This window comes from Canis lupus, chromosome 1, assembly GCF_011100685.1.
Source record: "Canis lupus familiaris isolate Mischka breed German Shepherd chromosome 1, alternate assembly UU_Cfam_GSD_1.0, whole genome shotgun sequence".
Classification (NCBI taxonomy): Eukaryota; Metazoa; Chordata; class Mammalia; order Carnivora; family Canidae; genus Canis; species Canis lupus.
In genome coordinates, this window is record NC_049222.1 from 7,997,127 (window position 1) to 8,069,215 (window position 72,089).

Below are 72,089 nucleotides of genomic sequence, written 5' to 3' on the forward strand. Positions count from 1 at the left end.
TGGAGAAAACACTGAGCTGAAAGTTCAATGTCTTAGTGAAAGCAGTTAGCATTTATGTGGCTTGGATGCTTATTCTCACAGTAAATGGAGTCTTTTATTAACCAACACACTTGTATGGTTAGAGCTTGCTAGAAGCACCCCCATTTGGTATGGAGGACTACTTTGCACTTGCCCCTTTTGGGGACCTTTCCTTAGATTAGTTAAAGCCCACAGATTTTAAATATAGACTTGGCCAACTGTCCTTCATTATAGCACAGTGGTTTGAAAATAAGGACAAATGCCATGTTTAAAATCAATGTTGTGACTGGGTTTTAGCAACTCACTTTAAAGGAATGGACGGATTACTTCTGCTTGGATCCCGCTCTTTGGGTTCCTCATGGCTGCATGCTCTTAAAAAAGTAAACACTCAGGGTTGCTCACCAAATGATGGAGTAGCTCAGGACTTGTTCCTAGCATGTGATGTAACACATGAACTAGAAGACTCACTGCTCAGAGAAACACCTCTCTGGACCAGGCGGGGAAGGACCCAGGTTTATCAGAGATCTGGGGCCACCGGAACACTTGCCCTCTGTGCCACCATCTTGCTTCAGTAGTAAGACGTGAGAGCTCTTTTTTCCTCCCTTTCTGGCTAAGAATCTTTCTTTCCTTTCCCATTTGGCTTTTTTAGTCAACCAATGATGAATTGACGGCCACGTACCAGACACTGCTTCAGACACATCAGTGAATAAAACAAAGGAAGACTTTTGCCCTCCCCATGTTAGTAGGGGAGAGACAGACAACAAACATAATAAATAAGTAAATTAAGTAGCATACTAGAAGGTGAGCGCTACAGAGGAAGGAAAGATGGAACAAGGCAAGAGGGATTGAGGGTGCAGGGAGGGAGCTGGTTGCGTGAGAAAGGGGTGGGACTTGACCACAGGTGTGACCTACTCAGGTCTTCCTGTGGTCCCATCAAGAAGTCATCAGTCTGGCCCACCCAAACTAGTTGCAGATGTTATATGTTAGCATGTTTTTTAAACTATAAAGCATTATAAAAATGAAAATATCCATTGTAGCAACTATCATGACCCAACTTAAATATACAAAGAATAACTGGAGATACCCCTCTCTCTCTCTCTCTCTCTCTCTCTCTCACATACACACACACACACACACACACACACACACACACACACCCCTCCAGTCCATTCCCATTACCAGGCTTTACCCACACGTCACTTCTGTCAAAGCAGTTCTCTGAGTGTTCTGTTTCCCGTATTCAACATGGCCTGGAACTCTCACCTTCTCCCCATTGCTTCTGAGGCCAACATCTCCGTGGCGAGAGGCCCATGATCTAGAATGCAAAATCAGATTATACCACACTGTATAATGGGGAAGCTTTACAGCCCCCCAAAGCCAAGTGATGCTCCCTTTTATAACCTGCTCTTTCATATAAGCTTCAGTAGGACTTCTTCTCAGTCTAGATGGGTAATTGGGACCTGGCAATATTTGGGATAGTTTGGTGGGGTGTTTTTTTTTTTTCATAACGGGAGGGAAAATGACCATTTTCTCCATCCCTAAACTAATGGTGATTTTCGTCTTAAGCATTGAGCTTCTCCTATGTGATTTAGCTGATTTCCTCAATAATGCTTCTTTTACCTGCTAGGTTGGCTGCGACATCATTTCCCAGAACACTTGATTGCTTGGCTTACATTTCAGACATGTCTCCCTTGAACTTGCTGATTGCTCAGATCCCTGATTCTCCAAGCTTCTTCCCTTTTCTGGTACCTTTTAAACTTCAGAGACTTTGAACTTTCCTCTCCTTCTGAAGTGGCCATAACCTGTTATATGTAACAGCATTAATGCTGACATGGATAAAGAATTAGCCCTGAGGCTGGCAAAAGTCCTGTAGTTCCGAAATCCCCACTAATAAGACTGCCCTGCAGTTAAACAGCTATAACAAACAGTAATAGCCTATCCACATCCATTATACAGCAGGATGCCCGCTGCTTTATTGACTGGCAGAAAACAATTCCCATTTCATGAAACAATAAAAATTAAATTGAGTGTAAACTCTCCCAAGGTCACTGCCTCTAACCTTATAACATCAGCAGTGAGGGCTGTAAACCCCACCGTGTACCATTTGATCCACAAGACGCTGGAAAGTCGATTCCTAAGCTGTGTGCACAGCATCCCATGGGCACCTGGCTGGGCACTGCCACCCACAGACCTTGTTGTCAGAAGTGGCAGGGATGCTCTTTCACACCTGGAGTCTGGCAGTTGCCTTCCTGATGGCAACTGCTGCCTGGCCAGCCCGCCACGTAATGTGGCACACGCATGTCATCTTGAGTTATCTTTGGCAGCCTTCACTCTTGGAGGCGCAAGGAGTGACTGCCCCAGCACTGACTGGCCTCTCGATGTGACCGCCAGCTCCAGGACTGCCCAGCTACTCATCCTCCCCCTGTGACCCCAGGACCCACCACGGAGAATTCAGTCAGATTCTGGCAACTGACCGATTCATAGGCCCCGATTTCACAACAGTAAAGCCCTCTGCATATACGTGTAGTGTACGGCAGACATTTAGTAAATTCCAAGATGAAAAGGAAAACGGAAAAGTAATCTAGCCCAACTCCCTTCTTTCCACCAGAAATGCCTCCAAAACTATTTTTGGCTAAAAGCATCAGAATTATAAAAGCATGGGAAGTGATCTGATAAAATAAAAGTAAATTTAGTGAAACCCCTATCTAAATCAAAGCATGCTTTTTCGTAGAAATTCACAAGCTGATCCTAAAATGTATGTTTTTATAATGCAAAGGACCTAATAAAACAGCCAAAGCAATTCTGAAAAAGAAGAACACAGCTGGAAGATTTATGCTACCTAATTTCACAATGATTTTATAAAGTCATTGTAAACAAAACAAGTGGTACCAGCATAAGGACAGGCCCATGGATCAGTGGAAGAGAACCAAGAATCCAAAAATAAAATTTTACGTTAGTGGTCAGCTGGTGCTGGGACAACTGAATATCCACATGCAAATGAACAAACAAAACAAAACAATCCCTGAAACCTTTATCATACATCATTCATAAAAATTCAAAATGGATACATATAATTGTGAGGGAGAAAACTATAAAACCTCTACAAGGAAACATAAGGAAAAATTGTAGTGATCCTGGGCTGAGCAAAAAGTTTTCAACTACAACACCAAAAGCATGATCATAAAGGAAAAAAATTAAGAAACTGTGCTTTATCAAAATTAAAAACTCTTGCACTTGAATCGATAGTGCTAAGAAAATGAAAGGCAAGCCACAAACTTGCAAATCATATGCCTGACAAAGGAACTGCATCTAAAACACGTAAAGAACTCATAATTCAATAGTAAGAAGACAATTCAACTTTTTTTTTATTTTCTTTTAAGATTTTATTTATTTATTCATGAGAGAGAGAGAGAGGCAGAGACACAGGCAGAGGGAAGAAGCAGGTTCCCCTGTGGGGAGCCCGATGTGGGACTCGATCCCAGGACCCCAGGATCATGACCTGAGCCAAAGACAGATGTTCAACCACTGAGCCACCCAGGCATCCCCAATTCAACTTTTCAAATGGGCAAAAGATTTAAACAGTTCACAATAGAAGTTGCATAAGATTAACATTGACTAAAAATAATTTAATTGTATATTTGCAAAGGGTGATTATGGTATACAAGTTATATATCAATGAAGTTGCTTAATGAAAAACAAAATCTAAAATCTCTCTATGTGGCACATCACAAATATTATATCGCATATGAATGTGTGTTTCAAAAACAACAAAAGACAGTATTTCCAAAGTATTAATGATGGTTACCTCCTTTCTGTGGAATTATGGGTGATTGTTGTTTTCTGTGTTATACTTATTTGTATTTTTCAAGTACTTGATAAAAAGCATATACTCCTTTTATAATCACAAAAATAGGGATATTCAGTTGGTTAAGCATCTTCCTTAGGCTCTGGTCATGATCCCAAGGTCCTGGGATGGAATCCTAGTCAGGCTCCCTGCTTAGCGGGGAGTCTGCTTCTCCCTCTCCCTCTGCTTCTCCCTGCTGCTTGTGCTCTCCCTCACTCTCTCAAATAAATAAATAAAATATTTTTTAAAAAGAGAGAGAAGGAAGAAAGAAAGAAAGAAAGAAAGAAAGAAAGAAAGAAAGAAAGAAAAGAAAAAAAGAAAGAAAAGAGAAAAAAGAAAAGAAAGAAAAGAAAGAAAAGAAAAGAAAAGAAAAGAAAAGAAAAGAAAAGAAAAGAAAAGAAAAGAAAAGAAAAAAAGAAAAGAAAGAAAAGAAAAGAAAAGACAGAAGTTTCTTTTTATGGAAAATATGACCACCACTAAAAAGTAGTATCAAGAAATGGGACCATAACAACTTCTTTTAAAATATGTTCTAATATGTCATAACACTGATTTTAGTCATTAATCCTACATGTTGGTGCGGTATCAGTTCCTAAAAATATATTACGAATCAACTTGCCAATAGTGCCTCTTACCCTCACTACGAAATACAGTCCACACACGCAGCACCTGCCACCCCCATGCAGCCTGCCCTCATAACTCTGCTCTTGCCACCACCGGATCCGGCCCCCTTCCCCTGCCCTGGGAGTTCGTCCCATGGGTCACTTCCACACAGATCCCTCTGGATTTGCTCAAAGAAGCAAAGAGGAACTTTACCGTTTTCCCTTGGCCACCCCTTCGGAGAGCGAAGAGCTGAACACAGACCTGGGCAGCTCGGCAGCCTGCGGCTAACAGCAGGTCACCCAGCCGTTGAGGGAAGGGGGTCTGGAGGCCACGGGCTGCGGGGGACGATAGGGCGAGACGATGAGGCAGAGCTGTCCCCACCGCTGCTGCCCCTGCCCAGTTCTCACCCCCTGCAGTCCCAGCCTCCTTCCCCTCCCGCCGCACGGCCCTGGGCCTGAGACTGGACTCTCCCCGCCGGCATGGAGGGAGGCCAACCCAGGCAAAGAGTGTGCTAATTTCTCACGTGAATGAAGGAGCTTAGGACGCGCCTCCTTACAACACCCCACTCTGGGACAGCGATTCCTTGGAGCTGCAGGCACCCGAGGAACAGGGATGGAGGGCAGCATAGATGTTCTGGGAACTCTTTCTCTGCCTAAAGACAGATTTCCCCAAAGGAACCCAGTTATCAAAACCCCCCTCCCCAGCAGGATGAGCCCATTCACCTTCCCTAAAAATCATTTTCTTTCCCCTAAGTTAACTACATCCCCCTCCCTTCCCTCATTAGAGGGCATATAAGCTCTCGAGTCTCAATGCTTATTTTGGGTATCCACTTTTTCTCCTGTGACTTCCCATGTATTTAATATTAAAAATTAATAAATCTTTATACCCTTTCTCGTGTTAATTTGCCTTCCTTAGTTTATTTCACAGACCCAGCTAGCAAACCTAGAAGGGGAGAGGGAAAGCGCTTCCTCCCCCACAGGAGCCATATCAGAGACTAAGAGACAAGCACAGCCTCCTGCCGCTCGGCACTTCGCCCTCTAGCACAGGCAAGTGCACTGGTCCATCTTTAATTTTTTTTTAATTTATTCATGATAGTCACACAGAGAGAGAGAGAGAGAGGCAGAGACACAGGCAGAGGGAGAAGCAGGCTCCATGCCCCGGGAGCCCGACGTGGGATTCGATCCCGGGTCTCCAGGATCACGCCCTGGGCCAAAGGCAGGCGCCAAACCGCTGTGCCACCCAGGGATCCCTGGTCCATCTTTTATGCTGACATTCTTCGGGGTCCCAGTCCTGGTCCTGTCACGGGGCCAAGTCACAGAAGTGCGTGCATGCTGCTAACACCTCTAACTTCATTAGCTAAAGAAATTATCACCAGAGCAGAACGTCAAAGACCCAGACTGTACATCAAGCCAAGTAACAATTTTAGTGCCTTGGGAGATCGTTGTTCCTTTGGCTGATCTTATTGGAGTTTATGGTGTGATTGGAAGGCAAATTACCCTTGCCTGGTGTGAGGCTTGGCCAGATCCAAAGGAGCCTCCACGCTTCTAGCAAAAGAACTGAAGGCCAGTCCCCAAATCCAGTGCTCAAATAACAGACCCGGGCTGTTTTCAAAGGGAAAGAATCATCTCCATGAAGACTGAATGCACACAAAAGTGCTCATTCCTGGGGAATGGGAGCACCAGAAAGCAACGTGCAGGAGCCACCTGGGTGGCTCAGTCAGTGAAGCGTCTGCCATCGCTTCTCCCTCTCCCTCTGCCCACTTGTGCTCCCTCTCTCTCTTAAATAAAATCTTAAAAAGAGAGAAAGAAAAAGAAAACAGTGCAACGTTCTCATTTTTTGCAGGAGCCTCATCGCTGAAATGAAACTTTACCAGCCTGTAACATTGTTTTTACCATTTCCCTTTCTTCATAGACTCAATACTGAGAAACCATCCAAGGTAAGATGAGCATCGCTACTAATCCGCAATGATTTACTACAGCCTGAGCAGAGACAGAGGGACAAGAGAACAGTGCACGGGATCTCCTGTTCATCATTTCACAGGGTCATGGTCATAACATAAGCAGCAACATACATCCCCAGCAGCGATGGGCATCCCAACACTATGAATATTTTATATAAATAAGTAAGTAAATAAATAAGTAAGTAGTTTATAATTAAAAGTGGAAAAGCATGACCCCTACTGTTACAGAGAGGACGCTCACCCAGGGTCTGTAAAAACCCGGATGCAAATCCTGAATTTTCACCTCCTGCCCATGTGCTATGGATCCAGCTACTTAAGCTGGTGTATCTGCATTTCCTCACCTGTAAAATGTTATAAACTCTCTTCCTCCCAAACATACAGTGTTGTCATAAGGATTACATGAAGTAACAGGATACAAATACTGGGTTACTGAAAAGCACCACACGGTGTGCAACATTTTACATTGAATATATTTTTCATAAGAGTTTTCCAGAAGGATGAAAAGAAGCAAACTCTTGGAACTCTGATTTGCTGCATTTCTTCAATACTTTCCCCAGTATGCATATACCTGGTGATTTATTAATGCTGATGAAGACTTAATGTGGAATTTTCATATCAAAACATTAAACTTTTACAAATGATGGCATTTTCAGAGAAGAACCTGGCAGTGTTTGTATGCTAATAATAGACATCCTGAGCTGTGTCTATTCATTTAAACAAAATTTCCCAAAACAACAAGCTGAGAATTCGTTATTCCTTTATACGTTCTCAGTACCATTTGGCAACTATCTGAAAATTCATCAGGATAAAGTTCACGTGTTAATGTGCTCAGGATCTCCCAATTTGTTAACTAGGAACAATATACTAAAAACAAGCTGCCCTAATCCTTCAATTTATTAAATGGATATCTCACACCATAGCAAGGAGCTGTCATTTTCAATTAAGAGCAGATTGAAAAAAAATGAAATTAATCTGCCTCATTCAATCACATTTTTAACTTTCCTGAGGACAACAACAACAAAATAATTATCTCTAGCTTTTTCCATCATGAGAAATTTGGACACTTTAAACATGACTTGTCACATAGATCAATAGTGCAAGACCTATGTATGGGCAAAACTATCAATTGTAGCATCGAGTTTCTGTATTCTCAATTTTTAAAACTGTCCTCCCCCTTTTGCCTATCTAGCCACAACTCACGGCTATGGCTGGCCTTTTCTTGCCAGCTTGGTCTCATAAGCTCATTCACCCAGTCGCCCTGGAAATGCTGTTGGGCCTCCCAGTTGCTGTGTTTTAAAAGAAGAGGCAATGTGAGAGCCCTAATTAGCATGAAGAATGATGACAAGAGCACCTCTGTCACGAGCAGAAGACTGCCCATGTGTTAGGGTTCTCCCGAGAAACAGAACCAATCGATCTACACAGATATATATAAAAAGTAGAGTTAGAGAGGGACGCCTGGTGGCTCAGTGGTTGAGCATCAGCTCAGGTCATGATCCCGAGGTCCCTGGATCGAGTCCCACATTGGGCTCCTTGCATGGAGTCTGCTTCTCCCTCTGCCTCTGCCTCTGTCTCTGCCTCTCTTTCTTTCTCTCTGTATCTCTCATGAATAAATAAATAAAATCTTAAAAAAAATAAAAATAGAGTTAGAGAAATTAGTCATGGGGGAAAGGAAGCTGAGAAGTCTTTCTGCAAGCTGCTTTCTGCAAGCTGAAGACCTAAGAAAGCAGTGGTGTGATTTAGCCTTAGTCCTAAGGCCTGAGAAGCAAGAAGGATGATGTCCAGGGGAAGATGGATGTCCCAGCTCAGGTCAAGAGCCTGAATCTCCCCCTTGATCCACCTTCTGTATGAGGATTGAACCCCTGAACCATGCCCACCTGCGTTACTCAGGCAACTAATTCAAATGCTAATCTCTCACAACATCACCCAGGAACAGTGCTTTACCTGCTATCTGAGCATCCCATAGCCCAGTCAGGTAGACACATAAAATAATGACTACAGTCAGCTGCAGGGAGAGGTCGATGTTCCGACGGCAAGGACGCCATGTAGCCACATGCCTGGGGTCACCCTAAATGGTCACTCACTAACCTGGTGACAGTAAGTAAAGCTCCCAGGTCTTAGTTTACCGGAGGATACTTATCTATGAAAACATCTAATTCCGGGGGGGCGGGCAGGAAGGACTACCGGATGCGATTTTGTGACTTCTGCTTCACAAAGAACTAAAAGTACGACCAAAGCAGAATTTCAGCCAATGTCTGTGAGTCCTTCACACTGAGCAAATCCACACTTGAGCTCTTAAATTCTGTCAAATACTTCCCCAATTCTTTGATCTTTAATTCATCTCGTATATTCCTCATTTTTTACTTTATTTCTAATTCAAATTGTCCTTGCATTTATGAAAAACAAATGAATTCAGGGAGAGAAACTAACTAAATCACTTGATATTCTTACAGACTTTCTTCCACCAGGGATAGATCTGTTCTGGACACTTCATCCTGAACTCCTTTACCCAGAACTCCTTGAAACAGGACCATGGCATTTGTATCTCAGCCATAAGCCACATCAGAAACAGAATGTTATGATGAAATCGGGAAAACACTGGGCAATGTAACTTTCATTCCAAAATGAAACCGCCCAAACCCTTTAAGAAAATGGGCACCTGCGTGGCTCAGTGGTTGAGCCTCTGCCTGTGGCCCAGGCGGTGATCCCCGGGTTCTAGGATCACGTCGCGCTCAGGCTCCCGATGGGGGGCCTGCTTCTCCCTCTGCCTGTGTCTCTCGTGAATAAATAATTAAAATATCTTTAATAAAGAAAGAAAATGATCAATCACAATAGGAAGCTGGCAAAGTTAAAAAAGAGAGAGAGAGAGAGGTTATAAATTTGATGTCTTGGTAAAAAGCTATATTCTTTGCGTGTTAGCTTTTTTGCAGGGGCGAACGTCCTCCAGAATAACAGCAGGTGTCCGGGACGGGGCTGCTTCTGTTGTCCTCAAAGGAGCAAAAAAGAAAGTTCATGACCTTCAACTTGGACCGGCCACCTGGGCCCAAGAAGGGGGATCCCCGGGCTGGGGCGGCCTTCGTGGCGGGAGGACTCGGCCAGAGAAGTCTCTAGAACTCACGGGGGGGGGGGGGGGGGGCGGGGGGGCCGCGCACGGACACCCACGCGGGGCCTGGTCTCGGCGGGGCGGCCCGAGCGCGAGACGCGGAGCTCGAGGTAGTGCAGGCGCGGCCGGCGGGGACTCGGCCAGGTCCCGACCCCAGCCCCGGGCGCCACGCCGAGGCCTCGCACCCTGCGGGACGGGAGGCAGGGCCGGGCCGGGCCACAGCGCCTGAGCCCCCGGCGTCCTGGTGGGTGCCGCGCGCAGCCGGGGATGAATCCGGGCCGGGGCCTCCTCGGGGCCTCCTCGGGGCCTCCGCGCGGGGCTGGGGTGCAGGGCTCTGGGTGCAGGACTGCAGGTGCAGGGCTCGGGTGCGGGGCTCTGGGTGCGGGGTTCTGGGTGCGGGTGCGGGGCTGCAGGTGCGGGGCTCTGGGCGTGGGGCTCTGGGTGCGGGGCTCTGGGTGCGGGTGTGGGGCTGCAGGTGCGGGGCTCTGGGTGCGGGGTTTCGGGTGTGGGGCTCTGGGTGCGGGTGTGGGGCTGCAGGTGCGGGGCTCTGGGTGCGGGTGTGGGGCTGCAGGTGCGGGGCTCCAGGTGCGGAGCTCGGGTGTGGGGCTCCGGGTGCGGGGCTGCGGGCACAGGGCTCCGGGTGCAGGTGCAGGGCTCGGGTTCGGGGCTCCAGGTGCGGGGCTCGGGTGCGGGACTCGGGTGCGGGGCTCGGGTGTGGGGCTGCGGGCGCAGGGCTGCATCTGCGGGTGCGGGGCTCCGGACGCGGGGCTGCGAGTGTAGCCCAGCCAGCCCAGCACCCCGGCCAGGTGGTCTGCGGGGCACCAGGAGCCTCAGGCCCCGAGCCCCGCCCGGCGCTGCCCCTGGTGGCTTCCCTGGCGCTCGGTGGCGGGCTGAGCAGGCCCCCACAGCCCTCCGGGGCCCCATGGGGTTGCACCCACCACTGCCGGTTGCTGTGCGGCCTCCACGGGCCGGGCCACCCCACCAGCTGGCCTGGCTGCGGGGTAACTGACTGGGACCCCTGTTAGTGGGGAATGCGCCCTGGATGGGTTGGGGCCTCCAGGGCCATGGGGGTGTGGAGCTCATGACCAGGGACAGGCAGTCTGTGCCCGGTGGCCGAGCAGGGTGCAGAGTTAGGCCTGCCACTGAGCAGACACCACTACCGCCACCGCCCCCCTGCATCCCCCAGTGAGGCCGTGTGGGTTTAAGGCCAGGATGGGGTCCTGGCAGGTGGACTGTTGCACTGACTGGAACACCATGACTGTGGGTGCAGGGGCTGTTTGCCTTGGTGGACAATTGAGTTCAGGAGACAAACCATGCTCGGGTTGGAAACATCAATGTCCACCATTTGGGGTTGATTTCTGAGACCTAGAAAAGTTTCGGGTTTGATTTTGTGCTGGTTTGGTTTTGTTCTGATGTGGCCAGGACCAGCCACAGTGATCCCAGCGGGTTCTGAGGGCCTGCAGCCCCCACAATGGCTAAAATACAGTGTTGGGGGAGCTACTCACTTTGGGTCAGGCAGGGTCACTGACTGAAAGGGCCTGGTGGTCCAACCTGGCTAACTCACTGTTAGGGGCTACAGAAGGCATGAGGCAGATACCTGGGTGAGGTATCTGAGGGGTATAGCTTTAGCCCAGGTCCCTGGTACCCCTACCCTGAGCTGTGAAGGTGTGCAGGTAGACAGGAGCTAACCCACCTGAAGTGAAACACAGCCCATGCTTCTTCTAGGATTTTCCTTCCTCTCTCATGTCATAAGGAGCCCTCCTGCCTGGGGGCTCATTCTTCAGAGGGTGCTGGGCCCACAGTGGCCACCGTCAAGTGTCCTGGCCAGACTGGCCTGCTTGCAGAGCCCTCACTTAGGGTAGAGGAGTCGCCTTTTCCATACCTCTGGATTTGTTGCTCTTTTGTACAGTCCATAAAGTTTGTACACTGGCGGAGGGGAAATATCAAACTTTTGGATTTTATTTCATTGCCATCCTTTGGTACATCCATAGACTAATAGTAAAAAAAATAATTTCTTGCAATAGTATAGCAAAAGAAATAACTGTGATACCAGCTCATATCTTTCCACACAGGCAAGGGCAGCCTGTAAACATAGGATCAAACATGAGAGCAAACATGGTTAAAGATCTGAAGACCAAGAGACTGAGGCCTGTGGCTTCCAACGTTAGGAGCCTGACTTTTCAAGACTACACAAGGTAATTGGATAACTCTTCTGTAATTTCTGAGTTGGTTCAACAAGATGAGCCTTTCCAGAATTGCAGCAGGAGGGACTGAGATCACACCCACAGAGTGTGTTCGGGGTGTGAATGTCACTGAGACACCAGAATGCTTACATGGATTGCCTTTGGGAGATCCCCTGTATGCAGAGCTGGAGGGGACTAGTCACAGAATTTGCTGATGGTTTCATTATAATCACTCAGAGAAATAAACAAATGGTTCTTCTTTTGTAGTGAAAAGCCAAAATACCAGCCTAGAGGATGAAAATCTGTTTTTCCCCCTTTACATAGGTTTCACTTACCAAGAGTATTTCTTACAGGACAGTTGCAGCCGGTTAAGGAGCTATCATACAACATGTTTATTATGTCATGTCTGCTCCTAATAGTGAAAATTGAAAAAAAAATTTTTTTTCATCAGGTCAAGTCACAAGTTAGGGGCCAGCTGGAACAGAATGTCATTCTACATTTGAGATTAGGGTTTGGGACAGACATGTTTGTCCCTCTGTCTGGTTTTATTTTCCCTCAGAGCACAGCAGAAACATCAGAGAGGCTTCTGTGGGTGACTGATTTGACAGGTAGCTTACAAGTGCAGCCCAAATTCAAAATCCTTCCAGCCTCCACAAAACCAGGCTCTTCTTTCTCATCTTTTCTTGACATTTTGCTCCTAAAATTAGCTTTTTGATGAGAAAATTGCAGTGAGTCATACCAAAGCTAGTTAAAGGTGAGGCAAATGCCTGAGATTGAAATTGAGTTGATTCTACTTTGCTTGCTGATGGTGCCTGGTAATTGGACATTGGAATTAGAACTGCTGTGACCTTTCACAATAATAAGAAAAAAAGCTCTATTCAATTTGCTGGAATTTTTTTTCAATATTTAAAGCATTTTTTTTGAATGAAGTAATTTACTCTTCTTTTTAAAGTAGCAATACCAAGCAGCCTGTTTTTCATGTTGTTCTGTGCATTTATTCAATAATTCTAGTTCTCAAATCAATAAAAACCAATCTGTTTCTCATTTTCTTATAACTTCTTGCTCCAATCCCAACTTCCTCCCCACCCCACTGTTCATGGAAGTTATCAGTGTGACTTACCTTTCCCTTGTTGCTCTTTCCGCCACCCTGGATCTCAGAGGTACTCCCCTACAAATGCACCCTACACTCTATTCCTCATCTGCCTACTGTCGTGTCTGCATTGGCCTATTAGCATATACTGTTCAGAGTTACTGTTTGAAAGTGGAGTGACAAACGAGACATGGAGTTTCTGGTCCCAATTATGTGCCAAAAGTTAGAACAAGAATCCATTTCTTTCTCCATCCCACTTTCCTAACGTTATAGCTCATCCTTTCAATTTATTTCCATCACTTAACAAATATTTATTGACTTATGTTATATGTTCATCCATATTCAGTTACTTTAATAAGATTCAATATTGCTCAAGGCAGGAAAAAAAATGTCTGCCCTCATGGAGCTTATATTCTACAAGACAGACACAGACAGTAGCAAAACCAAACAAAATACAAAAATAAGGGGAAATAAGTAAAATTCATAAAACATGAGAAGGTGCCAAGAGCTGTGAAGGAAAAAAAGGATCTGAACTTGGAATTCACGGAAAGCTTCTAGAAGGAAGATCAAGAGTTCATTTAGAACATGACAAGATTTAGACATGTGTTAGACAAGCAGAGGTCACCTACACAGAGTTGCAAGTGCACAGTTGGATAAGTAAGTCTAAAAATCAGGAGACAGAAACGGACAAGAAATACAAACTTGGAAGTCACTTCTATAAAGATATTTAAAGCCGTGAGACCGGCTGATAATAGCAAGAAGGAGTACAGAGAAGAAAGGGAAAAAGTCCAGAACTGATACAAAGGCACTGCAATAGTTACAGGGCAAACAGATGAGAGAAAATAGTAGGAACGCCAATTTAGGAAAAGATCCCCAGCATTTCCCTACATAGAGGATGATCAATTGCATCAAATGATACTAATAAAACCAAACTAAACGAACAGTGAGAGTCGGCCAATGGGTTTATCAACACAGAAGTCATTGATGGGCAATTGTCAAGGAGGAAGACATCACTGAATACCTGTTACACATCTGGAAATGGAACCACATCAAAGCCTCCATTGTGATCAGGGTAAACCAGTAGTCAGCCCTGGGTTCATATCCCAGCAGCCCCATCCTTTCTGAGTTGTAGGACTTTGGAGGAGTCCCTTAAATTCAGGGGATATTGGCTTCTGCTTTTACAAATGGAGATTCTGTTAAAACCTCATTGGGCCCTAATCACATGCCAGGTATAGCTCGAAGTGTCTTACTACCTTTTTGAATCCACACAACAGCCTTCTAAGTAAGAGTCATTATTTTAATCATTTGATGCAAGAGAATGCTGATCCGAAAGATGTTAGTGATGGAGAGAAGAGAGTACTTGCCCACTGACCCCATGAGCCTCTGAGACAGCTCCTAGTGACCCCAGCCTTCTGCTGTTCATGCCTCCTGCTGACAAGCTGGATCTAATAACACACTTCTAACAAATGAAATATGGAAAAGTGATAGGATGTCACTTCCAAGACTGGGTTACAAAAAGACTCTGGCTTCTACCCTACTAGCCCTCTCTTGTTCTTCCTATCTTTTTCACTCATACTGAGAAAGCCAACTACTGGCTGTGAGCTGCCCACTGGGAATCCCACATGGCTAGGGACTGATGTCTCTAGACAGTGGCTGTGAAGGACTTGAGGCCTGCCAACTGCAGAAGTGGATTCTCTCCAGCTGAGCCTCCAGATTAGACCACAACCCACGCTGACTCTTCATTGTAGAGGACCCATCTACACTGTGTTGGCATTCCTGACCCCCAGAAGTTGCGATAAAATAAATGAATATTTTTTAGCTGGCATTCCTGACCCCCAGAAGTTGCCATAAAATAAATGAATTTTTTTAGCTGCCAAGCCTAAGGGTTACTTATCACACGGCAATGTAACTCATACAGGTGGTAAACGGCAGAGATGGAGGTAAAATTCAGACATGTTGTTGTCAGAGTCTACTTAAAAAGGATATGGAGAAGGGGCTGTTAGGATCTGTACAGGATTATGGAGTGGCATCATCCTCAATTGGTCCCTCTACTGCCTTCACAAAGTCCCAAAATTAAGATAGAGCTCTGGAGGGAAGAGACTGCATGTTACACCTGCCATCCAGACTCTGACCTCCGGAGTGATCCTACTAATAAAGGAATATGCCTCCCACCCCTGCTTCACAAACGTGCATGGATAAACACACACACGTTCCCTGACACCATTCTCTCCTATGTAGTTAAAAATACTCGACTTTATCAGGCACCAAGATTTCATATTTTTTTTAACATTTCTTAGAAGGCCTTTTAAATATAGGATTTAAGCTTTAAAAAAATCAAAGCTGTCTAGCACAGATCACACTGTGGATCTTTCCCCCATATATGAAATTCGATTTTTAAAAACCAACAACGTTGGCCTGGAAGGAAAATAAGGAAAGTTCTTAAAAAACAGTTGATACATTAATCAGTGGGATGAGATTAATTTGCTTTGCATAGAGAATAATTGATGTAATAGACTGACTAGAATGTAAATTCACACACACACACACACACACAAAGAATGTAAATTCACTTTTTTTTTTTTTTTTTTAGCACCACTTGAATCCCTTCCTTCCTCCTAGTAGCTGTGCCCTACTCCTCCATCCCTGGTCCTCACAGTATCTGAGGTTCATAAAGAGCCAGGCCTTGATGGGGCAGAGGGATAGAGTTTCAGTTTTGCAAGATGAAAAGGTCCTTATCACCTGTTGGACAAAAATGTGAATATATTAACACCACTGAACTGTATACTTAAAAATGGCTTAGAAGGTAAGTTTTGTATTAGGTGAATGTTAACACAGTTTAAATAAGTAAATATATAAGCAAGCAAAGGAAACCTTCATTGGGAGACCTGAAAGTTTTCAGAAAGTCCTAGAAATCTCCTTAAAAGATTTTTCTTCTTAAGAGAGTCACCACAGACTACCAATTAGGGAGGCATAATCTTATAGTTCAAGTCAGCAGCTCACAGATAGTAGACTAGATATTCTATTGGAGCTAAAGGTGGCTGCAGGAGTTGTAGTTTATTGCACCAAAACAAATTTCATGGGCAAATCCAAGAGCAACTGGTTAGATAATCCAAGGTGAAGTGTCCCTTAGAAAACCAAGGACAGACATTTAAGGAAAGGAACCTAACACCAACTGCTTCTAGAAGGAATTATGTTTTTCCCCAAGTATATACATGCAAAACACATGTAAACCCAACATGATTTTTAAATATGCATAAATATGCTGATTCACACACACACACACACACACACACACACACACACACATGAATGAGGCCTGAGTCCCTAAACTAATTGCCCTAGATCTGGTTATTTCTACAACCAAGCATTTATTTAGTACCCTCAAACATAACATGTAATAGAGTCTGAGCAAAATTGCATGTTACATGATCTCCTAATGACTGCCTAAATTGTTCAAACAAAACAAAACTTGAAAGACAGATTGAAAAGTAGATACAGTGATAGAAAACTATGATAACCAAAGAAAGAAGTCATCAAGCATTTTTGACATCACTTGCATTTGCATGCCAAAATATCTTGATTTATAGCAAAACTCAAAACCAGATTTTCTGCTCACTGAAATGGATTAATTCTGAGTTTTAATTCTTTGATTTAAAACATGGAGGAGGTTGGAGGGTTTTTTGTTGTGATTTTTTGGGGTTTTTTTGTTGTTTTGTTTTTTAGAAATGTAAAGGGTAGCTCTGATTTGCCCTGAGTCTATACCTCTCACATATGAAATTTTCATACAATTTAATTCATACAATTTTCATACAATTTAATTTCCAAATAATTTCACACAAATTTGAGTATGAGCTCAGAAGCTGTTGCCCGAGATATACATTTTAGTAGTTAATGTAAAAGTCTCGAGAATGTATATCCTGAATTCAAATATTTTTAAAAAGGGAATACTATACTATGACACAGCAATCCCCATTTAAAAACACTTTAGTCTTGAGAAATATGTATTTTAGAATTAAGATATTCAAGTATTTAAAAGCAAGTCAGTTGCAAGGATTAAGTACACATTTTCAGCACGGATTTAAGTTTCACTGCCAGTAAAATGTCTTCAAACATTACCTTAGGCTGGTCCACTCCAAGCTTCATCCCTAAATTTAATAATGGTAGACTTCCTCTCTATGCCCTAAGAATGGCTTTTGAGCTGAACTAACAGATTCAGTAATAGAGACAACTAATTATATTAACAACTTGAAAAAAAATAAAGAATATGGGACACTTGGGTGGCTCAGCAGTTGGGCACCTGTCTTCGGCTCAGGTCGTGATCCCGGAGTCTGGGGATCAAGTCCCACATCGGGGTCCCCGTGGGGAGCCTGCTTCTCCCTCTCCTTGTGTCTCTGCCTCTCTCTCGGTGTGTGTGTCTCTCATGAATAAATAAATAAATAAAATCTTTAAAAAAAAGTATAAATCAAAGGTAGCCTGTCCTTGCCCTTGAAAAATTTAAACTATCGAGAATTATGAAATGCATAGAATTGCCACAAGGGGGTGCTGCGGATAAACCAACAAGAGTCCTTCCTTGGCCTCGCGGATAACTGTGAAATCATCTTCCAAGTTTTCACTCTCATGAAATTTCGAGATAAAGTCAGACGTGCACAAAAGCAGAGGAGACGTTATAAAATAGGAATATATCAAGAACATATACAGAGAAATAGAGCATCAACATGAAAATAGGTATCAAAAGACAAACAGAAGAGGCTAGCAGGCTTATTTTCTCTTTTCTTATTTTCTCATTTACAGATTTAGTCATTTTAGACAAGCAGTCTTTGCCTCTTTTCAACAGAGCACTAAACTTGAGATACATTTACTCATCATTTTCTTTAGGAAACAATCCACTTTAAAAAAAAAAAAGAAGAAACAAACAAAGAAAAGCATCTCAAAGGCTCAGGTTCCTGGAGGGGACCCCCCCACCACCACCAGCCAGCCTCCAATTTACACCACCCGTCAATTTAGCTCAAAGTGCTGTCTGTTACCATCACATCCTCTAGGGCTAAGTAACAAAACAAAAGCAAACAAACAAAAACCTTTACTCCTGAAGGTTTAAAATGCAAATCAAGGTCTGAAATTCTGAGTCCGGCTCTGTTGTGCTCAGAATTAATTCTGCTATTTTTAACTTCCTAAAAGTGAAGTCACTGAAGAAAGTATGATGGAAACCTGAGGACTAAAAGTTATAAGCAGTTTTATTATTTAGCTTTCAAAGCTTTCCCATGAGTGACAATACAAAAATGAAGCTGCTCTCACAGTGCGGGGTTGTTCTCTTTTTCATAAAAGCATTTATTTGATTGATAAGATCCGGGATACCTTGAGGTTCGATTATTTTTCAAGAATTGTTTTCAAAACGAATCACAAAAGTGCTTTTCTTCAGCCTTGTTAGCCTAACCCATATCCCCACATCAACTGCAATTTAGCTATTTTAGATCCTTTTTCCCCCCTGCTTGCTCTGAATTTCAGTGGGCAAAGCATGAATGATAATAAAGTAAGATGGGCGGCAGGGCCAAGCACCCAGCAGAAGCTTTACTAATTATTATTTCCTTCCCCAGTGCTTCCAAATGGCTTTTTTTGTGTGAGGGAGGGGACACCATCCCCTTTGCTTATGCACAAGGGTGGCTGCATCCACAGGTGTCAACCAACTTTCTGTGTGCTGCGACCTTGAATTCTCAGGCAAGCTCTCCCATCCAAGGAGGTGTCACCATACTGACACCTGCCATTCCCCCGTGACTAAGGCTGTGAGAGCCACCGAGGGGCTGCAGGTGATGTGTAAAGCATAGTGTGCAAGTACCAACAGCTGGAATGAAACTAAACCCTGTAAAACGCTGGGCTTCAAGTCTGCAGGGTATGTCCTCAAATCCTGAATTGCATAGTGATGGGCAAGAGGCAGCAAGGCATGAAAAGAATGTGGATTATATAGAAATCCATCCCCCTTCCCCGCAATGGGTTGAATAGTGTCCTCCAGAAAGGTTGGTTCCTGTCCTAACCCCAGGTACCTGTAAATGTAACCTTATTTGGAAATAGTGCCTTGCAGATATCATTTTTTTAAAGATTTTATTTATTTATTCATGAGACACACAGAGAGAGAGAGAGAGAGAGGCAGAGACACAGGCAGAGGGAGAAGCAGGCTCCATGCAGGGAGCCCACCGTGGGACTCGATCCCGGGACTCTGGGATCACGACTTGAGCCGAAGGCAGGCACTAACCCACTGAGCCACCCAGGGATCCCCTGCAGATATCATTAATTAAATATCCTGAGAGGAGGTCATCCTGGATTTAGTGTTGGCTCTATGTCCACTGACTGGTGTTCTTATGAGAGAAAAGAAAGCGGGGGGGGGGGGGGGGGGGGGGTTAACAGGGAGAGGCCAGAGGAGAAGGCCCCGTGTAATGGGGCAGATAGCGGAGTGATGTGGTTACAAGCCAAGGAACACCAAGCAGAGCTGGCAACTACCAGAAGCTAGAAGAGAGAGAAGAGACTAGACTCTCCTTCAGCCTCCAGAAACCATCACACCTGCCAACACCTCGATTTCAGGCTCGTAGGCTCCAACACCGTGAGATACATAAATCTCCTGTTCTGAGCCAGCCAAGTTGAAATAATTTCTTACAGCAGCCCAAGGAAATTAATACAACCACATGGGTTCACCTCAGTTCCCCACCAAACATCATTACCTTCATCTAAACTAGAGTTCATGGGTTCTATCTGACCCAATGCAGACTGCATATCAGCCACTCTCCAACCTATGCAGCCACGGGTATTACACTTAACATGTTAGGTCTCAGTTTCCTCATCTATAAAATGGGAGTGAAAACAGAAACTAGCTGGTAAGGCTGGGGTGAGAGTTTCTGTCAGGGTGGGGGCAGTACACAGAAATCGCAGGTGCAGAGAGCCCTGTCCCCAAAGACAAAGCTCTCGGCAGGTGGGAGCCACAGGCGCTGAGCAGGAGGAAGGCCAGTAGTGTCTGCAATAACCAGAAAATTCTAACTGAAGAGTGAATGTGAGGTAGACCTTGAAGTGATGGTTGCATCTGGATGGGTCAGAGAAGGAACTCTAGGCTAGCTTTCAGGGGGGTCAGCTCAGGAATATAAGCAGAGAGAATGGGGTTGAAGGAGTGTGTGCAGGAGGCTGGGTGGCTCAGTCAGTGAAGCATCTGCCTTCGGCTCAGGTCATGATCCCAGGGTCCTGGGATCTCTCTCTCTCTCTCTCTCTCTCTCTCTCTCTCTCTTCTCTCCCCCCACCCACCCAAATAAATAAAATCCTAAAAAAAAAAATAATAAAAAAGGAATGTGTGAGAACCGGTCAGGTGAGATCAAGCTCACATTGGACAGCAAGACTGAAGTTAGAATTCACTAGAAACCCCACAGACAGCTTAGATCTGATACACAGTGATGCAAGACACCTTTGCCTAAGGAAATCATGCCCCAAAAAAAGAATGTTTAAGGCAGATGTGTCCAGTGGGAAAAAGCAGAGCAGAGCTCCTGACCCCTGCCGCGGCCAAGGCCTATGCACTTCCAAGCTGAGCAGCACCGCTGTAAAAGACACCAGCAGACAACAAAAACAGATTTCCAGAATGCGAATAGAAAAAGACATTGAGGGATCCCTGGGTGGCTCAGCGGTTTAGCGCCTCCCTTTGGCCCAGGGCGTGATCCTGGAGACCTGGGATCAAGTCCCACATCAGGCTCCTGCTTCATGGAGCCTGCTTCTCCCTCGGCCTGTGTCTCTGCCTCTCTCTCTCTCTCTCTCTCTCTCTCTCTCTCTCTTTGTCTCATGAATAAATAAAGTCTTAAAAAAAAAGACATTGATTACCCAAGACCCACCTTTTTTTTATATCAGATTCAAACATTACTCTGTCAAATTGTCATAGACAGTTTTAAACTCTGGGCATCTGGCTTATCTGATCACAGATCCTGGCGGGACAGCAGGTCTTCAGCAACTGGCACAGGTTTGCAGGGACTGGAGGGGGCACCAGAAGGGGGAGCAAAGGAGGCTGAGGAGAACAGAAGGTGGAGAGAGGGGAGGCGGAGGCAGAAAGGGTTCAAGAGCTCCAAATGTGCAGGTATAAAATTAGTCATGGGATGTAGTAAGCAGCATGGTGACTAGAGTTGGTGATACTATACTGTATATCTGAAAATTGCTAAGAGAGTAGATTTTTTAAAAAAATATTTTTATTTATTTGACAGAGAGAGAACACAAATAGGCAAAGGGAGACGAAGAAGCAGGCTCCCCACGGAGCAGGGATCCTGATGTGAGGCTTGATCCTAGGACTCCAGGATCACAATCCGGGCTGAAGGCAGACACTTAACCAACTGAGCCACCCAGGTGCCCCCAGAGAGTAGATCTTACCAGTTCTCATCACAAGAAGAAAGTTCCGGAACTATGGATGATGAGGATGTTAACTGGACTTATTGCGGTGATCACTTTACAGGATGTACAGATATTGAATCATTATGCAGTACATCTGAAACTGATAGAATGCTGTATGACAATCATATCTTATTTTTTTTCACAAAAGGAGCAAAATCAGAGCAGGTGCCCAGAGAGCTCCTGTCATCGTTAAGGGAAGCTGACGACAAACGTGGTGAGAATGGAAATAAGGAGAATCAGACACAGGTATTTTGAAAAGTGAATTGATGGAGTGAGAACAATGAGCTAGAAAGAAATGAGGATCCTCTGACTCCAGCACCTTCCTGAGATAAATAAAACTGACTCGTTTATAGAATTGGAAGGAACAGGAGAAAAGGGAGGCAAAGGTTGTGAGTAACCACAAACTCGGGGTGAGCACACTCTCACCACTCTGCCTTCTGCACTTACAGTGGCAACAAACGAGGCCCTTTCCTAAGTATTGCCTTGATGAGCGAGAATTATTGATCGACCGTATCGACACTGTGGAGTTAAAATAAATTGTGTGGAACAGCCCGGGTGGCTCAGTGGTTTAGCGCCGCCTTCAGCCCAGGGCCTGATCCTGGAGACCCAGGATCAAATCCTATGTCAGGCTCCCTGCATGGAGCCTGCTTCTGCCTGTGTCTTTGCCTTTCTCTCTCTCTCTCTCTCTCTCTCTCTCTCTCTCTCTCTCTGTCTCTCATGAATAAATAAATAAAATCTTTTTAAAATAATAAATAAATTGTGTGGACTGCACACAAACGCTACCATGAGAGAGAAATTACTACAAGGAAAACTTAGTAAAAAGAAAAACAAATTTTTTTTCCTAAGAATCTCCTGGCCACAGGGGGTCAGTGTTGCTTCGAAGCAAAAATGACCCTAAATCCCTAAGGGGGTAGAAAGGTCTTAAAGATGAATTATTCCATTTTCTTCAAAAACAACATGTTTTGATACATCTGATTTTTAGACTTACTGAATGACAGATGGTTACAGCATGTTAGAAAATTTCAACTTGTTAAAAAAAACAAACTTGTTAAAAATATATATTTCATGCAAAAATGAACTTGGATCCTCACCATTCAAAAGCGTTAAGAGAAATTAAGAGAGGGGAGAAATATATATATATATATGTAAAACAACACATGCATCCTCTCTGATACTTCTACGTGTTCAATATGAGTGTGCAATTTAGCCCAGAGCTCAGTGCCAAGGAAAAATAAAACCGTGTCTTTACTCTCTGACTGAAGAGGTCAGACGCACGCTCATGTACATATTTAAAGTGAGATTTTAAAATTAAAGCAATCCTTGTAAGTTGGCAAGGTAAGAGATGCAAATAACCATCCCATCAAGTCAACCTTTATGTGGATTGTTTTAAAGCAGTAGTATACAGATTATTTCTCTGCCTCTCCTGCCACGCATTAGCACATTTACCACTTGGTAAAGATACAAAAAGAAAAAAGCTCTATTGACCCTACATATGGGGAAAAAAAAAAAGAAAAGAGTATTTAGTATATATGTGCAATGGGATATTGCTCAGAAATTTTAAAAAAGGAATGAAATCTTGCCATTTGCAATGACACAGATATACCTAGAGGGTAGAATGCTAAGTGGGGTAAGCCAGTTAGAGAAAGTCAAATACCATGTGATTTCACTCATGTGTCAAAGTTAAGAAATAAATGAGCAAAGGTCAAAAAAAAAAAAAAATAGAGTTGAACCTAGAAGCAGACTCTCAACTCTAGAGAACAAACTGAGGGTCACCAGAGGGGAGAGGATTGGGGGGTGGGTGGGTGAACTAGGTGATGGGGATGAAGGGGGGCACCTATGATGAGCACCAGGTGATGTATCCAAGTGTTGAGTCACTATATTGTACACCTGAAACTAATATTACACTTAACTGGAATTTCAATAAAAACTCACAAAAAGAAAAATAAAAGAGAAGATGTACTGTAGACAATGAAGCAGAGATTAGTATTGGCTAAATTTCCATTTGAAGAGTAGAGTTCGCAGAGGTGTGAAGGAGGGAAGGAGAGCTAGACCAGCTTGAACGTAGGGCAAAAATCACAACTAACCTGTTGAGAAAATCCCACAGAAGGTTGGAGGCCAGTTTTCAGACGTGTGGTGACATCTTGATTCGTCCTCATTGCCCCAGTTCCACTCTCCCCTGAAACATCCGGATAATCATTCATGCGTTGCTCTGGACAAAGAAATGGACACAACCAGAAGGATTCCAGCTCTTGCGAAGCTGTGTTAAATGAGTAACCGGGCTCGGGAATATGCGATCTCCCATCCTGATAGAGTCTCTGAAAGCAAAGAGCAGAGTGACCAGACAAGACCTCCCAGAGGAGGGGACATTCCAGTGGAGATCTGAGGTCTGCAGACCGTGGGGACCGCGAGCTGTGTGTCGGTGTTTCGGGTCATGGATGCCGCATGGTGAGTGTGAAGGGAAGAAATTCATGGGTCTGCTGGCCCAACAGCAGTGGGGAAACCAAAGAATGGAAGGAATCATGACCCAATTGGCATTTTCTAAATTTGTACTGGATGACACAGAGAAGTACCAAGTAATGTATCACTGACTGTGTCGGGTCACGTACATAAAATAACACCCATCGAGTGTTGTGACTTTACTGGTCATGGAAGCGAAACTATATCCAGCCCAATGCTTTTAAATTTTAATAAAGAAGAGATTAACAGGTGATTATTCCCTTACAATTCTGATTGTATATCTATTGTTCAAAGTCTCTGTTGCTTTTTTTTTTTCTCCTGGGAGTATTCATGGGAAATGAACAAATAGAATCCAAAAATAGTCATCTCCAATTTCAGTTCCATTCTATGGGAGCATTTTCAACAACATGCAGACTGCGATAAGAGTATCTGCCTCAGCCAGGCAACCCACGGGAGGAATGATGGATCTGCGGATACTTCTAAGTCTTAATAAACATCCGAGGTCTAAAATGCCCTAGATGGGCAGAGCTGCTCTCCTCAGCTGGTTCTGGACTTTCCAATGAACGCAGTGTACCTGGGCAAGCTGGTTTCCATCTGGAAGAACCGGATGATCAACTCTTGTGGGTAGAATCTTGAGTGAATTGATTTCAAAAGGTGTCAGGTGCCAGGTGGAGATTACAGGAGACTACAGGTGTGGAGGTTTGAGAAACACGGTTAAATTATAGAACACAGTGATAAAAAGGCAGTTAACTATAATGGCTATAACTTTCCCATAAAATAGTTTGACAGAGAGCCCCATGATGTCTCTATTCTAAGGAAAAGCCCGAGGATTTTTGACTTCTCTCGTTCGTGATTGTTGTAGGAACAAATCAGGATAATGGTTGTAAACGGCTTTGAACAAATATTTAAAAGCACAATGCAAAAACAAGACAATGTTGTAATTACTTATGATTTTCTTTTATGAGTCACTTGTTGCAATTTGTTATAACTATAAACTTTAAGCACAAATATCCTACAATGATAACAAATTTCATATTATATAGTAGTAGTATTACGTTGCTTATTTTTAGTCGTCATCAAAGAAACAAATGCTAAAAATTGCCTTTAAAGATTTTTTTAGACTATAGCTATTTTGATTTCATCCCAAACCCTGAAATCCAGCTTTTGAAGGATGGGATCATGGCGTGTGTGTTTTTACAACTCCCTAGATGATTTTATTTATTTATTCATGAGAGACACAGAGACACAGGCAGAGGGAGAAGTAGGCTCCATGCAGGGTCTCTAGGGTCAAGCCCTGGGCCGAAGGTGGTGCTAAACCACTGAGCCACCCAAGTTGCCCATCTGCACTGCTTTGATGAATGCAGGTAAGAGTGCGACTGTAGTAGTCAAATAAATATGATTCATTTTAAATTGAGATTTTAAAAATACAACAACCTTTATAAATTAGCAAGGTAAGAAAATGCAAATAATCTGCCCATGAATGAATCCATACCTTTATAGTACATATTTTTTAAAAGCAGTAATATAGAGACCATTTCTTTGCTTCTCTGGCCACTCATTTACTTCAGTGTCTCTGTCCCCCAGAAACCTGGACTTCTCCAGAAGGCATCTGTCTCACAGATAATCAAGGACATATATCCCAAGCTGTCCTCGTCTCTGGCTCCTCTCCAAAGCTCAGGTGCTGTATAAAGACTCTTTGTTGCCAGTGGTGCCCTGTCCAGGGAGGCCAGCTGGGGACCCAGAGGCCAGTGCCCAGTGTGCTGGCATCTCCCCTGAGCCAGTCAAGCATGGCTGAGATCTTAGTGTACCCGCCAATGCTGTGGTGAGCATGCGCTCTTACATGCACACTTACACACACACCTACACTCACACTCCATGCACTCACATACCCACCCCAGCACACACACCTAGGTCACGCTTCTAGAATGGTTCCCCAAAATTGCTTCTTTCTGCTTCCAGTGGCACTCCCAGATTTGTACAACTAGTGCTGTCTAGGTTCAGTCCCCAGATGTGAGGCCCTCACCTGGAAAGCAGATGTGTGGAAAGGCAGGAGAGCATCTGAGAGTAACAGGATGAGGGTGGAACTGGAGGCCGAGTGACAGGCCGGAGTCAAAATTCTTTCTCCATGAATCTACAATCCAGGGCATTTCTATCATATCAGGTTTGGCTCAACTCTCTTCTCCCTTAGTTTCTGGAGCTGCACACTAGAGAAAGCTTTTCCAAGGGGTCCGCAGAAATGCTTGTCATCTAGCTTGACTACAGGTTAGGTTCAGGCCATGAGCTATCACCGTCGGTCCCAGAGTCCTTGGTTTGCTGTGGGAGAAAAATCTAACAGGCCAGAAATAGCACAAGGAAAACCATGAAAAGGCTAGTTTTATTGACAATTAAACACAAATGTGTTTAGAATACATTTAGAAAGAGCTGTTCCGATGTTTATCTTCTATTCTCCATGGAAGTGTGCTCAATCTATGGTGTTAGTCCTCACCCTCCTTCCTCCATCCAAGAACAGCCGGACCACTGCTCTGGAAAATGACCCAGCCCTATGTTGGTCCATTAAGCAAACCTGTCGTTAAAGGCTTCTTTGTCAAAGCTGGTCCTTCCCAAGGTGACTGTACGTCCTGTGAATGCACCCACGTCAGACACCACTGGTCAGGCAAAGCCTTGGTACTTACCCCTGATTGATGTAGAAGAACAAACTCTCAGATGGCATCCACTGGTGTGGAATAGGGGAGGGTGGAGCTCCGGTTCCAGATAAGCATCAGAAATGCCTGTTACCTGGCAGATCTCACTGTCACGATAGTTCTGAACCAGGCTTATGCGATGTCACAATTAGCATCATTTCCTAGGCTGTGAGATTCACACAAGTATACATTTTCATTTAGGGAAGAAGAGAAAGAGAGCTATATTTTGGTCCAGTAACTCCCTCATGTGGCTATAAGTCAAGGAAGATGCAAACACATCATCTCAAACAGCTTTAAAAAAAGAAATCTTTCTTTTGAAACAATTTAGGACTTACAGAAAAGTGGCAATAATAGTACAAAGAATACCCAGATAGCCTTCAAGTGGAATCCCAAATATGGACATCTTATCACATTTGCCCTATCATTCTCTCTGTCTTAATATGAACAGTACATTTTTTTTTCTGAATATTTGGAAAGTAAGCTGTAGACATAATGACCACCCCTACTCCTAAATACTTCAGTCTTACTAACCACACTACAATTTTCAAAAGCAGGGAAGGAGCATTGATACAACACTATTATCTATTCTAGGGATCTTATAACAGCTTTGCCAATTGTCACACTAATGTCCTATGCAGCAAAAGAAAAGGAAACGGAAGTTTAAGGCTTCGGGTAGAGCCACCACAGCTCTGAGATTCTTCCCAGTAACAGGGTAGATAAGAACTATTAGGACTCAGAATACCATAGTCCTGGTTTAAAACATCTCTTGGTATTTAGGCCTTGGACCCCCTGCTGAATCAACATTCTTTTTTTTTTTTTTTTTTTTTTGACAGAGAGAGAGAGACAGAGAGAACAGGGTTTGGTGCAAAGTGACAGAGGAGGCAGGAGAGAATCTCAAGCAGGCTCCACGCCCAGTACAGAACCTGATCTCAGGTCTCTGAGATCATGACCTGAACCAAAATCAAGAGTTGGATGCTTAACCGACTGAGCCACCCGGGTGTCCCTGGATCAGCATACTCAATTGCAGAGTAAGAAACAGACACAGAGAATGTTGATTATGTGCCTTCTATTTCTTCTCTGTGTCTCCTTTGACAAATGTAATTGATCGTGACAACACCTTCCTGATGCCTGGTACACCCAAGGCACCATCTTTGGGGCAGGGAGATACAAGGTTAAATAGAATACAGTCTCAACACCCCTGTGAATCAAAATGACAGCAGCTAAGTTTGAATAGTGCTAAAAAAAGGGGTGGGGGAAGGAGAGAGACAACAGATTATTGAGTTCCTACTGTTTGGTGGATGCCATATCAAATGATTTTTATACATACCTCATTTAATTTTTACACACATGGTGAGACTGGCTTTATGTTTCCTGCTTCATAGATGAGGAAATTGAGGCTCATAAAATAAACCTGCCCAGGGCCTCCACTCAGTGAGACACAGAGCCGTAACCTGAACCTGCCTCCAAAGCTGTGCTGGCCTCCCGGAAAGTAAGCGGTGGGAACAGATCATGTGGAGCAACAGGGAGGGAGACAGTGAGTTGGTGGAGGGCAGGGAGTCTTCCACTGGAGCACAGGCTGCAGGACAGATAGGACTTTGAGAGCAAATTTGAAAAGCACGGTCCAGGGGCACCTGGATGGCTCAGTCAGTGGAGCGTGTGACTCTTGATCTGCGGGTCGTGGGTTCAAGCCCCATGTTAGGTTTGGAGATTACTTAAAAAACAAAATCCTTACAACAACAAAATGAAAATGCAATCTAGACAGAGGGGAAAGCCGGTGGCTGTACGGTCCTACACTGTGACTTGGCAAAACAGCCAAATTAGGTTCCCATGAACAGAGGAAACAGCTTCTCAGGAGTCTGAGTCTGCCCAAAGGGCACTGCAGCAGGTCGGAGAGCTGGAACAGATAATTCACACCCTGAGGCAGGAAACAGCTTCTCCCCTGGACACAGTGGTTAGTAAGCCTTCTTTTCTCCACAAAGTGCTTTCTGATTTTTTTTTTTTTAATAAGGTAGACTCACCCATTTAAGGTAAAGAGTATAAGATAGTACTGGGAGGACTTTTTCAAATTCAATATTTCTTCAGGGTGCCAGTCTGTTAAGTGTAGACAGAAGCAAGGAGCTGGGACTTCCCAGCCTTCAGTGCATTGGTCAAGCTACAGACTGCACAGTTTCCAGGGAAGCTATCTGGTTGGGTTGACATCTCCATTTCACTTCCCTGTCTCCATGCTTGTGAGCACTGTCTACCATTGTTTCTGGGTACAGTGCTCACTTATTAAGTTGCTAAAATTATGAATGAGTAACTAGCAAGTTTTTAAAAGTCATGCACCACGTTATATAGGTAGCAGGAGAACCCCAGTTTAGTAGGTGCCTGAAATCATTTTGCCATAAATTCTCCATGCAGAGAGTTGTAGACTTACTTATATGGTCCAATTATAGAAATAATGTAATCTTTAAAAAAAATAAAGGTTGGGGCACCTGGGTGGCTCAGTGGTTGGGCATCTGCCGTTGGCTCAGGTCATGATCTGGGGGTCCTGGGATCGAGTCCCGCAGGACTGCCTATGTCTCTGCCTCTCTCTGTGTGTCTCTCATGAATAAATCAATAAAATCTTAAAAAATATATAAATAAAAATCATCTTTGAGAAAAATCATGATTATAGTATAGGCTTTAGAATCAGATGACCTTAGTTTGGTTTAATTTGCTTCTTCAGTCATCAACTGGGTGACGTTGAACAAGTTACTTCCATAGGCCTCAGTTTAAAATATTGGAATAATAATGGCATCTACCATGAACTTATTTATTTTTTCCCAAAGATTATTTATTTATTTATTCATGAGAGACAGAGAGAGAGAGAGAGAGACAGGCAGAAGGAAAAGCAGGCTCCATGCAAGGAGCCTGATGTGGGACTCAATCCCAGGGCTCCAGGATCACAACCCGGGCTGAAGGCAGGCGCCAAACTGCTGAGCCACCCAGGGATCCCCACCTACCATGAATTTAATATAGCTCTTAAAAGTAATAACGAATCATTCCATGTATCTTAGCTGATATTACTGTTAGACCCTCAACATCAACCACCGGTATTGTTCTTATGCATATTTATTGTTTTTATTGGCCTTCCAGAGAAAACCATGGTCCCTATGCTGTGGCCGGCACTACATTGGAAATTATATTGACAGGTGTAGTCAAAATAAAAAGAATCTTGTGATGTTTCTTTTTATAAAGCTGTAATTAGAGGTGGATTTTTCTGGTCTGCTTTTTCATGGACCAAAGGATAATCATTGTTTTCAGTCCTGCTACAAAGTTGTTTTAATGACCACTGTCATGTGGCTGTGCAATACTTTAACAAGCAGACTCTGCTCAGTACACAAGAAGAATCCAGTAAACATTGAAAGACTGAGTTGGAACATTAGCCAAATAAATACACTTGAAATAGTCAAAGGTATTCTCCTCGGGGCGCCTGGGTGGCTCAGTCGGTTAAGCGGCTGCCTTCTGCTCTGGTAATGATCCCCAGGTCCTGGGATCGAGTCCCACCGTCGGGCTCCCTGCTGGAGGGGGGAGTCTGCTTCCCTCTCTCCCTCGGCCCCTTCCCCGACTCATGCTCGCTTGCTCTCTCTTTCTCAAATAAAGAAATAAAATCTTAAAAAAAAACAAAGGATTTCCCTATAATGTACTGAAAAATCTAAAGTGCTTACCCTTTTAGTGAAAGATATTTATTTGGGCTTCTATGTGACCAGCAATAACTAGTTGTCTATAATTTGGGAAAGAAGAGCCCCCAAGCACCACCATCTCAAATGAATGACAAACAGAAGCCTCTCTCTAAAGGATTCCTACTGCAAATTTACAATAGAGCTTGCAGCCACGTGAACTGAATGATCTCTACAACATTTTAAAATAACATTTTTTTCTTGTAACAAGGTAATAACCTCTATACCTAGAAAACACAGACAATGAAATATACAAAAATAATACGTCAATTATAACATTACCACATGCTGGATAGAACCACAATTAATTTAGCTATTTTGTATAACATGTCAGTCTGGTCTGCTCTGTGTGTGTGTGTGTGTGTGTGTGTGTGTGTGTGTGTATTTTTAACTCATCCTTCAGGGCACATGTTACAAAACTAGAGGTTATTCACTTAACAATGTAGCATTAATGTCCTATAGTGACTGTAACAAATTACCATAGACCTGATGACACAACACAAATTTATTATGCTAACAGTTCTGGAGGTCAAAAGTCAGAAATGGATCTGCTGGCCTGAAATCAAGGTGTCAGCAGAGCCGTCCGTGTTCCCTTCTGGAGGCTCTAGGAGAAAATCTTTCTTGCATTTTCCAGCTTCTCTAAGCTGCCATGGTCCTCAGCTTGTGTTCCCTTCCATCTTCCAAGCCAGCGACCGTCACCGGAGCCTCTCTCACACTGCCTCACTCTGATTTGGACTTTCCTGCCTCCCTCTTTCCCTTATAAAGACTCTTGTATTACAGGGGCCCCACTCAGATAATTCAGAATAATCTTCCCAACTCCTGTTCAACTAATGAGCAGCCTTAGTTCTATCTGAAACCTTAACTGCCCTTTACCACACGACAGAACAGATGCACAGGTTCCAGGAACAGAAATGGATGCTTTTGGGGAGAAACATTATTCTTCCCACTGCAAATACATTCTGAGTATCCTCGTGGGCCTTAAATATTCCTCTGTTCCATCATTTGTAATCCCTATGGCGCGTTTTATTGTATGGATATACCACAAACCATTGTATCATTTTCCTACAATGAAGATATATAAGTTGCTATTGTTCGCAGTTCCTGGACAATAAAAAATAGAAGTTATAGTTTTAAATAAGACTGCTATATATATTTATACATTAGTATTTCTGAGAAGGCAGTGGTTGAGTTTCTTATCAGTTTACGCTTCCACCACGCGGGTGTGAGCTGCTCTTTCCCAATGCCCTCACAGACACTGACCATTAGCATTCCTTTTCAATCTCTGCCAAATGGAAAATTACTTTCCACTTTTATCTGTTTTTTTTTTTTTTTTTTGGATTCTATTGAGATTGAATATGTTTTCAGACTTATGTTGGCCACCCCAGGTTCTTCATTTGTGCAGTGCGTGCCAATCAATGGTGAACTCTTGTTAAGTCTGTAATCATGTCAGCAACTTTGACAATGAGACTTTGTGGGAGGTACCTTCGTTTTTACTGAAATCCCTAGACTTATGATGTTATTAAAGCGCCCGCATTGCTCCTGCATTGCTGCATCCAAGAAAGCTCCACTTGTCCTCTCCGGGTACGACACAATTCCCAGGCCCTCTGTCACTGATGCAGTGAGTCATTTAATACCAAGTGGCAAGATGGGTGCCGAGTGCCTGGGCTCCAAGCCAATCAACGCTGAATGCAAACCCTCTCAAGATGACTCTTCCTCCTTCTTCATGTGAACTTTGCCTCCTTAGGTCTTTCACTAGTGTGTTGGTGCAATGAGCAGTTAGGGCTGTATTTCTAAACTGTAGAGAATTCCTGCTGCCTGATGTCTAGATTTGCTGCAACTCTCATCCAGCATGTTATAACCAAACCTTATTTTAGGAGCTGTTCTTATGCTTTCTTATATTAATCATTAATATTTAGTGTCCTTTGTTTACTATTCTTTTTTTTTTAAGATTTTATTTATTTATTCATGAGAGACACACAGAGAGAGGCAGAGACACAGGCAGAGGGAGAAGCAGGCTCCATACAGGGAGCCTGACATGGGACTTGATCCGGGGACTCCAGGATCACACCCTGGGCCAAAGGCAGGAGCCAAACTGCTGAGCCACCCAGGGATCCCCTTGTTTACCGTTCTTACATACATTTCAGAAAACTAAACAATTCCTATGCAGGGAGCTACACTGCACAAATATGACACTGACCAGTGTAACTGACACAAAGAAAGAATCTTCAAGATGCTTCATTAGTTCATTCAGGCATGGCGAACACATCCATGTCATTTTTGTAGATTTTATATTTTTGTACCTCTTTCTCTTCACATTTACTTATCCAAAATTGGAGGGTAGGGCGGGGGCAGATAGAGAAATGTAAAAAAAACAAAAATCAAAAAACAAAACACAGTGTGTCTCCTCATATGAAACACATCTCAATGTTAAAACAAATGAAAGAATATTGTGTGATTTCCAGGAAAATGTCAATAATGCCTGGATGAATTTGAACAAATACCAAAAGACCCAGAAATGGTTATATCCCAACTAGAGGCAAGTATTCTACTGTAAGTCAGGGGAGGGAAAAAATCTGGCTGCAGCCAGGGATCGAGGACAAGTCTGGGTCCCCAACCCTCCGTATCACCAAGGTTTGTTTGTCCTGAGCTGTGATGAATCCTGTTCCTCTGGTTTTAGGGGTTTTGTTTTGGAAGTCACCCTGCATTTTGACCATTCAAAGAATGCAGTAAACACAGCATGCCCCAATTTTGTGTTCATGGCTGATATCCTATCAATATTTGAATGTCGTCTAACACTGGTTTTCAGAATTTGGATAGGCCAGACGTGAACTCTAACCAGGGACCCAAGGTGCCTTGCAGGCTGCAGAGCTCAGGGGTCAAGTGCAGACATGGAGTCAGCCTGCCTGGGGTGCCCTGGCTGCCGGGTGGTAGCAGTGTGACCAGGCTCCTGCACTTGTACTTCCTCATCTGAAAATCAGAGAACAGTGTTGACTTCCTCACAGTATTTCCAGAATTAAGTAAGTGCATCATGTTGAGTATTTCATCTGTCAGTTAAAAAAAAAAGTTAAAAAAACAAAAAGCAGCAGTGAAAATTAGCAGCTTCTCTTATAATTCAGGAACTAAATGGCCAAAGGCAAGAGAGTTCCACTTTGGCTTTCAGACAAGATAAAGGCTCTAAAGATGGTAAAATATTTCCTCAATCTGCCTATCTCAGGCCACAAGCATGTATGTGAAACTCCAAATTAGAATTCAGGAAATGGTCTAAATCTGTGAATTCAGCCCCTATTTGTATGAGTGTTGAAAACTTATTAAGATGACTTAATATATCGATTGTTCGAATTAGAATTAACAGTGGCTTTATCATGATTTGATCTCATGATTATTCCTCATGGAATAATCCCCATGATTATTCCTACCTACCATCAACTCTTCTTAATGACATTTACTCAATATCGAATCCATAGCCTTAGTCCTGGCTCCTAAATTGAGGTTATTATTAACCTAAGTAACAGTCTTTAAATGAAAATGGGACTATATATTTTCATTATCTCAGTACATAGATCATTCAGTTGCAATGTTACCAAAAGTCCATAAAATATGTACTTACCCCATGAGAAGTGGCTTTCCCTTAGAAAATCCGTCCCATTTCTCAGTACTTGGTCCACATCTGAATCCTTTTCTCATATAAATCAAAAACACTCATCCATTATTGGATCTTTTACCTGTGAAACCATTTCTGAATCCATGTTTCTAGTAGCTTTAAGTACTAAGAAGTTAATTTCTCGACCATTCCATCCAAACCTAGGAACACTTCAGTAGATCCATGAATGACATACTCAACCAGCATTTGCTGAGCACCTGCCATGTTTTGAACCCTCCTCTAGGAAGTGCATAGATGCCAAAAGAAGAGGCCTACATGATCACACTTGAGGGCTTCACAGTCTCTTAGGTGATGCAGAAATGTGAATCAGGAAGGGCATCCTTAGTGGAAGGGAACCAGCTGTTCAGGCTCTACGTACATAGTCAACAGCTCTGAGATAGAGCTTCTCGAAGACTTTGTAACACAAGTAACATAAGTGTTGTCCTCAATATGGGACAACAGCATATACAGTCTCCACCAGTTTATGGAGGTGATCCCCCTTATCACTCACCGCAGTTGTCCCCTCTCATGCCTCCAAACAGCTCAGAGCATATCTGCAAAGAGGTTCCTCTGATAATGCAGTAAGCCCTTGCCTTCTGCTTCCACGGCGGCCACCACCACTTTGTTCCCCAGAAGAAATGTTGCTTTACTTCTCTAAAAGCGAATGAGGAAAAATGTCACTGCTGGCTAATAAACTCTGTTTTCACACCATTGCCATGAGTGCCAGGGGAAAAGAATTTGAGAAGAAAGCCAGAGTTTTTCCTGACCAACCCACCTAGGATTGGGTCGTAGTGCCTACTGAGAAAGAGGAGGGAGTTCAGTGTTCAGGAATAGCCAGTTTTATCCAGATCCAGGCAGGTGAGGGCCTAGACATCTGGAATACCACATCATTAACTCTGGAGCCAAAGCTGGAGAAGGAACCCTTTCTCTGCATCTTAGTATCTCCTCCATAACAAGACGATAATAAAACACTTATTTATGTCAAAAGGAAGCTACTTAGAAAAACTGGCTTACTGCCTAGACAGGTCTTTGAACACACTCCGTGCTTATGAGCAGTGTAACCCGTCATGTTTGGTTAAAGGCTCCTCCCTCTGACAGGCCACCCACTGGGCCTGGTAGCAAAGTTGCAGGGAATTCTCAAAAGCTAGTGCAGCAGACCACACTGCCAGGGGTGTGAGTCTCTACGGCCATGCAAAGATAATGACAGAAAACAAGTCCTTGAAAGTGGTACATTTTGCATTAGATGGGAACTGATAAATGCCAAATTTTTTAATGTTTCTTTTAAAAAATTATTTATTTATTCATGAGAGACACAGAGAGAGAGAGGCAGGGACATAGGCAGAGGGAGAAGCAGGCTCCACATACAGGGAGTCTGATGCAGGACTCGATCCCAGGGCCCCAGGATCCCACCCTGAGCTGAAGGTAGATGCTCTTCCACTGAGTCACCCACCCAGGCGTCCCATTAAAATGTTTCTGAATATAACATCAGAGCCTCTAGACATCTCCTGCAGAAAAACTCTGTCATTTACGGGAAGACGACATCAACCAGAGGGAAACAATGACAATACTACTCCTACAGGGGTGTATGGCTCACCATGTGCCACACGCTCATGCACACTTAGTGATTTCTCTAATTCAAGTAGTCCTCCAGGTAGCCCGAGGAGGCCAGAACTGTAATGATTCCCTTTTCCATAGAAGGTCACTAAGGCTCTAGGTTAATAGAAACTCGAGATGTTTATGTCCAGACCACCAAGAGAGAGAGCAGAAGGGGATCAGAAGATAGCAGTATGGCCAGAACCACCAATGTGCAGTGTCACATGCTTCAGGCCAATTGATGGGGAGGACACTTAAATGATTAAAACATTGCATTTATTCCCTAGGATATTCCTAAATAAACTACTTTTCTTCAAATACAAATAGAAACCTAGGGAAGCCTGGGTGCTCAGCGGTTGAGCGCCTGCCTTTGGCAAGGCTATATACAGTTCTAGCTATTCAGTCAGACGCTCGTCCTGGGCTCCTGAGTGGCTCAGCCGACTGTTGATTTTAGCTCAGGTCCTGAGCTCAGGGTCATAAGATGAGCCCCGTGTTGGGCTCCAGACTCAATGAGGAGTCTGCTTGGGAGTCTCTCCTCCTGCCCTCCCCCCGCCCTGCACTCTCTCTCTCTAAGAATAATTAAATAAATAAAATCTTCATAGCCCAGGCATTGCTGGGTGTGTGTATGTGACTCAGTCCATAACCAGTGACTTACTTCGGAGAGGTTCTCCTACATAATCTAGATGAGCCTGATTCACTCGGTTGAAAGACCTTCAGAACAGGACTGAGGCTTCCCTGAAGAAGACATTCTGGCTGGGGACAATAGCTGCAGAATGTTCCAGAATTCCCAGCTTGCCCTGTGGATTTTGGGTGTGACCAGCCAGCCCCACAATCGCATAACCCAATTCCTTGCAATAAAATCTCATACTGTCTCCTACTGGTCCTGCTTTCCTGGTTGAACCCGTTTACTCTGAGATAGTTCTCAAAATGCTCCCCGTAATGAGTGTATGACAACGAGTTAGCGGGAGGATACTGGGCATGTATTAGAGTTAGTATCACAAAGTGAGCTTTTAAGTGGTTTTGAAATTTTCCCTGCATTCTTGTTTACTGATGAACTTACAGTCTCTCTGAGGAAGGACTCAGAAAATCACCTTGCTAAGCCGAAGTAAGCTTTAAATTAAAGTTCCTTTGAAATCATTCTGAACAAATTCTGAATGAATGGTCCTAATAAAGTTCCAGAAAGTGAAAAGAGAGGGGAGACTCGTTCACTCCGATAGAAAGCACACAGTAAGGCACACACGTCTCTGAGAGGGCACCTACCTAAATCCCTACAGAAACATCAAACAGCATTACTTAATCAATAGCACAGAATATTCGAACAGCGTGAAGGCAGTGCCAGCGGCATCCTGAACACCTTGAGCTTTGTGACCTTGGGCAAGTCCCTCAGCATCTCTGCATCTCCAGCTCCTGGGCCATAAAATAGGGACTCGAACGGTGCCTGCCTCATAGGACTATCACGGTGACTGGGCAGTTAATATTCTGGAGGCTTAGCAGGACGCCAGCATGTGGTACGCAGCTTTTATTTGTGGGTTTGGGAAGCTGGCAAGGACTTCAGAGAGGAGCTGGTGCTAGAAAGACTTGCATTAGGCGCAGAGCACGAGGTCCACTCCTGAGTGAGGGGGAAACTGGTTTGAGCAGAGCTTAGAGGCAGGACAGAGGAAAGCTCCTGATGTTGACCCTAATTAAACCAGCCTGGTGGTCCTTATTAGAAACCCCAGGAGCGCCAGATTGTGGTCAAAACCAAGTCCAGGGCAGCCCGGGTGGCTCAGTGGTTAGTGCCGCCTTCAGCCCAGGGCCTGATCCTGGAGATTCAGGATCGAGTCCCACGTTGGCCTCCCTGCATAGAGCCTGCTTCTCCCTCTGCCTGTGTCTCTGCCTCTCTCTCTCTCTCTCATGAATAAATAAATAAATAATAATAAAAAAAACAAGTCCAGATGCTAAGTCTGTGATACCATATCTGAGACACCTTTAAAACTAACTATACCTTAGGTTTCTCAGAAGAATTTTATGGCTACACGAGCTGACGAAAATGTTAAATGAAGACTAACAGGCCTTTTTAAAGCAGGATTCCCCTCTGTTAGGAGATGGACGCTCAACGTATGGATGTGCTGCCAGCAGGATGCCACAGGCAGCAGCGCCCCAAATGGGCCACCGCACCCTCTTGCTCCGGAGCACCTGCCAGGAGCACCGGTGAGAGGTGCCCCTTTCTGCAGACACCAGCTGTGTGAACTGGATTTTCTGAATTCTTGCTGCCCTGCTATCCGGGGTCCTGCTGACACCAGCTCACCTTTCCCACAGGGGCCAGCCAAGCCAGAGCGCAGCCTCCCATCTCCTCTAGGAGGTCCTCACACCCCAGGAGGCTGCATTGCTTTGCCCTAATCATCCCAGGGTCAGGTACCAGACAGCTAGGCATGGCCTCTGCACCCCCCAGAGCCCGCTAAAATTATTCAACCAACAAATTCTAAGCCTGCTTACCCCTGCCTTGCCTTGCCTTTCCTGAGGAAACCACCATAAAGGCTGCTGCCCACACTCTGCCATTGCTCTCACTGGCCCCAGACCCACCCTGTGGCTTCCCAGTGGGGCCCTGCACCGCACGGCAGGCCCCTCCTCTGGACAACTGTAACTCATTATCTTTTCAACAGCGATTGCTGATTTGTTGGCCTCATCACACCCAAATCATCACAAAACCCACATTGCAAAGCACCCGTGTTGGGGCGCCCAGGTGGCTTAGTCGGTTGAGCGTCTGACTCTTGGCTTCAGCTCGGATCATGATCTCAGGGTGGTGGGATTGAGCCCTGCGTCAGGCTCTGTGTGCAGTCTCCTTCGGGTTCTTTCCCTCTCTCCCTCTGCCTCTCCCCACTCCCGCTCCCTCTCTCCTTAAAATGAACACATAAAACCTTTTAAAAATAAAAATAAGTCATGAAACATTGGCAATGAAGGGCTTTAAAGGCTTTTAAGCAGAAGAGTCACATTATTATGTTTTAGAAGCATCTGTCTTAAGCATTACCTCTGTACCTCTGCACCACATTCCAAATCTCTGGAGCCCTGGGAAGCTCAAAACCAACCTGAACGTTTAACTGAGAGATGCAGAGGGGTCAGGAGAACCCAAACTTTCACCTCTAGACATCCTGATAAACTCGATGCGTCTTTGGGAGCACAGAGGATCACGTGAAGAGCTGTCCCTTACCCCAGCCTGGATCCCCTGGGACTGCGGGCAGGAAAGGCGATGGACTGCCAGCCAGCTGCAGCTTTGTCTCTGTGTGTAGATAATTCTAGAGGTTACAGCAAGGCAAGCAAGACTTGTGATTCACCCAAACTTTTCAACTGGAGATACACAAAAGGAATTAAGAAACTGATCCTGTCTTGACACGCTGACCTCAATTTTTTTTTCATCTACAATATAAGGGATGGCAGGGGGTTTGAATCTGTTACTTCGTAAAGGACCTTCTAGCTCCGAAAGTCGGATTCAAAATTACTCTACTGAGCTACTAATTGCAGCAAATTTTATAATCCTATAAAATTGCTCTAAGTCATAAAAAAGATTGATGCAAAATTTTTCCATCTCTATGCACTTTTTTTCCCCTTTTCTCTACTGTGCCCGTTCCCCAAAGTGCACTTCTGTTTTGTTAGTTACAATTACCCTACTATTTATTGTGAGCCAATTAAAATAAATATTTCACTTTGGAAAAGGAAATGTACTTTTTTTCCCCTAGGCCGGTGCCAACCTTCATTCCACACCTTGCCCATCACTTAACCAACTGTAAGCTTTATCTGCACTTGGAAAAGGCATTAGGGAATGAATGACTCATTGCCCCACCAAAGCTCTTTGAGGTTCAGAGGACACAGGCTGCATCCCCTCCCCCCAGGGGCAGCACTTGACAGAGCTCTGAATGGGAACTGCAATGACCTTGCTTGAAAGTAAGGAAATGAATCATAGGGCTTGACCAAAACTTACTAGTTCTGTCTCCAAATTAAGGAACAATGATAGAACTGATGGTTGCCTGATAAGCAAATTGAGGTGAAGAGTGGAAGACAGAAGTACATTCGCTTTGTATCTTCTGAAGAGAGAACTTTGCAACTTGAAAGACCTGCCTGTCATTTCTTCTCAGGTGGGATCTCAGTGAGTCCTTGTATGTGAAACGTCACGTTTGAAACAGGTGATGTGGGATCCCTGGGTGGCGCAGCGGTTTGGCGCCTGCCTTTGGCCCAGGGCGCGATCCTGGAGACCCGGGATCGAATCCCACGTCGGGCTCCTGGTGCATGGAGCCTGCTTCTCCCTCTGCCTGTGTCTCTGCCTCTCTCACTCTCTCTCTCTCTCTCTCTGTGACTATCATAAATTTAAAAAAAAAAAAAAGAAACAGGTGATGTTTCAAATCAGTATCTTTAAGCCATGAGTATCTTTAGTCATTAAATATGGAGGGAGTCCTGAATCCATTGGCCATGCTGTTTTTCCAATAAGGATAATAGAAACCCGGGTGCTACTGGGTTGTAAGAAAGCTACCAAAGGTGCATGATCCTTGCTTTGAAAGGTATGTGTGCAAAGGAGGAAAAAGGCCCTACGGTTGGTAGCATTAATCTTGCGTAAGCAGGCCAGGATCGGAGCGTACAATCGGATGAAGAAAGCAAATAGCAAATGAAAAGATGATTGACATTTAGCTTGGATTATCAGTCGTGAGGAGAAGCAAAAGCAGTAATGAAGTAGAAGAGATTTGCTCCATTCCTCAGCAGTGTGGAGAAGCAGGTATAAATGATAGCAGGGACACCAGGAAAGGTGGAGTATGGATTTCCTATTTTCTGGACACTAGTGCTAGAAAAATTATGTCTGTGGAAGCGTCCAACTATTGCACTCAATGTAATCATTCCTATTCTCCTGTAGAAACTGCTGTAGGTATTCATTCAATATGTATTTATTGAACTTCTTACCTATATGCAACCGAACTAATAACCACATACTATCTATAGAGATAAATCTTGCTTTTAAGAAATTTGCTCTTTTTTAAAAAAAAGATTTTATTTATTCATCTGAGAGAGAGAGAGAGGCAGAGAGAGAGGGAGATGCAGACTCCTCGCTGAGCTGGGAACCCAACGTCAGGCTCGATCCAAGAACCTAGAGATCATGACCTGAGCTGAAGGCAGATGCTGAACCATCTGAGCCACCCAAGTGCCCCAAGAAGTTTGCTATTAAGGAAGGAAATGGGTGATGACAGCTGACTGTAATCACAGTGCTGCTGAAGTCCAAACAAAAAGAACAAGGGAAAAAATATTATTACCAAAGACTCTTCTGAAGATAAGACTGAAGCTCAGCTTTAACAAATGGATTCAATTTTGACAGGCAAACGGAGGAAGAATATTCTAGAAGGGTGAAACAGAGAAGTAAAGGCATTCCTTAAGAGGGTTTACAAAACCATTTTAAATATGATCTCCCCTTAAATGCCCTGTCGTCCTGTTCATAATTATTTGGGTGTTATCTTCAGTGGGGGAAGTCCTGCATGCTCGGCACATCTGTACATCCTTCCGAGCCAGCTCCAGGGAAGAGGGAATCTATTGCCCCTTCAGATAAATGTGTCACCACTTGGATTCCAGCATCCCTAGCCGTCTCTCAGACCTTCAGGAAACTAGATGCCATCACGTCAAGTGTTTGCTTTATTGGTCAAGGGAAATTAGCTCTTCAATTTCAAGCTTGAGGGTCCTGGGCGGAGTTGTGTCTTAGAAGATGTATTGTGGTGTGTGGCATCACCTGAATGAGCAATGGCCAAACGGAATGATTCAGACACCGCTTCGTGGACTCAGCTGGGGCAAGCACACTCCATCCCAGCAGGACTTCTTCGGGTAGCATGCCTGACACCTCAGGAGCTGCTCTTGATGGAAATCTCACATACAAATGAACCAATGATCACTGCTAGTGAAATATTAAAATAAAACCTGGGAAGGTTTTGGAGATTACTTTCTTTCACTGGAATGGCAACACTTTCTCGCCCTCTGAATGTGCAATGATTCGTTTTCCAAAGCTCCCAAGTAGTTGTCCCAAAGTACATCAGATAGATTTTAAAGACATACTCTGTACGTTGCAGCTATACCTGGAGGGAGGTGTTATGAGGGGGCGGTTCCACTTTTTATTTTCCACATTCTGACTTGTTTGAATTCCTTACAGGGTGCATACATGTTTCATGCTATATGCATATACTTTTTTGCATTCAGAAAAGTAACCTTCACAGGTTGAGAACTTCCCAATTTGTCATTCTACGTAAAGCAACCTCTTTTGACATCTCCAGGTGCATGTGTGCCACGTGTGTATTTTGTCGACCTCATGATGCCGTGCACTTGATAAATGTCCAGGAAGTATTCATGAAATAAAATAATCAAGAAGTAAGGAACATTTATGTCTCAGCACCAGGAAGGTGTAGAGAGGCCTGCCCCTCAGTCTCACTGTCACCCAGCTGAGCTCTGGCTAAAACCAACAGCAAATGAGGGAAGAAGAAACAACAGAGTGGCTACACCCTGCACCCCTCATGGATCATGGGGTCCTGCCGGGAGCCTGGGCCTTTAGCTGCCTGCTGGTCTCCACCTGTGCCTTCCTGCCGGCCTCTGCCACAGTCCCCCGGCTGCCTTGTCCTCATCACCTGACGGTCAACCAGGATCACAGCCCCAGTGGCTGCCGGGCAGAGTGAAGGTGGCCCCAGGTGGAGTGCACTGAAGCACGGTTTCAAATGTCACACACTGCCAGCACACCTGCCCGGCCTCCTGGGAGATGGTCCCCCAGGTGTGAGAAGGCTCGCCCCCCGCATTAGACTGCTTTGGTAAAGAGTCACCTGAGCACTGGCTATTTTTATTCACAACTTGGGCTCAAAACTAAGCTAGACCTGATTAGGCAATGATGTCCAGGGTAGAAAGAGTTTGCCTTCTGGTGAGTCTGAGATTAAGACCCTTCACAGGAAAAAAATAAAATAAAATAAATAAAATAATAAAATAAAATAAAATAAAATAAAATAAAATAAAATAAAATAAAAAAAATAAAGACCCTTCATGGGGACGGGTTGCTCCATCTGTGGAGCCCATCTCGTACTCCCGGGGGAAGAATCAGTCACAGGCTGCAAGACTCCCATTACAGGGACACGAGTGCAATCCCTGCTGTACCCCATCCTGGGAGTAGATTGAAGAGGATCCCAAGTAGAGGACAGGGAAGACTCACACCAGCTTCGGCCTCTAGAATGTTCCTTGACTCCAACATCACTAAGTCAATCTGCTGCTTTGTCCAGGACAACCGGATGGAGCCCAGTGACTCCAGTCCCTGGTAGGGTTTGGGTATGAAAATCTAGAAACAACCCTACGTGTCCCAAGGTCTTGAGAAAGAGGTGCCATTGACCCTTTACCAATGGACTCTTCTCTTCTGGTATCCGCAGGTGCTCCAGATCCAGCCTTCCAAGGGCAAGGTCCTGTCACCTCATCCTTACCTTGAACCATGTATTCAGGACCTGGTCTGTGTCTGCATCTTTTCAGGTGGTACCTTAAGGTTTTTAAATGTGAGCCCACAGACCAGCCTGGAGTGGAGGTAGGGCTGGGGGAGGTGGGGAGGCTGAGGCTGGGAGTGAGGCTGGCCCTGAAGCCCTGAATTGGAGCATGAGTCTGGGGAATCCACTGACCAGCTCAGGGAGTAAGTGCAAGATGAATGAAATGTGTCCATTTCTTTTTCTTTTTTCTTTCCCACCTCGTTACTACTTGCTAAGCTTCATGTGTGACCAGGAAAGATAGAAAATACTGACTATCCCATTTTTATCTGTTTTTCGTTCCCGTGAATTTAAGTGCCCAGATTGGGACAAAGTCTAAGCAGGAAGAGTCTGCATCCTGACAACCCCCATCCCCCAGGTGGCCTTCACTTTCTGTTCCTATTTCCATTTTACCCTTTCAACTCCACTTTCACCAGAGACTTCCTGTTCCCTCAGTCCCTCTCCAAGTAAAAACAGGTAAATTTTATATTCTTGAGTGAAACTTATTATCTGAAAGATTTTCCCTTTGCCTCTTAAGTTATAATATTATAAACCAAATACTGTTAAGGAAAGGTTATCACTGATACTGTCTTCGGGTTAAGACTAGTTCAAAAGGCTAAGTCCATGGTTGTTTCAATTTGTCAGCAATTTGAAATTAAGTATAAAGTAATCAGAAGAAATATCTAGAGAGTAGTGTTTTACTCATGAGACCTCCCCCCAGCCATGGGATGCCCACTGTCTCCAGAAACCTGCCTCAGAGCCACCTGTCTGTGGAGGGGGGACTCCGATGCTCTGCTTTTAACACCTGACAGCCACCCCATGAGGATGACGTGGAGAGCAGTGGCTGTGATGGGTATGCTAAAACTCGACAGATATTAAGGGCACCTGGGTGGCTCAGTCTATGAAGCATCTGCCTTCAGCTCAGGTCATGATCTCAGGGTCCTAGGAAGGAGCCCCATATTGGGTTCCCTGCTCACCAAGGAGCCTGTTTCTCCTTCTCCCCCCCGCCCCCACTTGTGCTCTCTCTTGCTCATTCTCTCCTTCAAATAAAGAAACAAAATTAAAAAAAAAAAAAAAGAATAGGGGCAGCCCGGGTGGCTCAGTGGTTTAGCACTGCCTTCGGCCCAGAGCATGATCCTGGGGACCCGGGATTGAGTCCCACGTCGGGCTCCCTGCATGGAGCCTCCTTCTCCCTCTGTCTCTGCCTCTCTGTCTCTCTCTCCCTCCCTCCCTCCCTCCCTCTCTCTCTGTGTCTCTCATAAATAAATAAAATTTTTTTAAAAAAGAAAAAAGAAAAAAAATTTACAGACATTAGATGAGCAACAAAACTAAGAGAAAAAAAAATATGGTTTTGATCTAAGCATATGAGATTAAGACCAGTATTAACTATAATCATTTACTTAACATTTGCTAGCAATTTGAAACTAAATGAAGTGTCCTTACCCAGATGAATCATGCTATCAAACCTACTCATCATTTTACCCTTAAATCCACAGTATCACTTGATGGATTGAAGGAACTACTAAAAAAATTAATCGCTTGGAAGAAGGAAGTGTTAGGCAAAAAAGCTGGAAAAAAATGAGAGGGAGAGTCTGATGAAGTAGGGTTCATCTAAACACAGTGTCATGGAGACGGGACTTTAGCCAATGAAGTCTTGTAGCTAATTCACTCACCCATTCATCCCATAATGATTGACTGGTTGTCTGTTGGTGCTCCATGAGTCAGACAGACGAAATCAAATTGGCATTTTAGCAAGATGACAGGCTGCCCCATGGAAATAGGATTGAAAGGGGCAAGGTTGGCAGCAGGAAGCATCAGAGGCCTGTGGCAGTAAATCCTGATCAGAGATTATATAAGCCTGAATGACCTGATGACTTAGAAGGAAATTGGCAAATTCAAGGGGCGGGTATTTGGGAGGTAGAATTTCAAGAAACACTTCTTAAAATCAAAGTTGTAATCACGGTAGTTAAAATTAATAAGTATTTACTGTATGGCTTTACACTCTCATCTAAGAGGAGTTAGAACTAAAGCAGTTAGGAGTGTGCATTCAGATCTGAACAGCCCCCCTAGCTCTGTGACCTTGAAAAGTTCTTAACCTCTCTCTGCCTCAGTTTCCTTGATGGTTTAATAAGAATTAAATGAGTTCATATATGTCCCTGTCCTCATGCACTTTGGCATCTAGTCATCTAGCACATCCTTTCTCTGACCTCAGGATCAACCAATTCCCCTTCCCAGGAAGCAGATACACCAGACCATGGATCCTCCTTTACGCCATAACTGGTCGTTTTGAATCTGTGTTATCCCCAAGGGCATAAGTCAGATCCTGGCACATCCTCTAAGGAATTAATTGTGAAGTGGCGCCAGGTCGGTTAAGCAGTTCCTCTAACCACACCAGGCCCCTGCCATCACTTAGGGGAGCCCTTCTTGTGTATTCCTAACAACCTTGTGTGATGAGGCAATTAGAATGTCACTACACAGACATCAGTTTAACTTTATAAAGATTATTTCATTACACTGGTATGATTTGCTTCATATTTATGCTTTGTATAGTATTTTAGCAGCAGAGTCTGCCTCTTGATAACTTCCCAATGTTAGCAAGAAATTATTCCAGGCTCAGCCCTACTATAGGTATTCCATGTCGAAACAGGTCAGTAGAAAAGAAAAGCTCTGGAAGTCTGGGGTGCCCTTTGCACTTCCCACGTCCCATCTGAGCCTTGCTACTACACTTATACTTACAAGCATCCTCTTGCACAGTTAAATGGGAATGTTTCGGGGATCCCTGGGTGGCTCAGCGGTTTAGCGCCTGCCTTTGGCCCAGGGCGCGATCCTAGAGTCCCGCCCGGGATCAAGTCCCACGTCAGGCTCCTGGCATGGAGCCTGCTTCTCCCTCCTCCTGTGTCTCTGACTTTCTCTCTCTCTCTCTCTCTGTCTATCATAAATAAATAAATAAATAAATAAATAAATAAATAAATAAATAAATAAATAAATCTTTTTAAAAATAAATAAATAAATAAATGGGAATGTTCCAAGTATTTCCCTCAGGAGATTAATTATATAAAGCCTAATTAATCACATTTTAGATTTGATTTTTAGTACATTTTAAGTGATCAAGAAACCTAATATGTCTTATTAATTGTTACTGAATTCAATGACATTGAGTAACTTCCTTTGGGTCATTCCATCACCCGCACTTTCCACATTTTCCTAATAAATGGGCACCTTTCTGAGCCTAGGCTGAGACCCCTCTCTCACAGGGACTTAGCAGTGAAATCTGTCAATGGTTTTTCACTAGCAGCTTTTGTTACTTTTAGAGAAAACTGGTTTTCTTTACAATTTTTTTTTCTGAAATTTTCTCCAGTGACCAAAAGCCCAGGAAAAAAAAAGGAAAGAATATCAAAATGATTACATAACCAAGACCAAAGGCTAAATTCGATTAAGGCATTAAATAGGTTTAAGTTGGGTAAACATTAACTAAGTAGGATAGGCACCTGCCATAGATATAAATATTTAAGGGATGAAGTCATCCAGGATAAGGGAATTATAAATGTAGATCACCAGAAACAAAGTAGAATTAAGACTCAAATACGGATCAGTATTTGTAATAATGAAGCTGATGGTATTTCCAGACAGAATCCAGTAACACATTAGAAGAATGATACTGTCTTGATCAAGTAAATTTCATAGCTAACATGAAGAAATGGTTTACTATTAGGATATTAATGCAACTGATTGTGTTAAGAGAAAAAGCATGTAATTCTCTCTACAGATGCCTAAGGCACTTGATAAAATCAGTGTTCTATTAAGAAATCTCAGAATGTAGGTCTAAAATATATGTCAGTGTGCACATACCTTATGCTTAATGAAGGAACACTAGATGCATTCCTATTAAAAGGAAAAAGACACCGGTAGTACAATTATTATTAAAATCGTTCTGTTAGTTGTTAGCCAATGAAAGGAGGCAAATAAAGGGCATATAAAGTATGAAAATTTAAAATAACGAACTGTATTTGGAATTAATGTCACTTTCTTTCTTTTTTAAGATTTTACCTTTAAATGATCTCTATACCCAACGTGGGGCTCAAACCCACAGTCCCAAGATGAAGAGTCACACGCTCCACTGACTGAGCAAGTCAGGTGCCCCTTGGAATTAATTTTTTATCATAAACCTGTAAACAGAGAAAACCCAAAGGAATGGACTAAAAAATTTTAGAAACAATAGGAAAATACATAGAATTAATAAACAAAAGCCAATTACCAAGTAAGAAAAGAACATCAAGGTGGAAACTATAGCTGGAGGGGGTGCCATTTCTCTCCTGATGAAATACCTAGTGATAAGCAAAACAAGACGTTCAGCAGCCGGGTTGTGTTTAATGCAAATGCTCCCAAGGGACCAGGATGAGCACCGCTTGCCCCATTTCCTACTTTCTCCTCAGATGTTAACTGAGCACACAACCATCCAGAATAAAGATTGTTTTGCAACCTCACTTGCAGTCAGCAGGCCCAGTGGCTAAGTGCAAGCCCACGGGGGTAAGCGTAAGTGGGATAGGCTGTGCAACTACCAATCTCCCCTTCCTCCATCTCCTAGTGCCCCCAACAAGAGTATTTGTTTCTGTTTTATAGTGTTTTTACCTTTGCAAATACCTAAAATTAAACAACAACTTCCTAACCCCTTTCTTCATGACTCCAATGCACCCTAAGAAGCCACCCTCCATACCGCTCTGCATTCTCTAAATTACAAATTTGATTCTGCTAGTCTTGTGTTTGAGACCAGTATTGGTCAGTATTAACACCACTTATAAACTCCCTAAATCCTTGGCCCATGGCTCTCTCTTCTGCTTCCCTCCCAGTCTGCCCCCACAAGCACCCCACTCATCCGAACAGAATCCCCAGCAGGTATCCCAGTGTACGGGGCTCTGTGTCATGCCTCGTGGCCTCGCACACTCTCTCCTCTCTGTCAGGAATGCCCCACACCTGCCCCGATCTGCTTGCCCCTGCACCCTTCTCAGCTTATGTTAGTAACAACCCCAAGGTCCCCTCCTGTGCCTCTTCTCTGTCCCCCCAAACCAAGCAGATGCTCCCCCTTTGTGCTCTTTTTCAGGGTCCACCTCATACCCCTCTGAACTTTGTAAACATCGGTTTCTCTTTCTTCTGCTTCTATGAACATAACCTCCCTGAGAACAAAGCCTGGACATTGTGCATGTTTGTATTTCAGTAGCAGAAACAATTTGAATGACTTAGCAAACTATTAAAGCAACTATAACCTCCAACGCAGGGTTCCTCAAACTCTGAGAACTCACAGGCCAGTTCAGAATACTGCCTCTGCGCCCAGTTTGAGAAACAAGTAAAACAGTTTTCTAAAAGAATGCATTTGAAGTTAAACAGTATCACTTTTGATGGTCAATTAATGTCAATTCAATTAAAAACCCAGATGCTGAGATGGAACAGTAGCCCTGGGACATGACCAGGTCATTCAGATAATCATGAATAAGGCTTTTAAAAATTATTATCCACATGTATTATCCAAGTATTTGGATAATAATCTCATATCCAAATGTGTGTGTGTGTGTATATATATATATATATATATAATTTTTAAATATCTTCATATACATTGCACAACCCATAGAAACATGTCTGTGGATTCCAATCTGAGCAGAAGCATTTATTATTCCTTTAGGAGTCATATACCCCTTACCTCCAAAAAATGCATATTTTGCAAACTATATGTGGACGTGGTTTTATAAATGCCTCAAGCCCACCATGAACTTAATTTAATACTAATTTAAATTCTGTGGAACACTAGCCTTTTGTCTCAAATGGAATAACTGCATGGTCCGCCCGGGGGTCAGCCCTTAGAAAGCACCTAGTGAGGTTAGCAGTCCCCTTGATCTTACTAAGCTATCCATGACTTCCCAAAGGATTCCCCCAGGACCAAAGGCCCCATGAGGAATTTTTGTTCCAGACCCAGGCCAAGTGAACCCTGAACCTGAGTGTAGCCAAGCTTCTCTAAAACACCCTCCCAAAGACCCCACGTTCAGGCTCCCTGGAATAGTTGTACATCACATCCCAATTCCAAGCTGTCTGAAATTTAAATGGGAAACTTGAAAGCCTAATGGAACATGAGAAATCTCTGGGACAAGATGTGGAAAGAGAGCCAAGCCCCCCAAAAAGATTGTTTCACCTGGATTATTGGAATGCTCTTTAAGATACGGGCTCTCCTTGAGACTCTGCCGGCAGAGAACAGCATCTCCTGGCTGGCACCTGTTAGGCCATGCCTCTGGAAATGAATTACTATGGCAGCATTAAGGCAAGGACAAGTAAAACAGTTTTCTAAAAGAATCACTGAAAAAAGTGTTCAAGGTCAGCACCAGTCTATTTGGAAATGAGGGACCTGAAAAATGTGAAGGAATATTTTGACAGTTTAACACACAGTTAATCACAACCTGGGGCAGCCCAGGTGGCTCAGAGGTTTAGCACCGCCTTCAGCCCAGGGCCTGATTCTAGAGACCCGGGATCGAGTCCCACATTGGGCTTCCCTGCATGGAGCCTGCTTCTCCCTCTGCCTGCATCTGTGCCTCTCTTTCTCTGTGTATGTGTCTGTGTGTGTGTGTGTGGCTCTCGTGAATAAATAAATAAAATCTTAAAAAAAAAATCACAACCTGCTTCCAAAGATGATTACACATTTTCCATATTTTATGCATTCGAATAATTTTCACAAACAAAATTAGTCCTAAAATTGCATGCGGTTTTGAGAAGCCATGCAACAAAATACTGTCTCTTCTTTAGATGTAGCTCTGTCGGTGTGGCCAGGTAATGAGCTTCAGTTCTACATGAATGCTAAAATGACTCCTTAAAAATAGGCCACACAGCTATACACTGCGGGAAGCCAGTGGGATGCTTAGGTGTTCTGTAAGTCTTTGGTTGGGGAATAACAATCAGAACTAATTATTCATTCTTTCAATTCTTCTTCTAAACAGAATTTTCCCTCGTGTCACCATCCTGTGTATACAAATGAAGTCAAGCAAATTGAACTAACTCGAATTACAACAAACACATAAGTTTACTATCATAATTATCAAATCATATAGCAGGAGGTAGCAAGGACATAAGAGAAATGCTTATTTCATTGTTATCCACCAAACTGATTAGGAGAGGAAATCGATATTCTGAACATATGTGAGGAAGAAGGTAAATTTATGCCAGAAAGAATGTACATTGCTAGCTACTTTTTAAATTATTTTCAATGTGTACTGTAACTAACTATATATTGATTATTCCTCAAAATTAATATCCTGGAGTTTAAAAAATATGGTCATACTACTGCTATTGAAACTCTGCTTGCTACAATAGACCTGACCCTCACAGGTATGTGAGGCTAGGCTACCACTGTGTATATATATATGGTCATAAGAGTTTGATGACTATCTCTGAAGATGAATGTGTCAGAAGAAGATAAAAAATGAAACATGAGATATAGATTAAGTATTAAAAGGAACAGAATCAAGTGGCAAAAGTTATGGATAAATACAGAAGGAAATGTGAAAAGGGCGGAAAGGAGGAAGAAAGAAATAATTTAAGGCGGCATAAAGTAGGTAAAATAAATTAGGATCATCAACAAGCCTTCATATTAAATGTGAGGAAGGGGAAGAGAGAGAGAAGGAGATAGAATGGGAAGGAGGAGGAATGCAGTTCTCAGAATGTAAACTCACCACCACAAAGGAAAGAAGCGAGAAAGAAAAGAGATACCGAGGGATATAGGCCCCAGGACCAGAGTAGATGCTGTTGGTGCCCCTCTCACATCGCTTTTGCCGGCCGTGGTTGCTCTAAGTGTTGGTGACCTAGGTGGCCTGTGGCTGACCTGAGCATTGACAGCCACTCCCCCCAGAAATGGCCAGGGGGTCCTGTCCTCCCCCAGGGGTACCCTCAGCCAGAGACTGACTGGAACCTCCTGAAGGCCAGCCCTCCTGCTGTCACCTGTGCTTCCAACAATGCTGTCCAACAGAAATAAAATGAGGGCCCAATGTGTCATTATAAATTTTCCAGCAGCTACATTTTAAAGAGTTAACAGAATGAAGAGTCCAGAAATAGACCCACACAGGTAGAGTCAATCAATTTTTAATAATGCTATGCCAATTCAATGGATAAAGGGAAGTCTTTTGAACTAATGATGTTGGTACAACTGGCCTTCCATGGGTAAAAAAGGAAAAAAAGAAAAGAACCACAACCTCAATATCATGCCCACAGGATGCAAAATGAAACGCAGATTTAAATGCAAAGTACAGAGCTTTAAACTTTTTGAAGAAAACACCGATAATCTTTGTGACTGGGGTTAGCCAAGAGTTCTCAGACATGACACCAAAAATCAATCCAGAAAAGAAAAAAAAAATCTGATAAATTGGGACTTCATCAAAATTAAAAACATGCTCTGGAAAATACTGTCAAGAGAATGAAAAGACAAGGCACAAAGCTTGGAGAAAATGCCAAAGACATAGATAAGGAACACTCAAAACTCAACAGCAAAAGCATAACTCAGAAATGAGCATAAACCAAGTCACTTTACCAAAGAGGTCATGTGGATGGGAATAGGTACATTTAAAAAATGCACGTGTCATCAGCCATCAGGGAAAAGTCAGTTAAAAGCACAGTGAGGTGCCTCGACCCATCTATTAGGACGGAGGTGTGGAGAAGCCACAGTTCCACATGCTGGTGAGGAGGCAGGGCAACTGGGATGCTCTCACATCACGGGGGAGAATGCCAAATGGTGTAGCCACTCTGGAAGACCATTTGATATTTCTTAGAAAGCCAAACATACCCTTAACATATGAGCCAGCAATTCCACTTTTGGGTACACTTGCCCGAGAGAAGAGAGAACAGATGCCCACCCATTCTATACCCAAGTTCACAGCAGCTCTATTTTTAGTAGCCAAGCCCGAGGAATCATCTACGCAAGAATCTTCACCTCAGGTTCTGTCCTAAGGCACCTGGTTTTCCAGGTGATGAGGAGTCCTGGTTAGAGACGAGTATATGAATGACTGAGAGAATGGACACTAAAATCCATAAACTGAGAAAGAAAAAAGTGAAGATCGAACTGAGAAGAAGTTGCAACTAACAGAATCTTGTGAAAGTTGGGTTCAGGCTGCCTCTTAGACAAAATATTTTTTAGGCCAGGAATGAACAAAGATGTTTTAAAGGGATGAACACATAAGCAAGCACAGGATGATTATAAATAAATGGCTTTTCTGGAAGCCCCTCTAGAGAATAATTCAGCAGTTCTTTTTGAAACTAAACCTGTTCTGACCATGCAACCCCATACCTGGATCTTTTTTCCCAGAGAAATGAAGACATTTTCACATGGGAACTTGCATGTGAATGGTCAGAGCTGCTTTCTTTGGAATGGGCTGAATTGGAGACCACCCAACTGTCCTGCAACTGGGTGAACGATCACACGCACTGGTACCACCACACCACAGAAAACCAGAGGAATAAAAAAGGAAGAATGGATGAATCTCCAGGGAATTACACTGAGTGAACAAGCCAATTCCAAAAGGATATTTACTCCATGATTCCATGTGTACCACAGTCTTAAAATTACAGAACTGTGAAAATAGCAGATTACTTGCCATCAGGGGTTAGGGATGGGGGAGAGGACAGTGTGGCTATAAAGCGGTAACAAGACGGAGCCTGTGGTGACCACAGTTTAATGTCAGGACCATGAGGGCACTTATGCAAAGCCACACTGCATAGTGTGGTAAAACTGCATGGAGATCCACACAGTAAATAAGTGCATATCTCATGGTGAACTTGGGGTAAGTCTTTGGATTGTACCAACAGCAGTGTCTTGGTGTAGACGCTGTACTATGGACCCATAGAATGTTAACATCGGGGAAAGTGCCCCAGACACTTCTTTGCAACTTCTGGTGAATCTATGATTATTTCAAATTAAAAAGTTATAAAAATTCCTAAAATTAAGTAAAAGGCCTTTTTGAACATTGTCATTAATCATTTTAAGCGCACCTTTAAGTATTCTACAGACATGATTCCCTTAGGTATTCCTTTTTCTATTAATTCAAATTTTGTGCATACAGAACGCAGGAAGGTGACACTTTGCTGCAGGAAAAGAAGGACATTCACATACATTTTAATGAAGTTTATAAAACAGACAAATATCTTACATATTTTAAGGCCACATATTTTTTCAGAAAACAAATGATATTTACAGCTGCAATGCTAATGAGATGACCCTTGACTCCAATTCTTTTCTTCATTGAGAAGACACTGGCAGTGGGAAGACAATCCACAGCCAGAAAACCACTGGCTTACATTTCCAGTGGGAAGACCCACATGAGTGGTGGCAGTCACCGTTACTGTATTTGGCAGAGTCTGCATCTACTTCTATTAAACTCACTCACCTGAATTGATAAAACTTTAGAACTAAAGGAGGCAAAGGTCATCTGCTTGGCCAATGAGATTGAACATTATATTTTTAAATTGTCATAAGCCTACCTGTGCAGTGCTGTGGAATGGCTACTTAGAGCAGAGGATCAGAATAGAAAACCCCAAAATAGACTAGCATGCTACACGAGCGTACAGCAGGTGATAAAAGCAGCATCTTATATGGTTCGTGGCATTACATAGTAAATGATGTTGGGACAAGTTTACCATTAAAAAAGGAAAAGAAAAAATTTTTGAGGGATGCCTGGGTGGCTCAGCAGTTAAATGTCTGCCTTCAGCCCAGGGCGTGATCCTGGCTGGAGTCCCGGGATCAAGTCCCACATCAGGGTCCCTGCATGGAGTCTTCTTCTCCCTCTGCCTGTGTCCTCTCTCTCTGCCTCTCTTCTCTCCATGTCTCTCATGAATAAATAAATAAGAGATTTAATAAAGGGGATCACTGGGTGGCTCAGTGGTTTAGCGCCTGCCTTTGGCCCAGGGCACAATCCTGGAGTCCTAGGATCGAGTCCTGCGTCAGGCTCCTGGTATGGAGCCTGCTTCTTCCTCTGCCTGTATCTCTGCCTCTCTCTCTCTCTATCTCTCTCTCTCTCTACCATGAATAAATAAGTAAAATCTTTTTTTAAAAAAAAAGGAAGGAAAAAAATTTTATAGCTGAAAAAGGTAGCTCTCCCCCTGATACATCCTCCTGCTGGTGCAGAGAAAAGCAAGAGGAGCCCTAGCCAAGCCCACACCAGTGTGAGGGCTCAGACCTCAGGTGCTTTTAAGAGAAATCTAAATTTTTATATGAAATATCCCAGTTTTTAGTTGATGGTAACCATTTCAAACATTTTTATCTATTTATTTTTTTAAAGATTATATTTGTTCATTCATGAGAGACACAGAGAGAGAGAGGCAGAAACACAGGCAGAGGGAGAGGCAGGCTCCCTGCGGAAAGCCTGATGTGGACCTCGATCTCAGGACCCAGGGATCATGGCCTGAGCCAAAGGCAGATGCTCAATCACTGAGCCACCCAAGCACTCCTTCTTCAAACATTTTTAAAGCAGTGAGCTGCCTTGACAAATTACCACAAGCTGGGCACCTAGAACAACAGAAACTTTTTCTCTCACACTTCTGGAGGCAAGGAGTCCAAAGTCAAGGTGTCTGCAGGGCTGGTTCCTTCTGGGGGCTCTGAGGGAGAATGTGTTGTCAACTGCGTTAGTCTTGACCCCTGGGCTGTTGGTGTTCCTCGGGTTACAGACACATCCTTCCAATCTCTGCTTCTTCATCACATCTCCCTGTATTTCCCAATTTCCCTCTTACTTCTACAAGGATGCTAGTCATTGGATCAGGGCCCACCTTAATCCATTAGAACCTCATTTAACTTGATGGCATCTGCAAAGAGCCTGTTTCTAAATCAGGTCATATTCACAGGTATTGTGAGTAAAGACTCAAACATATTCTTTTGGGGAGCCCAATAAACCCATGACGCAAGCCGAACAATCTGCAAGCCCATACTGCCCAGGCCACCAGTTTGTATTATCTGTTTGCTAGTAAAATACATTCTGGGTAGCTTAAAATATTTGTAAAATAAAAAAGCATCAGGAAAATATTGAAGTGAATGTTTGCACACTCAAGGGGGTACAGAAAGACTTTAGAAGCATAACTCCCAGTGCAAAATTTATCCAGAAAAAAAGACTGAAAAATCTGATTTAACCACAAAAATACAAAAGTCTCTCTCCATTAAAAAAAAAAAAAAAAAAAAAAAAACTAACATAGTGGGGTGCCTGGGTGGCACAGTTAGTCAAGTGTCCAACTCTTGATTTTAGCCCAGGTCGTGGTCTCAAGGTCATGAGATTGAGCCCCACATTGGGCTCTACACTCAGCTCAGTCTGCTCGAGATCTCTTTTTCCCTGTCTCTGCCTCCACTTCCTACTCTATAACTCTCTCTCTCAGTAAGTAAATAAAAATCTTTAGAAAATTAACAGAGTAAAAATATACATCAGGAGTAACATGTTATATAAACATATAAACATGATTAGGATTTCTTTGTGTTGATTTATAATCCTCCAAAGAAAAATATGCATAGGACCACAGCAGAAAATTAAAAGAGGAAAGGCAGGTGTTCCATAGATATATGAAAACATGTTGAATGTTACTAGCCATCAATTCACTGTAAATACAAAGCAATGACAAATCTTTTGCTCCCCGTTAAAGAAATCAAAACCAAAATCAAGCCAACAAGCAAATGAACCCCCCACAGGGACAAGAGAGGGGGTGGTGGGCACGGGCAGCATCACACACGGCCAGTTAAACTGTAAATTCTCCAATCCTTCTGGAATCAGTCTGCCATCTGGTAGCAAAAGCCTTAAAAATATTCATCCTTTCTAATCAACAAAATTTTTCTTCTGGAAATATACCCTATATCAATAAGTGAGGAAGACAAATGTTTGAATGAGGCTATTCATCACAGCAGTGCTTAGAGCTGCAAAAATGTGGAAGCAGTCTTAAACATCAAATAGGTTGGGTTTACTGGGAAGTAGAGTCTGAGGCAGAGCTTTCGGATGGTTACTGGGGGGCTGTGCTCAGGAACAAGGGAGAAAGAAACGCTGGGAGCAGGTTGGGTGGAAAGGGAGGTTGTATTGTGTCCCTCTGGCATGAAAACCTCAGCCAGGATCCCACATGGTGCTCCCAGTCAGGATGGGCCTTCAGAGTTGAACTGAATTGAGACACAGGACTGGGACTTGGTGTCCCCTTCTATCAGCCACGGAGTGTGGCTGCCCAAGAAGGAGGTGTCATGTGGGCAAGTTGGCAATCCTAGGACTCTGCAAGCAGAATTACCTGTTCTTTATCAGTACCTCCCATGGTTGCCCCAACAGTACATCTATTGCCAATTCGTAGGGTAAATCTCACCTCTCTTTTTCCCCCAGAGCTACTGGGGTAAAATTGACAGATAAAAGTTGTATATGTTTAAGATGTGCCACGTGGTGGCTTAATAGATGTACAAAGTGTGAAATGATTACCACAATCAAGTGGGTGTGATAAGAACACTTAAGATCTACTCTCTAAGCAAAGTTCAAATATACAATACAGTATACTTTGGTATTAACCAAAGTCACCATGCTGTATGTTAGATCCCCAAAACGTATTCATCTTATAACCAAAAATGGGTAAGTCCCATTTGTCAACATTCCTCCGTAAGATGAAGCTAAATTCACTTTCCCACAAATTGTATTAATTACTGTGGTAAAGGCTTACAGTAAAGTGTGTGGTGATAAAAGCAGTTAATCAACAACTGTTGACTTATTGAGAACCCACTGTATGCTGGATAGTACCCTAAGAATTAGAGCAGATAAGGATGACAGTCACCCGAAGGTGACTTCAATTTGCTGAATGGGGGTGGGGGGTGGGGAGCGGATTTGCACACGATGACGTTTTTGTTATTTTAAAATAAAAGAATATACACATAGCGTGGCTTATATATAATATATACACACAGTCATATCATATTTAAAATTTACACAAAAATTGGAATGAACAACCACTAAAATGCTATCATCCCAGTTGGTGAGATTATGGATAATTTTTCTTTTTTAAAATCTGTATTTTCACAGGTTGCTTTGGAAACAAATGATGGAGAATTAAATAATGCTTTTTAAAAGGAGAAATATTTATATTTAAACCCCCCTTTTTACATTGGAGGAAACCACAGTCCTAGTATTTATTCCAACCATATCTCAAAATTGTAGCACCACTAGAAATGTTGAAATTATTGGTCATGAAGCTGTAGGCACTGATCCTATTGCCCAGTTTTCACTCCTACAAAGTCGTTGCACACAGACAAGCATCACTAGAAGCAGATCCCAGGGAGCAGGTAAATCTTTCTTCAGTAGAACAAGAGTCCATTTGCAGTAATGACTGTGTATTTTCACTAGGTCTACAAAAAGCCATGAGGTTACCTTCAATGCTTGAGGCCTTTGATTTAGAGGCAGGTCTATGCCTGCTTTTCTAAAGAGACAGGGAATACTACTTCAGCAAGGATTTTGGGAATAAAGAATGTTGACTGTTAGGAGCATAAAAACCAGTGAAAGGAATAATACAAGAGAGATAAGAGTACACAGTAAAGAAAATGCTATTAATGAAAAGAAGCAAGACTGAGACTATATGGTAAGTGGACCATCTTTGTCAGCCAATCAGTTTTAACGGATGATCTCAGAATGAGTCAAAGGTTGATTTTATTTCACTCTTTTGTGCCCAGATGAGCAAACTGAAGAGAGAATAATGACAAAGGAAGAAAAGCAACAAACACAACAGGCATTTCCCTCGGAACATTGTTTGCATATTCTGTCAAATTCACAGAATAATGCAATAAATATGTTTGACTTCAACCAAAATTTGGATGGATGATTTGTATGGATGCAGACACTGGTGTAATACAGTGGAAAGTCACATAACTAAGGGTAACAGATTCACCTCCATGGATCATGAAAAACCTGAATGCTTCATTGTTATTAGAACGAAAGTTTCCTGGGAAAATAATGTCCAATTTCCTTTCCTATTTGAAGTAAAATCCTACTTATATATATATTAAGAAATACCACAGCCCTTCATTCTACTTTTAGGACACCTGGAAATAATTTTTATTACTATTTTCATGTTTCTGCATTTCATATTGAATTTCCACTTAATAGAATGAAACAAATCATTTATTTCTCAAAGTACATGAGATGACAAATTGTTATATAGAAGACAAATACAAGTTTTGAAACCAAAGACACTTGGGTTTTGGAAGGCATTTGTAAGTTTTTTTCAAAAAAGACAATATAGGAAATTGCAGCAAAATAAATAAGGTTCACCCACTCCCATCCCATGATCATTTATTAAGAATCTATTTTACACCAGTGACTCTGTTCTGTGTTCAGGGAATTCAAAGATGAATAAGACATCTCCCTAAGAAGCGTATGTATTAGTGTGGTAGACAGACACATAAATAAATAGATCATTTTGATAAAGTGCTCAAGTGCCATGCTGGAAGTATCAACTGAATTGTAAGAATTCAAACAACAGAATTTTTAAAATCCACACCAAATGGCTTCCTAATCAAATAAGAAACAGGAGATATAGAGTTACTTTATAATATGTGGGGAAGGTAGAACCATGGCCCCTGAAGATGTCTGTGCCCTAATCCCTAGAGCCTGTGGATCTGTTAGTTTGGATGGCAAAGGGGAAATAAGGTTGCAGATGGAATAAAAAAATGTTCATGGGCTGACCTTAAAACAGGGAGGCTACCCTGGATTATCTGGCCAGGCCCAACGTAATCATCCTAAAATCTTTAAAAATGGAAGTGGGAGATGGAAGCAGAGATCAGAGGGTCAGTACATCAGAAGGAGATGTGTCCACTGAAGAAAGGGCATGGAGATGGATGTAACCTAGTGGGCTTAACACTGGTGAAAGGAGCCAGGAGCCAAGGAGGGCAGGGAGCCTCCAGGCACTGGAAAGAGTCTGAGACAGGTTCCACTGGAGTCCCCAAATACAGACATGCCCACATCATGACTTTAGCCTAGAGACACCTGCATCAGACTTCAGCCCCTGAGGACTGTAAGAGAAGAAATCCATGCTGGAGCAAGCCACAACAGTTATGGTGATTTATTGCAGCAGCAGCAGCAGCAGCAGCAGCAGCAGCAGTAGCAGCAGCAGCAAACAAATAAAATATGGGAGAGTAATGAGATATGAAGCATTCTATTTGGGATCCAAAGAAGTAAGTCTGCAAAATTTAAATTGTCTGAGGTCATGCTATAGTCTAAGTTATTTTCTACTTCTTCATTGTGAGCTTCCCAGGAGAGGCAAGAGGGAGGAGCACAGGAAAGGGAAGAAGAAACTCCCAGGGGCCAGGCTCTGAGCTGGGTGCGTTCATTTAGGTCACTGAATCCTCACAAAGGCCCTATATTGTTATTCCACATTTACAGATAAGGAGACCGAGACTCTGAGAACCAGAATACTACTATACGTCTGTCAGATTGCACAACTCATGCTCCATCGCCACACCACACCCTTCCAAATAAAATCCCAGGCTCCACCACACCTCAGGCTCTGGGGGCTGGGGAAGGCAGGCATCCTGCCCAAAGGCCAGCTCGCTCTTTCCTTTGCCCAGACAAAACGAGATGATGTTCTGTTTCAATACCATATTTCATCAATTCTGAGATTTAACATCTGCAATTATGATGCATTTATATTCATAAAGCCTTACGGTGACATTTGACAGCATTGGGTCATTCTCACTGATACATAAAGTTACGGTGTGTCTTTCTTTGAATGGAGATCTCTCTGGGTCAGTGAGTTAGGATAGCATGCTTCCCCAAGCTCTGCCCTGGACTCTAAGTCCCAGAGACAGCAATTCCCCACCCTTCCTCAGGAATATATGCCAATGTGCATTATTTTCAATATCAGGAAGCATTTCACCAAAATCTCTCATGCTACAGCTGAGGTTTTCATGCTGCTGCAAGAGAGAATGGTCATCATTTTCTCTTCCTTAGCAAGTCCTCTGTACCTAGCAGGGAGCTAGGAACCCTGGAAGGACATAAAGGAAGTGAAACGTGGGGCCTCTACCCCCAAAAGCTCAAACTGGAGGAAAAACTGAGTGGGAAGTCATATAAGATAATCATAACCAAGAACCTAATTGCTGTAGCAACTCCATATGGAGATACTACCAGCAAAAGACAAATGCTTTTGTTTTCTTATTTTGCTTTTGTTTTTTAATGCAGTTTCATCATCAAGCTTAGCTCACTAAGTTTGTTAAGCGTGTATATAAACACATTTTGTCCTGACAGTTTCACCGGGGGCACCAAGTAACCTAGGGTGGTGGGTTTGGTTGTGCTCCCCCAAAAGCTAGGCTTAAATCCTAACTCCAAGACCAGATAAAGTGACCTCATTTGGAAACAGAGTCTTTGCAGATGTGATCAAGCTAAAGTGAGGTCAGACTAGATTCGGGTGGGCCTCTCCTTTACCTTGTAAAGACAATAGCCATTGGATAGAAGGCACTTTCCCCTAGAGCCTTCAGCGGGAGCACACCCTGGTTAACAAGCTGATTTCAGATTTCTGGACCCCATAACAGTGAGAGAATAAATGTCTCTTTTAAGCCACTAAAGTTATGGCACTTTGTTAAGGCAGCTAAAGGAAAATAATACCTCTACACATCTGATGTTAAAGCAAGTTATGAAACGAATCACCTAGTAGGACTTGCAATGTTTCAAAGGCAGATGGTTAAATAAAGCTCCACCCTTTGGAGAGTATGAAAGGATTGAAGGGTTTGGGGGATGAGCTTGGAAGAGGCTTCTCCGCAGAGATCCAGGACCTCCCCTGGCAGCACGTCCAAGGGATTCCCCGGAGAGCTTGACTGTCACTGCCCACCCCACCACCACCACCACCATCTAGAGGGGACAGTGAACAGCATCTGACTCCAGTGGGCTAGGTAAGGAATACTCAACAACCTCACCAGCTGCTGCAGGGCTTGGAACAGATCTAATGCTGATATTTCCCCAAAATTCTTACATTGAAATCTAACTCTCAAGGTAACTCCCAAGGTATTGGAAAGTGGGACTTTTGGGAGGTGATTAAGTCTTGGGGGCGGAGTCCTCATGAATGGGATTCATGCCCTAATACAAAAGACCCCAGAGAGCTTTTTTGTTCCCTCTGCCATGTGAGGTTACAGTAGGAAGATAGTCATTGAGGAGGAAGCAGAGTCTCACCAGACACCGAATCTGCTGATGCCTTAATATTGGACTTCCCAGCCTCCAGAAATGTGAGAAATAAAGTACTTTATAAGCCACCTAGTTTATGGTATTTTTGTTATAACAGCCCAGACTAAGACAGAAATTGGTACCGAAACATGGGGGTGCAGTTGTAACAAACACTTAATGCTGTGGAAGCAGCTGGGAGACTAGGCAGCAGGTAGAGGCTGGGGGAGTTCTGAGGTACACGCCAGGAGAAGCCTGAATTGCCATAAATGGACCACTAAGGGTGATCCTGGAGAGAGTTCAGAAAAGAGGAAAGCTGGGGATAAAGCCTCAGTCTTCTCAAGAATACTGAGGCGTTCTGGAGATGCTCAGGGCTTCCTCTCCCTGCTTGATCGCAGGCCTGGATGGCATCTGGGGGTGCAGAATGATTTCAAAGGAGAGGCATCAGCCCGAATGGGCTAAGGCAGTCATGGAAGCAGTCTATCCTGGCAGAGATGACCAAGTACAGAATTAGCATCTTGTAGGGACCAGATGTGGGCCATATGGGAGCAAGGGCCCGTGGAGCCTTCCAATCCTTCCAGAAGGACTATCTCCTGGGGCAACAGAACTGCACAATGGGGGAGAGAGTCCATATGGAACAGACTGTGCAAAAGAAAGTGGGGGCCGAGGAGGAGTGGACAGCTCGATGATCCAGATTTGTAAGGGAAATGCAAGTGAGAGGTTCCCAGAAGTACCTGTCATGTAAGATCACTCTGATTGGAAGAGTATACACCTTTAAAGAAAAGTAAAGCAAAATTTTAGAAATAACATTGTGTGTTAAGAAAGAACAAGATTCTAATGCGAAGATGCAAGAATGATGGGCCTTACGGGACTCAAGCCAAAGAGAGAAAGACGTAGTGTTGAGGCAGCAATGTACGACAGACCACTTCACTGTCGTGCATACATGACAGGGTTTTTCCTGTAAATAATAAAACTGGCTTGGGTGCCAGGATACAATCCATGGAAACAAAAGGATTTAACTTAAATTTAAACTCATTTTTCTCCAAGCAAACCTCTGATAAATTCTTGACAATCCTTAAGTAACTCCTTGAGGATAATTCATCAATTAAGTATTTGAAAACAGAGCAAAGCCATTATCAACGTGGGATTAGTTATGACAGACTCAGACTCGGTGGGGGCTATGAACATGATGGAATACTGAGCTGAGTGCAACATCTCAGAGTATTATCATTATTTAAGCTAGAGTTATTTAAGCTTTATTTATGTCTCCTTAGGCCCTATCAGCCTGGACATTCATGATATCACAGGAATAATACAATTCCCGTTGGCCCCTCATTTTATCCCAACACCCTTGACATTACTGGGTCATTTTCTTCTTTGAGATGTCCACTGGAGAGCTCCATTTATACCCCCAAACATCTGTGGTTGCGGTTGCTATTTGTTGGTCAATTTTGTTGCTAAGCGGTGGTTGATAATTGATAATCAAGTTGTCCAGACTCCGGAATTAGGTAGGCAAAGACTGGCTCTGGCTTGACACATAGAACCTAATCACCCTGGCTCCCAGGTACGGAACAATTCATTCCCAGACCCCAAAAGATGCAAGTTTAAACCACACTAAGAAAACTATGAGAAATTTGGAACATGGAAGGAAACAGGTCCAAAAAGAGAGATGGCAACTCTTGCTCCCGTGTAGATTAAGTAGTAAACACGGCTCTCAGGAACTACAGGACTAGGTTTGAAATGAACTCTCAGTAAAATGTGAAAACAGGTTGTAAAACAGATGCTTTGTGACAAAAGGGAGAGCAGAGGTCATGAGAAGCCTATCCAAACACACTAAAAACAAATTCATCAGTTCTCGCATTATTGCTCCTGGAGATTGAAAAGATAAAACTGGCAGGACCCAGAGGATGCTGAGTCTAGGACGTGTTAATTTCAGAAAGGCATTCGACAAGAGTAATGCAGTAAGGTGCATGGACAAAGTCACCCCGACTTAGGGTTAATCAACCAGAGAAGTGACCCAGGGTTCTCTCCTCAAGCCCACCCTGTTCACCGTTCCAGTTAATGACTTAGGTGAAGGGTCAGAAGATGGCTATAGAAGGGCACTTGGGTGGCTCAGCCAGTGAAGCATTTGCCTTCAGCTCAGGTCATGATCTCAGGGTCCTGGGATAGAATATAGAAATGTATAGCCAGCAAGAACCCTGAAGATCATAATCCCAACATGAACAAATTGAGAATACCGGGGGATCCTAGAAGACCGAGTTAATACCACCATTTTATCAAAGCTCACCTAGAACCTGATCTATGTATGGATCACATAGAGAACATTTACCAGAATTAGGTTGTATAACCTGGAAAAAGGAAAACATAACCGTGGGGTGGTGAGAAAATACAGTCTATTTTACCTAATAGAAATCCACCAAGTAAATAGAGAGGGAAGGTTCAAGATCAGGGGGCTGAGTTAGAGCAGGGAGGTGAGTTAGAACTTTATCCTATTGAGAGCTGGTAACAGTGAGGTTGGCCACTCTTTCCATGAGGAGAGCCCCGGATTACCAGAGGTGTTCAACGAATGAGTGATCCCTTACTGGGAATGCTGTCCAAGACCCTACCACAATGAATGGAAAAGTGGGTGCAAACAAAAGGCCAGATTGTGAATTTCACAAAACCTTGCGGCCTGGCCTAATTGCGCATGGTGAGGACATTAAGAAAAAGAACCACCAGGCATGATGATTGCACGTCACTGAATTGAGAACATTTCCACCCCAAAACTTAATCAACCTCAGAATCAAGGACTTTCCTCTACATGGCAACAATATGGCTTTATTTTCCTCACTCTACCACAAACTGGTGAAAATTCACTCATTGTGGAAAATCTTATTTCCCACATAAGGCCCAAATTAAATCTCATTCCACACGCTCTCGTACAATGTGACATCAACCCTCCTCCCACTGAGTGTGGATTCTGTGTTCCTCCTCTTGGGCCCGGGGGCACCTTCATGGCTTCCTTACCAGCAAAGCATGGCAAAGTGAGACTCTATGACTTCCACCACAAGGCCATAAAAAAAACAAACAAAAAGAAACATGGTCTTTCCCCTAGTTCTCTTGCTTGGGGCACTCGCCCTGGGATCCCAGCCACCATGCTGTGAGGAAGCTCAGACCACACGCGTAGGCCACACATTGCTAGGTCTTCCAACCAATGCCCAGCTGAGGCCCAGATGAGGAAGGAAGGTGGAAAAAGAGAGGTTTGAGGTATCCAACGCACAAGAGATAGCAATTGAAAGAGAAACAGCTCTACATTTGTCAGAGAATAAATTCCATTTTAAAACAGCCACTGTGTGTGACTGCCAGTTGGATGCCTCGGTGAGGATGACACAGGATGAGTTCTGCCCTCCTGGCGCGGCCCATGGAGGGATGGTATAAACAATTTCATATAGTTATAAAAACGTCGAAGCTAATTATGGCCTAAGATTCATAATGTAAATATGTGTCCTTATTTTTATAGAGAAAGATCCTGAGGCTCAAATCAAAGACTGTGAACGACCTGCCCCTGGTTGCACAGGTAGCCAGCACTGGCCACACCCAGGGCAGTCAGGGCAGGTGTCCTGTTCCAAGTCCCAATCATGTTAGGAGTGTTGCCAGAGCATGAGCTCACCCCTCTCCCCATCCCGCCGCCCCGCAAGGCCACACAGTTGCCACAGCTTCATTTCAGTAGCTTTACCAGGGGATAAATGGCAGATATGTGGGGCAGCCCGGGTGGCTCAGCAGTTTAGGGCCGCCTTCAGCCCAGGGTCTGATCCTGGAGACCTGGGATCAAGTCCCACATCGGGCTCCCTGCATGGAGCCTGCTTCTCCCTCTGCCTGTGTCTCTGCCTCTCTCTCTCTCTCTCTCTGTGTCTGTCTCATGAATAAATAAATCAAAATCTTTAAAAATAAATGGCAGATATGCTTAAATAAAGATACCTCAGGCTTAAAGCACTGTCTTTATGCAAAACCAAGGAATGATTCTTTTTTCTTTTTTTCTGTCTTCCCTGGGGCAATCGTGGTGCCAGCCTTCCTCTCTGGGCATAGGCCTGCCCTTCTGGTCCTTGCACTGTCGACCCATTGTGACAGGAAGAGTCCCTGTTCCCCTCCCATCTGATCTAGTTAAGATCCCAGTTGCTAGGGACACCTGGGTGGCTCAGCGGTTGAGCGTCTGCCTTTGGCTCTGGGCGTGATCCCAGAGTCCTGGGACTGAGTCCTACATTGGGCTCCCTGCATGGAGCCAGTTTCTCCTTCTGTGTCTCCGCCTCTCTCTGTGTCTCTCATGAATAAATAAACTCTTTAAAAGAAAAAAGATCCCAGTTGCTACTAAGCTGACTTGTCTGATTTTGCACTGTCTTTGCACTGTGGGTCCTCCTTCCTGGCAGGGGCCTGTTTTTCTTTGCTCATGTCTACTTTTCTCTAGAGCACTTTTACATGTAGGCAAACTTTTATGTTTTATTTTCCTTCCCATGTGTACATAGGAAAACCTGGACAAGAACTCAAGTTTTCTAATTTCTGATTATGTTCTCTTTCTACTTTTTAAAAAAATTATATATTTGACACAGAGAGACAGAGACAGAGAGAGCACAGGTGGGGTGAATGGCAGAGGGAGAGGGAGAAGCAGACACCCCACTGAGCAGGGAGCCTGACGTAGGGCTTGATCCCAGGAACCCGGGGCCACCACCCAAGCCAGAGGCAGATGCCTAAACAACTGAGCCACCCAGGTGCCCCTTCTTTGAAACCTTATTACAAAGTTTCATGATACATCACACGGATTTTGTAAGAAATGTAATTCAACAAATACTCCCTGAGCACTGAGCATGAGGGGTCTCTGTTAGGAGGCAGGGAAACTTAGTTTACTGGAGGATCCTTCGGGCCAGGGGTAAAGCAGACAGGCAGGCAACCACAGTGGTGTGTGTTAAATCCTGTGTTAGGCCAAGCACAGAATACCACAAGCAACACCCAGGGCTGTGCTCCCAACCAATCTTGAAAATGACACTTGGGAAGATTCACTCCTAGTAGAAGGGACAATACACATAGCGAGAGGGAGAGAGCCCCCCATACGCAGGAGAGCTAGCCGCATTTCTTCACTCTGATAGGCTTGGGGCACTTAGGGGTGACGCTGATGGCCACAGGAATCAGAAAGGAGTTGAGAAAGATGTGAAAATAGACTACGGTTTATTCCACAAAAAGAGATGGGTCTATGAAAATGAGGAAGACAGAGTCCCTGGCTGCTCGGAGCTCATCACCTGCTGGGGGAGAAAGACAGATACATAAACAAATCATTACAGAACAATTCATTCAGTTCTAAATATAGGGTACACAAAGGGCTGGGGGACCCAGAAGAGGAAGCCATTAGCACTGCCTGGGAGGGGAAAGAAAGGCTTTGTGTAGGTGACAGTTGAGCAAGATGACAGATGAGTGGGTGGCAAGCAGAGCCGGGCGGGACCAGGAAAGGCACCTCCAATTCATTACCCCATATTAAATGAACCAAATGTTTGCCATTCTCTTCAATTTTCAAAGCCTCAGGAATTTGTCTCCTCTGGTTGGAGATAGCCAATGTTAAACTGTAACTTACTGCTCGCTTCTCAAGGATTTTGAAGGTTTGCTTGCAAAAGAGACTATCCAGTGCATTCCAGAAACAAAAGAAGCATTTCAGAAGGTACTTGCAGAACCAGGAAGCTCTGCTCATTTCTAGAGGCCATGCCCTCTGAGGCTCTGTGGCATCATCACAGAAGCAGGAGCAAGTTGGACCAGTGTGGGCCGTTTCAGGGCGGGGTACAAGTCTATGCACCTGGTCCCCCCTCACAAACTGACTCAGAAGCCAAGTGTCCAGGTAACAGGCTTAGAAAGGAAGAGTCTTCCTTCTCTTCAGCAGCATCAACCTTCGCAAGGATTGACATGGGAAGGATACTACCCTGGGTGGGTTCTTCATATTGTCCAACAGATATGTTGCCTCAGCAGAAAAATCGTAGGATAGACGATTCTCTCTCTCTCTCTTTTTAATAACGTAGCTTAATCTTGGGGCACAGACAAGGTGAGGCTAAAAGAGTTTCTCTCTCTACTGACAGCACAACACCCCCTCTGCTTTGGAGAGAAGTAGGGCCAGAACAGACTCAGGTTTGCTAGATGAGCGGTGGGTGGTGGTAGTTGCAGAAATGCTGAAATAGGAACTACATAAACGGAATGAAAGGATGGATGGTCATTTATCAGGGAATTACAAGCCAAACATGCAAGCATAGTAATATTAATAAAAGATACTATGAAACTTATCTTTAAAAATCAGAGAGTTGGGGATCCCTGGGTGGCGCAGCGGTTTAGCGCCTGCCTTTGGCCCAGGGCGCGATCCTGGAGACCCGGGATCGAATCCCACGTCGGGCTCCCGGTGCATGGAGCCTGCTTCTCCCTCTGCCTGTGTCTCTGCCTCTCTCTCTCTCTCTGTGTGACTATCATAAATAAATAAAAATTAAAAAAAAATCAGAGAGTTATTTGGCAATGATACAGAAAGATAGTATAGTCATGGATCTTTAAGTACTAAATACATAGGGGGATAACTCTTTTTTTTTTTTTTTTTTTTTTTTTTTAGATTTTATTTATTCATGACACACACAGAGAGAGACAGAGACACAGGCAGAGGGAGAAGCAGTCTCCACACAGGGAGCCCGATGTGGGATTCTATCCTGGGTCTCCAGGATCACACCCCAGGCTGAAGGTGGCACTAAACCACTGGGCTAACCGGGGCTGCCCTAAATACATAGGAGGATAACTCTTAAAATATACGTGGGATTTGGTAAAAGCGCAATCACTGTGAAGCAACGGTTCTCGACCACAGGTGATTTTGTCCCCTGGAGGCCTCTGTAGTCATCACAGCTATGTGGGGAAAGGCTGCGGGGACTAATAGAGGCCAAGGAGGCCAGGAAGGCTGCTAGGTACCTGCAAGGCCCAGGACAGTCCCATCCCCAAGAGCTGTCTGTGCAAAATGTCCACAGTGCCAAAGAGCACAGATGTTGAGTACAGAGGAAGGCAAAGTAGAGCTGCAAATACAGACAGGTGTGGAGATTGCCATGTCCTAGGTAGAGCTGTGTCCCCCACAAAGTTATGTCCAAGTCCTCACTCCAGTGAGTGCAGTCTTATTTGGAAATAGGGTCATTACAGATACAATCAAATTCAGACAATGTCATACCAGCATCTAGAGGGCTCTCTCCATTAACTGGTGTCCTCATAAGAAGAGGGACATTTGAACACAGTATACAGAGAACACCATGTGACAATGGACACAGGAATCGGAGTGATGTGTCCACAAGCCAAGGACTGCCAGCAACCAGCAGAAGCTCGAGAGAGGCAAGACTCTCTCTCTCAGAGCCTCCAGAAAGAATCAATCCTGCCAAACCCCTTTGATTCTGGACTTCTAGCCTCCAGAGCTGCAAGAGAATGCATTTCAGTGGTTCTAAGCCACCCAGTACTTTATCGCAGTGGCACCCAGAAACCTATCCACACACTGCAGTCAGTTCACCTCCCAGCAGCCCAGGCCTGTTGCTTCCTTACCATTAATGGAACCTCAGGTTTTCTCCAGTTGTATTCAAGGCTGTTCTCACTCAGGAGCCTTTCATTATGACATCCTCCAGACTATAAATCATCCGATACCAAACTTAGTGTCTGGGGTGGAAGAACTATCGTTACCATAATCCCCATGTTTTTATGAAAAGGTCCTGTGCAAGACTTGTTCCCCAAATACACTTGAAGTGCCAGAGAACCAGGGAAGGCATCCAGCAGAAGACACACAAGAAGTGGCTGCAGAGCCCGCAGAGCAGGGCTGGCTCTTCCAGGCCCTGAGGCCCATGAACACTGTACACGTCCTCCCTGCACATCCTGAGTCTAGCCAGCTGTCAAGAACTCTATGGGACAGGGAGGACATTGGCCCTGGGAAACTTTTAAAAACTCTTCTGTCCTGAGGACCTTGGTCCAGGCTGTCTCACCTGCACGATACTAACAGGATAGGGGCTTAGGCAACAGAGAGGCTTTACAGGAAGAAAGTCTCTGCAGTACCTGGTGGCTGCACCTCAGTGTCATTACAGGAGCCATCCTACCAGTTGGAGTGCCTGGTTGGCTCAGTTGGTGGGGCATGCAACTCTTGATCTCAAGGTTGTAAGTTTGAGCCCCATTTTGGGTGTAGAGATTACCTAAAGATAAGATCTTAAAGAAAAAAAAAAAGTCTACAAGTTGCAAAATAAAGAAACAAATCAGAAGAAGTAGGGTGTGTATGTGTTAGAGAGAGAGAGAGAGAGAGAGAGAAAGAGATAGTGAGGGAGGAAGAGAAGGAGGCAGGGACGGCATGAATGAAATACTAAAGCATTTGAGAAGAGAAGTTAAGAAAGAAAGAACAAGGGCAGCCCAGGTAGCTTTGCAGTTTAGCGCTGCCTTCAGCCCAGGGCCTGACCCTGGAGACCCGGGATCAAATCCCACGTCAGGCTCCCTGCATGGAGCCTGCTTCTCCCTCTGCCTGTGTCTCTGCCTCTCTGTATGTCTCTCATGAATAAATAAATAAAACCTTAAAAAAAAAAAGTTAAGAAAGAAAGAACGAGTTTCCTTGTTTCAGTGAAATCTAAGTGACATGTTCAAGAACTTAGCAGCCAAAGTGGGTTTTCCACAAATACATGAATGGTCACCTATCAAAGCAAGCCCATGTCTGTTTAGTCGGGGCGTTGTGCCCACTGATCTAGCAATGGTGCCGCTTCGGTACAAACACCCACAATGTCAGCAGAGTTAAGTTCAGGCCAGAAGGACACTATTCTGGTTAATCATCATCTAGGACCCTTTTAAACAGTGTCACTTGGGATAATTTCATATGCACCCACCTTTTTGCTTAGCTATCTGGATACCCTGATGGGTGGTTTCCCTTGCATTTTCCTAAATTTCTAATTCCTTTTCTCTTTAAAGAACGGATTCATATTGTTAAGTCTATTTGACGGCTGTGTTTTAATTAAAAAGTCTTGATGAAAATGTTTTCATTAAACATATACTGGCAAGCTCTCAAATTATTTTGAGACATTTCAGTCTTTGCTTTTCTGTTCCCAGTGCTGTCCCAGTCACCCTGTGGGGATTCAACTGTGACTTCAGATTCTTGTCAAGCAGACATACCCACCAGCCGACGATAGATGGAGGAGCCCTGCCAGCCACTGCTGATCTCGGCCAAATCCCGAAGAGCCACCATTTCAAGAAGCTGGTCACCTTCCAAGGTAACCAAAACAAAGAGAAAACAGGGATAACTACCAGAGCGACAGCTCGCCATAAGATGAAAGCAAAGTTCCACAAAAAAGAAAATCAGAATTACTTATTAAAGGTTTACCTTACCTTACCCTAAAGATTAGGAGCTCTTTTATCTAATTATCAGAGAGCCAAGAGGGTTGTAATAAAATTGTGCTAAATTATTCTAAGGGGGAAAACTAAGAAATTATAGCCTGTGTGATACAACTCCACCCAGATCCTGAGGTTTACAGCCCATTTAGAGTAAAACTAAAAAATATTTGACTTGCCCTTTATTTGATTCCACATCTAAATAGACTATATTTACTATGTAAGAAATAGCAGACCATAGGAACTTCAGATGTACTGAAAGAGGAAAGTGATACTCCTCCTCTCAATTAGAATAGATCTTTTGTTCTCTAAGTACCACTAGAATATGTTTATTTTTTTAAAAGATTGTATTTATTTATTCATGAGAGATACACAGAGAGAGGCAGAGACACAGGCAGAGGGAGAAGCAGGCTCCATGCAGGGAGCCCAATGGGGGACTCGATCCCAGGACCCCGGGCTCATGCCCTGAGCCGAAGGCAAACGCTGAGCCATTGAGCCACCCAGGTGCCCTAGAATATGTTTATTTTTGCTTACTACACTAATGCTAATTTCCACTTAGTCTTAAATCTTTGATGTTAATTTTCATAAATCGTCAAAGAAGCTGAAATTAGAGATATCTAGTCATTCCACATTGACAGAATATTGGTTTTCAGGTAATTTCAAATTGAGTTTGCTGTGGTTGACCTTTTTTTATCCCCAAAACTTAGACTCTTCTCTATTTGAAAATCTGCATCCTAAGATAAAAGACATTATCCTTTACGAACTGCTGTAATGCCACCAGCACTAATCACAGTATTTAATGGCCTGGGCAGATAATAAGAACAAAATGCTGAACCTGTCAACCCTCTGCTTTTATGGGTCTCCAGACAATAGAAGGCACAAGAATGAAAGATCATGTGTCCCTGCCTCCAAACACTAAACTGCAGAAATCCAAGTAATAAAGATATATTAAGATAAGCCAAAGGGAAGCTCTTTCTGCCAATAAGCTACATGGGGCAGAGTGAGACAGGAGATTTTTTTTTTTTTTTTTTGAGGGGAGGGGAGGGATATAAGTGAAAATGTAATTAGATTTGTCTTAAGAATTGGCTAACGTTTTTCTCTTAAAACCGTTCCTTTTTAATGATCCCCTGGCTCATATTAAATTGCAAACATAAATTCAACGAATGGCTACAATGGTTTTAAAAAAGATAGAAGGTATGGAATATTTGCTTACTTCACCAAATGAACTTAAAACTTAATATATACATTTTTTGATCATTGTCTCTGACTCCTGGAGGATGCCATTGTAAATTCTTGTCCCCACAACAAAATGTTAGCCCCCTTTTTACTTTATCTGCTTTTAAGAAAAAAAAAAGTATCCTTTTCCATTTATTAATTTGATATAAGAACACTGACTAAGCAAAATTACAGAAAATTTATAAATGTTTAAAAGAAAAGAAAACACAAGCAAAAAGAACTATTTCTATTTTGCATATCTTCCATCTTCCAGGCCACAGTTAGTTTTAAGCATAATACAAATGCAGGTTTATATTCTGCTTTTTTTTTTTTTTTCATTTAAAAGCATAACAAAAAACTTCCCCAAATATCCACAGATATAATTTCCATTTGTATACCAGTGACTTATTGCTGCGTAAGACATTTTGGTCGCTCCAATGTTTTACTATTGTAGATGGGGTTGCAATTACTATCTTCATGCTTCTAGAACAGGAATGTTTAACTAGAGACTGGTAACTTTTCAACAGCAGGTTTGTTATTTCAGCAACTGTGCAGGGGGCCTGGGGTGGGGGTGGTCCAGGGGTGGGAAGGGG

The 72,089-nt window shown here is 43.6% G+C and overlaps 3 long non-coding RNA genes across 8 annotated transcripts in view; 1 reads left to right on the forward strand and 2 right to left on the reverse strand.

Annotated features, from left to right (window-relative positions):
* The window catches only part of LOC102152782, a 20,931-nt gene extending 6,776 nt beyond the window's left edge, over positions 1 to 14,155 (reverse strand). Inside the window, exons 1-3 of one of the 2 annotated variants that reach the window (XR_005353011.1) lie at positions 12,041 to 14,155; positions 1,639 to 1,820; positions 1,212 to 1,333 (exon numbers count right to left, since the gene is read on the reverse strand). This is a non-coding gene — a long non-coding RNA (uncharacterized LOC102152782). Of the gene's footprint in view, positions 1 to 1,211; positions 1,334 to 1,638; positions 1,821 to 11,215 lie in introns of both variants that reach the window. The other variant, XR_005353010.1, reaches the window with a different exon arrangement.
* Positions 14,156 to 21,075: 6,920 nt separating this feature from the next.
* Positions 21,076 to 38,525, reverse strand: LOC102152782. Of its 5 annotated transcripts, none has more exons than XR_005353346.1 (6): positions 35,923 to 36,031; positions 33,642 to 34,328; positions 25,676 to 26,499; positions 24,227 to 24,337; positions 23,280 to 23,404; positions 21,076 to 21,295 (listed from the first exon to the last, which is right to left on the reverse strand). It is a non-coding gene; the product is annotated as an uncharacterized LOC102152782 (long non-coding RNA). The 5 variants fall into 5 exon arrangements; XR_005353343.1 differs by having other exon boundaries at positions 23,280 to 23,510; XR_005353345.1 differs by lacking the exon at positions 35,923 to 36,031 and adding an exon at positions 38,455 to 38,525 and having other exon boundaries at positions 23,280 to 24,337.
* Positions 38,526 to 69,802: 31,277 nt separating this feature from the next.
* Positions 69,803 to 72,089, forward strand: part of LOC119870699 — a 12,938-nt gene continuing 10,651 nt past the window's right edge. Inside the window, exon 1 of the long non-coding RNA XR_005353347.1 lies at positions 69,803 to 70,163. This is a non-coding gene — a long non-coding RNA (uncharacterized LOC119870699). The remainder of the gene's footprint in view (positions 70,164 to 72,089) is intronic.